Source organism: Hyperolius riggenbachi, chromosome 4 (genome assembly GCF_040937935.1).
Source record: "Hyperolius riggenbachi isolate aHypRig1 chromosome 4, aHypRig1.pri, whole genome shotgun sequence".
Taxonomy (NCBI): domain Eukaryota; kingdom Metazoa; phylum Chordata; class Amphibia; order Anura; family Hyperoliidae; genus Hyperolius; species Hyperolius riggenbachi.
In genome coordinates, this window is record NC_090649.1 from 448,849,710 (window position 1) to 448,921,798 (window position 72,089).

Sequence of the window (72,089 nt, forward strand, 5' to 3'; positions counted from 1 at the left end):
ATAAAAAATAAAATACCCACAAACCGGGTAACTTTGTACTAGGTTTTTTTCTAACTAAAAAAAATTCTAAGTGTGCATTTTGTAATAACCTGAATCTCCGCTCTTGGCATTGGTTAGATCCTGGTTATTTTCCCAATATTCAACTCTGTTAGACTTGAAGGACTCCAGTAAAGTGGTCTATGGTACTATCTGAGCTCAATTCTCAATTTACTTCCTAGAAATAATTCTCAATGAAACGAATAGGCAGTTTGAAATGTGACCTTTCCAAGAATTGAACCAGCTCAGACAGCAGAGACGCCTCGAAACCGGATACAGAGTTCAGAGTGTGTGGATTCTCAGTATCTCAGCGGGGTAACAAAATAGTGTATAAACCGAAATCAGCTGTGGCTCACTAAATAATTTCGCCAAATATGGTTTAGGAGGGGAGATTCAGATTCTTATAAAATGGCTCTTCTGAAGTGTTGCAGAATTAACGGCAAACCCCTTACTGTAAAATTGCACAGAAAAACAAACACCTCTGTAGGCTTTATCTGGGAGCCAGAAAAAAAGGGAAGAGCCTTCTTAATTTGTTTTTCTCCATTTCGCATTTTCTAAAATGCAAAGGCTAGGTGCCAGTTGTATTTTGTAGGGTTTGTGTATATAGGAAAAAAGCAGCAGCCCCCATAAAAAAAAAAAAAAAAAAAAAAAAAAAACTTGTACTTTGGCACACTAGTACTATCAAGTACACACCTCTTATGTAGTTATATGTTCCACCATTTGGTCACAACATAGACAGATAGATCAATACGCAAGACATTAAATAATTTAGTTACAAGTCAGTGCAACTAAAATATAAATCTACATATATACACACGCACAAGTCCGTGGCTACATAAAATTCAAGTATTCAAGTATTCTTCAAAAAAAGAAATAAAATGGACACAGAAGGCAGGAGCAAGTTTTTATCTCGACAGACATTGCGTCAAGGTCTTCAGATGCGACAGTCACGAAAAAGTCCAGTGCAAGAATGTACCAAACACTCAAACACATGCTTTACAGCTGTTGAATGTTCTTAAAACTTGGTCCAACAAACTTTCCAAACTTGGTCCAATTAATTTTTCTCCATCAGTGGACAACTTACCAAAAGTTAGAGCTTTTTACAGCCAACAGTCATACAGGTACAACAATCTCAAGGACTTAAATAACTAAGAAAGGTGTCCCAAGGAAGAAACAAAGTTCCATCAGGTCACGTGTCCCCTTTGTTGAAGATTTTGTGGAAATCGTTTAATACTTGTGTATATTGAAATGAGGCCTCTATATCATTGCTTAAAAGTGGTTCATGTGGAACTGATGCCTCCATATCCCCTTTGTTGTCCATTTTGTGGTGATCATTTAAAAGTTGTTCATATGAAACGGATGCGTCTATTTTGTGGTGATCATTTAAAAGTTGTTCATATGAAACGGATGCGTCCATTTTGTGGTGATCATTTAAAAGTTGTTCATATGAAACGGATGCGTCTATTTTGTGGTGATCATTTAAAAGTTGTTCATATGAAACGGATGCGTCCATTTTGTGGTGATCATTTACAAGTTGTTCATATGAAACGGATGCGTCCATTTTGTGGTGATCATTTAAAAGTTGTTCATATGAAACGGATGCGTCCATTTTGTGGTGATCATTTAAAAGTTGTTCATATGAAACGGATGCGTCCATTTTGTGGTGATCATTTAAAAGTTGTTCATATGAAACGGATGCGTCCATTTTGTGGTGATCATTTAAAAGTTGTTCATATGAAACGGATGCGTCCACTTTGTGGTGATCATTTAAAAGTTGTGCATAATTAACTGATGCCTCCATATCCCCGTTGTTGTCGATTTTGTGGTGATCATTTAAAAGTTGTTCATATGGAACTGATGCCTCAATATCCCCTTTGTTGTCCATTTTGTGGTGATCATATAAAAGTTGTTCATAATGAACTGATGCCTCCATATCCCCATTGTTGTCGATTTTGTGGTGATCATTTAAAAGCGGTTCATATGGAACTGATGCCTCTATATCGAGTTTGTGGTAATCATTTAAAAGTTCATAGGGAACCGATACCTCCATATCATTGCTGGAAAAAGAAGCCTCATCCAGACAAGTAAACTCGTCGTCAAGTCTGTTGGGAGTCTCAGAATTTGCATTATTCTCATCGATGGAGGATTTGGACTTTTCATCATCCTCGGACAGATCACATTCCTCTTCCTCATTCACAAATGTTATGTTGGCATTTTGGAAAATCAAAGGCTTGTAGTCTTTGGATTCCCAAGGTTCCCCTTCCTCCTCACTGATCCTGTCTAATTGATTGATGAAGATGGTAGCCTCCCTGTCCGGCATGGACCTCAGGCCATTGTCTCTGTGGAAACCATTAGTGAATGTAACCGCATCATATCCAAAACTGTTGCGTTTGTTATACATCACCATCACCTCCTTGTCCTTGTTGGGAACATTGTCCTGAAGCTCCCCAGTAAGTATTTTACCTACATTTTTCTTTAAACCAATCTGTTTGATCAGATCATTGTAGGTCTCTTCTTTTTTGGAAAGAAAGCCCGGAATGTTGACATCCTTGGGTATCGCCATCGGGATCTGTTTGTTCTTCTTGGTTCGAGGGTCGTAGTCAAAGGACTCTTTCCGTTTCTTGCGTCTCTTCTTAATGGCCTTGTGAACCTCCACAAACATGCTGACCTTCCAGTTTATGAAAAGGGATAACCAGGCCAGCCCCAGATAAATCCAAATTTCCACAAAATATCTGTAGAGGACACTGTAATCCTTTTTCGGATTTACACCTGAAAGAAAAAAAATTAAAAATTAAAATACTGCATTGGATGTTCATTTCTACATCATTTCCTTACAACATTTATTTAAATAGCAAGTGAAAAAGTGTTATAAGAAGTGCAAGAACAGTGAGCAATGTAGGATTTTGCAATAATTTCTGGTGACTGTATAAAACTGTAATCCTTTCTCGTTCACACTACAGGCATTGCTGGGCGCATATCAACAACCTACAGAGAGTGTTTGACAAGTAGGAATTGATCATTCTGATTCCGACGAATTGAAATTTCCACATTTCTGATCAGAAATCGGCTTTTTCTATCAGAATTCGGAATTCTGTGAGAATCAGACTCAATTGAGTAATTTTAGCCAAATCACAGTACTCTGAACCACTGGACCAATTAGAGCCTTGGTGCCCAATAGGTCGATAGTGATCTCCCGGTAGATTGCGACCACCTGCTGAGCATCCTGTCATAATCTGAAGCCACGCAGCCGTGGCTGTCAGATTTTGCGCTCTTAGCAGCATCAGGGAGAAAAGGGGAGAGGCGTGGCTAAAAGGGAGGTGCGGCTGAAGTGAGAGGAGCAAATGAGGAGACATGTCTCCTCCCCTCCAGGCTGTGTGACCCACACAGCATCTCCTCCCCTCCAGGCTGCCTGCATGCGCAGAGTCTTCTCCCCTCCAGACTGCCAGGCAAGTGCATAGCAATGAGGGCTAATCGCTTCAGGAGGTTTCTGAAGTTATTGGCTATGTTTGAAGGGGGGAGGATTGTGGACTGAACTGCTGGGAAAGGAAGGGGGGGGGGGGGTTCATGACATGTAGGAGAGAAGGCTTCTGCAGCAATTCGCTAGCCTTGGGGGAAGAGAGGAGAAGAATTCTTATGTAGAGGGGGGGTAGATCTTATGGACTCCACAGGTTGTAAAGTAGCTCGCGAGCCGAAAGTGTGGGCACCCCTGCTTTATAGAATTCAGAATTTTTTGGAAAATAAAAAAAATATCAGGTTACGTCAGTATTCTTAGACCAATCAGAAGATGCAGTTTTTGTAAAATACTCCTCAAATATGAAAAAAATAAATAAATAAAAATATCGGTAGTAAAGAGAACCTGAGGTGAGAAGGGTATGGAAGCCAACCTATTTATATGCAGATCAGATTTTTGGCTGAATTAGCCACATGCTTTTTTTTCCAGGTGTGCGATTCAGACACTATTTTCAAAAAGAGCGGAAGGACAGCCAGGCAACTGGTATTGTTTAAAAGGAAATAAATATGGGAGCCTCTACATCCATCTCACCTCAGATTCCCATTTAAGAAACTCTGGTACTGTGATTACCTCCTTGTATACAAAAACCTTTGAATGCTTAAAAAAAAAAATTTAAGATTTCAGGGTTATAAAAAAAAAAAAAAAAAAAAAAAAAAAGTGTAAATAAGAGTACAAGTTAACCAAATATTTCTGGCAACAGTGCATGAATCACATACCTGAAACAAGCATGCAGCTAATCTTGTCAGACTGTAGTCAGAAACATCTAATCTGCATGCTTGTTCAGGGTCTATGGCTAAAAGTATTATTCTGGGTACACACTATACAACTTCCCATCCAATTGACCGATTATTTCTGATATATTCTATCGGCTCCTGATAGATAACCTGATTGATTTTGGTAAATTTATAAATCGGAAAATTGATCGAGAAAAAAAAAAAAAAAAAAAAAAAAAAAAAAAAGGAGAGAGGCTTGGATATGTAAATCCGATGCAACTTCCTGTCAGATTACCTGTCAATTGTAAAATGTGTGTACCCAGCATTAGAGGCAGATGATCAGCAAGGCAACCAGGCAATTTGAATTGTTTAACCTCCCTGGCGGTAAGCCCGAGCTGAGCTCGGGCTATGCCGCGCAGGAGGATTTCTCCGGCCCTGGTGGGGTGATTCGCCCCATTCAAAGTGCTGTGCGCGCAGCCAGCACTTTGCTAGCCGCGCACACAGCTTGATCGCCACCGCTCGCAGCGGCGAAAGAGGGCCCCCCCGGCGCTGCCCGGACCAATGAGTTCCGGGCAGCGCTATGGGTTGGATCGGGTGCGCCTGACGTCGGCTGACGTCCATGATGTCATCCCGATCGTCGCCATGGCGACAGCAGAAGCCAAACAGGGGAACGCGTTATATAAGCGCTCCCCTGTTTGCTATTAGTGCCGGCCGCGATCGCACTAGAGGGACACATGCGCCCTCTAGTGGTGTTTCATGTAGCTACCACTCTGGTAGCTTTACATGAAACAAAAAAAAAATTTAAAAAAAGGATTTTTGCCAATTTGGCAAAAAAAATTAACCGCCAGGGAGGTTAAAAGGAAATCTATTAAATATGGCAGCCTCCATTTCCAACCCACTTCAGATGTGCTTTAAACACGCAACCAATCATATTTTAGCAAGTCAGGTGACAACATGGAAGCCTACTAAAGGTGGCCACTACCTGTCCAATTTCTAGCAAAAAAATAGTTAGAGTGATCAGAAATTCTGATTGGATTGGTTGTACATTTCCGTTGATGGGCACAATCAATTACGAACTATCAATTACGAATTCCGATTGGATTTTCGAATCAAAATTGGATTTTCTTGTTGGTTGTGATAAATAGGAAGCAAAGATTGGTTCGTTGATGGTGTAGTGAACGATTTCACTTCCGATTAGATTTTCTGATCGCTCAAATGATTTTTAGCTAGAAATTGGATCTTTAGTGGCCACCTTAAGAAGTTACACCACGGAAGTCCAAGGCAAGAAAGGAAAATACAAGAAACGAACCTGCTACATAGTCACCAAATCCAATGGTGGAGATGGTGATAAAGGAGAAGTAAAGGCCCTCAATATAGTTCCAGTCTTCAGTTGACATGAAGATGAATGGAGGAATGACCAAATGGACGAGAACTCCCCAGATAATGAAGATGGCTGTGCAAGTTATCTGAGCTTTCCTCTGAAAGAAAAGAGATGAAATTACAAAATTACAAGTTAATCCAATTTATCCGCTTCAGTGACTTTCACGAGGTCAAAACAAACTCAAAAATGGGAGAAGGGTGATCCAAGCAATGTGAGAGTGCTTCAGAATCTCAAAGAATGAACCCATGTATTCCTTCAGATCAACTACTTAAAAGGAGAACTGTAGTAAGAGGTATATGGAGGCAGCCATATTCCGTTCCTTTTAAGCAATACCAGTTGCCTGGCAGCCCTGCTGGTCTATTTGGCTGAAGAAGTGTCTGAATCACACCAGAAACAAGCATGCAGCTAATCCTGTCAGATCTGTCAAAATTGTCAGAAACACCTGATCTGCTGTATGCTTGTTCAGGGCCTATGGTTGAAAGTATTAGAGGCAGAGGATTAGCAGGATAGCCAGGCCACTGGTATTGCTTAAATGGAAACAAACATGGCAGCCTCCATATACCTCTCACTACAGTTCTCCTTTAAAGGACACCCGAGGTAAAAATAAACTAATGAGAAACAATTGCATCTATCCTCCTCCTAAAAATGACTTCAGATATTCCACAGTTTTATTTTATATTTAAACTGCTTTTTAAGTTTTTACTGTTTCATTGTTTTTGCTCAATGACACAGTCATTGAAGTATGCCAGAGCTAAAATCTATGAACGGTTGACACTTTTTATATCTCTTTCGTGCTCTCAGAAGCCATTTTCTGCTATGAAAGTGTTTTTTGGTTGTAATTTTTTTTTATTATCAGTGAGGGTCACACTGTATACCCAGTCCTGACTGCCTGAAAGAGTTAAACATCTGGTATGTAAGTGGCAGTTCCTGTCTGAGGAAGAAAAAAAAGGAACACCGCATAGTTATTTGTGTGCTTGGCACTGTACATACACAGTAATGTCACCTCAGTAAGTAAAACAGACCTGGATTTATACATCTAACATTAGTGAGGAGGAAACTGGAAAAGGAAATAAAGTTTTTACCAACCCTTTTTCAACTTTGTAAAAAATGTTATTTCCTTTTTAGTGCCTCCTCACAAGGGCCAAACCCAGAGATTGGTCTTGCACTATTCAATTCAAGCTACACTAAGAGCACCAAACCAGCTTTTAGATTGCAGCCATCACATCAACTGTTATGGCTCAATGAGTGCACCACAGAAATGACAGAACATTCTGCATGGCGAATGACATCAGCCCACAAGCACGTGGCCCTTGATGAGAAACACATTTAGAAAGAGCAGAGGATGTTACTATACGTGCCGTCATGTTCTCACATGACCATCGGTGAGTCGGCTGGAGACATCTGGGAAGACTGATAAGAAGGTGTAGCTGGGTGCTGAGGAGCAGCAGGTGATCAACTACCAGAGATCTGCTTGGCAGGCAGTCACACGTGGCAAAACTACAGATTCATGGACGTCTACCCTCATTTTCAGTGACACCACAGGAAGAGAAAACCTCCCCAATTCTCTTCACAGAATGCAGTTTTACTTTAGCCAAGGTGTACTAAGTGAGTCAGAAAACCTGGTCTAAAATTTGTATTAAAAAGTATCTACTATCAAAGTACTGAGGGAAAAAAAAATTCAATGTTTTGCCTGGGTAGCATCAAGTTTCAAAAAAAAAAAAAAATAAAAAAATAAAAAAAAAAAAACCTTTATTCACAGTGGGACATTGTCATCTAAAAGTCGCAACGCAGCATTACAATGAAAAAAAAAAAAAAAAAAAAAAAAAAAGAGAAAAGGGTAACGCACATTAAGGCTGTGTTACCATTGCATACAGTATGTACAGTAAAGCATACAGGCAATGAAAAGTATTCTTTCCTGTACCTGGTAACGTGTGCATTTAGATGTAACGCACTGCAGCAGTGTGTTATCATAATGCTAAATGTTACAATGCAACGCTAACATCGCACTGTGAACATCCCATAGGTAGGATAATCATTGCAGTGGCTGCAAGGCCAAAAGCTTGCTTATTCTTATTCTTTTTAGTTAGCCAATGGTATCATCCTGATTTAAAAACTTCTTGCTTTTACTGATGGCTAACAGTACAATAACCTACTGCTACTTCATTGCAGTGCGGTAAGCTGCGTTATAGGACTTTATAACGCATCTCCGCAACATCTCACTGTGAATGTAGCCTAAAAAAACAGCTGAGGTTAATTCTTACCTCTCCGGAAGAATTAGGCCAGTATTACTGTAAAAAAAAAAAAAAAAAAAAAAAAAGGGTTTTATCTAAGCACTTAAAAGGACAACACGTTTCGCGGGATCTTGCCTGCTGATCATAGTGATCTGATCATAGTGCCTTAACAATCTGGCTGTGTTAGCTAGTGTTGGGCGAACAGTGTTCGCCACTGTTCGGGTTCTGCAGAACATCACCCTGTTCGGGTGATGTTCGCGTTCGGCCGAACACCTGATGGTGTTCGGCCTTTTAAGTTCGGGTTCGCCCCGAACTTCTAATGGCCGCCGAACAGGGCCGAACAGGGCCCCTGTTCGGCCGAACAGGGCCCTGTTCGGCCGAATACTGCCCCCCTATGGGGTCGCAGGCATAAGGGGGGAGCATGCCCCGATCGCGGGGGGGGGGGGGGGGGGGTCTGTGGAGTGAGGAGGAGGAGTCCGGAGAGTGACGAGTTGAGGGAGGCCGGGCAGCGGGCGTGAGGTCAGAGAAAGGGCGGAAGTACCACAAGGGTACTTCCTCTGAACCGCCCGCTGCCCGGCCTCCCTCAACTCGTCACTCTCCGGACTCCTCCTCCTCACTCCACAGTGCCGCCCACTGCCAGGCCATCCACTACAGGTACTTTGCTTAAACTTTTGTATGGGGAAGCGGGCAGAGGGGGGAGCGCTAGCGGAGGGGGTGGGGGGGAATTTCCGACCCCCCCCCCCCGCGATCGGGGCATGCTCCCCCCTTATGCCTGCGACCCCATATGGCCCCCAAAAGCTGGATGTTCGGAAATTTCGGGGTTCGGCCCGAACATGCCGAACATCTCGGCCATGTTCGGCGAACTTTCCCGAACCCGAACATCCAGGTGTTCGCCCATCACTAGTGTTAGCATGAGTGCTTCTACTTTTCAAACAAGTATTTTATAACAAGAAGTTTTCTGTGGTATCCAGAAAACAACCGGCCACATAACTGCTAATCCGCTAACCCTACAGCAATATTCGCTTTGCTCCGATATGACTCAGGTAAGGGCTGTAAATGATTAACATCTAATAGACAAAATAAAGTCGAGTATTGCCGGTTACTTTGGTTCTCCAGCCTCGGGAGGCTTCAGTAGCTCTTCCCGATACACCAGAGAGGGAAGGAGGAGGCCCTGCGGGATTTCTGCAGGAGGAGAAGCAACGGGTGACATGCCTTAAATTATGAAGAGAACATTTCTGGCTGCTCAGCCTTCAGCATTACAATTCCTGCAAAGGCACGTCAAAAATTCTGCGCCTAAAGGGAAAAAACCTCTCGCGTTATAAAACCTTTGTGAAGATGCTGCACCACTATTTCTACAATTTAAGGCATTTCATTATGTCAATTTCAATCTGCAACCAGCTCAGAATTCCGAGAAGAAGGATGGTTAATGAGATGCAAATTATTCCAAGATGATGCAAATTTGTGCTAAAGTGTTTGCCGCTTGAAAAAAGGTGCCAATGATTCATCAAAACAGGTGCAAAGGAAATAAGAGCATTTGTGCTGAGCAGCCAAACAGTATCCACGCCATGTTTAACACCAGATTGGTTGTTCTCAGCTCCAGGTTTGAGTTTTTTTTACTTCCATATTAATAGATTTACCATATTAGGTTTGCACTCTTGCATAAAGTAAGGCTGTTGTAGGACATAAGGAGAGTATACATCTCTCCAATGGGACACTGACTGCATTAGAGAATACAGAAGCCCTCAACACATGCCGGCATGTTACTAATTTGCCATTGATACACAACTGCTTAACCTCACATCATATACTCCAGTATCCAGGACACTAGCTGCACAGAGTTTGTATGTTCTTCCTCCAATCACTCAGTTTTCTTCTCACATCCCAAAAACATACAGATAAGTTAACTAGCCCTAAAACTACGATACAAACACTACACTATACATATTGTACAAATGAACAGAGGCGCCAAAAGAATAAAATCAATAATTAAAATATTTAAAAATGCTTAGGAGACAGTGGTGGACTTACATCCTACAAGCAGGCACAACAAGCTGTGTATTCAAGACAAGGTATGTTTATTGGTACACTCCAGGGGTTAATCGCAACGCGTTTCGCAGGCCTAAACCTGCTTCATCAGGCAACAAAGGATAGGAGTACGTCGTGTGCGCCAGGTGTTTCCCGGACATACTGCCGTTGTGTACTCCTATCCATTTGTCTTGACTTACTACACTATATTGGGCTCTCAGTTCTCTCTTTACATACACTACACTATACATACATAGTCATATAACTATGGTAAGGATTAGATTGTAAGCCCCTCTGAGAGACAGAAGATGCCGATGCTATACACATACTAAATAATAATAATAATAATTTTTGCATCAGTTTATATGTATATAATTTTTTTTCTATCAATAAAAATTTAGAGTCAATTATACCTACAGGAAGTATTTTTAAAAGTATGGTTGGGCTTAGAAAATACGTACCTTTCCAACTTTTCCCTCTCTCTAAATTATATTAATCAGAACTATAGTCATTTTCCACCATAACCTGTTAAGTCAGATTAGGAAATGAAAAGGCTCTGCCTCTGACAGACAAGGCTCTTCCCATTCAGTAAGCCAGCACCTATTCAGTAAGGAGACCTTGGGCAAGACTCCCTAACACTACTACTGCCTACCGAGCGCATCCTAGAGGCTGCAGCTCAAGTGCTTGGAGTCCGCCAGGAGAAAAGCGCAATATAAAATGTTCTGTGTCTTCTCTTGTCTTGCTCAATTCAAAATGGATGTCAAGTGTTGATAGTTACCAGAGTGACTCCTCTCCTCGTCAGGAATTGGCCCAGTCGCTTTGCTCGCCCCGCAAAGAACTTCCCCAGAGCGCTAATCCATGTCAGGCATAGCGGCACCCCGAACAAGCCGTAGAATATGCAGAAGAGTCGGCCGGCGGAGGTCTTCGGGGCGATATTACCGTAACCTGCACAGGAAGACGAGCAGAGGGTGAGAATGTGGAGGCCGCAAGCTTTAGAACAGTTCAGTATCACATCACAGAAATAATCATGTACAGGAATCTCTTACAAACTCTTTATGTGAGTACACAGGGGGTAGGGGTCGTGCCAGAGCAGAATCATCCACTAGGTAAGCTAGGCAACTGCCTGGAACCTAGAGGGCAACAAGGTGCCCAGCTACTGCTTTCCTCTTTCTCCCACCTCAACTGACCAAAAAGACAATAGAAGGGAGCAAGTGATGGCTAGTAATAATAATAATCCGAACATTTGTATAGCGCTTTTCTCCTGTCGGACTCAAAGCGCTCAAGAGCTGCAGCCACTGGGACCCGCTCAAGAGGCCACCCTGCAGTGTTAGGGAGTCTTGCCTTGAACTCCTTACTGAATAGGTACTTGACCTAGCCAGGATTCGAACCCTGGTCTCCCATGTCAAAGGCAGAGCCCTTAACCAGTACACTATCCAGCCACGTAGTACTTTGCCTTGGGACCCATTTCATCATAATACTTTTCTGGGTCATCTGAGGACCAACAGATAAAGGGGAAAAGGAGGGGTAAGGAGGTTGATAAGGTCTGTCACCCCCCCCCCCCCCCCAAAAAAAAAAAATTGAAATTTTTCCCATATGAAAAAACAAAAACAAAAAAACACTACACGGTCATTCGTATCTGCAGTTCTAAACACTTGCTGCGGGGGTTTTGTTCAATTGACTGATTTCTTTTTATTTTCAATCATTCTGACAGAGGTGTGAGAGCTATAAGGGAGAACTGGCTACATTTATTTTATCTAATTTTATTTTAGAAACGTCAGGAGCACTTTGTCAATAGCGTTGATTCCTTTTTCCAGCGTACATCTTATTTGGTTCGCCGGACGAGCTGAATGACTGCTCTCCCTGCTGCTACTAAACTCCCCGGCTATTAACCAACGTTGCTGCACCAATGGACTTGATGTGCAGGGACCACTCCTGGAGTCACAGGGAAACTTCAGCAAAGGTCCGCACCATATAGTATTCAAGTGTCTTTATTAATAGCTCTTAGTAAAAAGACATGAGTAAAAACAGGTCTGCATGAAGAGGACGCACAGGCGTTTCGACTCTTCTTTCTCAAATCCAGACAGAGTCTGAGTCTGACTCTGCAATGATTTGAGAAAGAAGAGTCGAAACTCCTTCATGCAGACCTGTTTTTACGAATGTCTTTTTACTAAGAGCTATAAATAGACACTTGAATACTGGATGGTGCGGACCTTTGATGATTACTAAACTCTCCGGCGGCGTTAGGGCTGGTTCAGACGGACGTTTGGAGGCGTTGCGTTCATTGGCGTTGCGTTCATGATGCGTTCAGGCTTTCAGCAGCGTTCGCATTGCGTTCGGATGCGGTCGCGTTTTTTCTTCCCCTAGGGGGACATTACTCGTCGCGGTTAACCGCCCCTGGAAGCAACATGTAGCTTCCAGGGGCTCCTTGAACGCCATTGAAAATCGGGACCCGAACGCCGCGTTTGTGCAAACGCGCATAAAAGCTTGGTACAAACTCTCCCATTCACTTGAATGGGAGCGTTTAACGCCAAGCCCCGAACGCTGGCAGTAAACGCTCTGCAAACGTCCGTCTGAACCAGCCCTTAAATACTATTCCCCCTCCGAGTTGTCGGAACATGTAATTCAGGGTCTGGCAACCGCCGAAGCCCCAAATTACCGTTACGAGCGGCTAAACGCATCGCAAAGCCGCGCGCCGAAGTAACCGGCTTCGCATTTGCAAGTTTAGGCAAGATTCATTACCCGAAAACCTCTGAATGGTTTAAAGCAGACCTGAACTCAGAACTTCTTCTCTGCTCTAAAAGATAAGCAATAGCATAACGACCATTAAAGAAAAACATTTCTTTGTTACAGCGGATACAAATCTGCATTGTTTTCTTTTCCGCTTTCATTGAAGCAGCATATTGTTAACATCCTGTACTTGACAGATCAAATTACAACTAGTGATTAGACAGAGATGGGGGGGGGGGGAGAAGAGACAGGCTAAACTCTCGAAATACATACGGCTCCAGAGGCTGACCCCTCCAGACAAGTGCCAGGAAAACTGGAGCAAAAGGGGAGGCGCTGTCAGAATCAACCAACCAGACGTCTTTTACTGTCATTTAAACGGCCGAAATCTGGTTCACTGCTCTGATCAGCTGTGGCGTCAGTTCTCTCGGTGGTCAAAAGGGCGAATACACATCCAATTTGGATTGGCCAAATTGAACCACTTCCACGTAGCACAAGATCTTACCTACACAATATGTTCAAAAGTATTTGATGTACTATGAATATCAGCAGATTTTGAGGTAGTAAAATTAGTCACTAATTGGCAAATCAAAATCGGATGGGTGTACCAGACAGTGTAGCACACTAGCAGATACAAGTAAACAACAAAATAGAACTGATAAAGCTACTTTGACAAAAAAAAAAAAAAAAAAAAAAAAAAAAAACAGGACTAAAAATGTTACACAAGAGTCTACACTTACCGATGGTTGTAATCACAGTGGCAGCAAAGATAACCGCGTTTGCCCAATTCCAGTTGTTGAAAGTGGCGTTCCCGGTGATGGTGACCCCCTGACCGGCAGCGCTGGATACACTCTGGACGAAAAAAAAAAAAGTCCAGATATTACTTCAGAATAGAAAAGAAATATGCAAAAGACATTTCCTCAAGTGCTCATAGAAAAGGCAAAACAAATAAAATCACAAAATTAAAGAGGCCCTGTAGCAACATATAGAGCAAGCCGTACATTTTTCAGTATACCCACTTTTGTGATTTGCCCGGTTTCAGCATCAGAAACACTTCCTATAGCTATATATTGTTATATGCAGGTATGTAACCCAGTCCTGCTTACCCTCGGCCAGTATTCTGCAAACTTAGCTCTCCAGTTAAGGAACTACAAGTCCCACAATGCATTTGCCTTTATGAATCATGACTGTGGCTGTCACTCCCTCAATGCATTGTGGGACTTGTAGTTTCTTAGCAGCTGGAGAGCCAAGTTTGCAGATCACTTCCCTAGGCTGGTTAGATATGCAGAATTCTTGCCCCCAGATCCCATTTTCTCTGGCTTCAGAATTCTCAATTAAAAAAAAAAAAACATTCCGCAGAGATCACCTGACGGGACAGGAGGATCACCACCTGTGATGAATTTCAGAATTTGAGTCAAGGGGAGGAAAGATTTTACCTGAACTCTTGTACAGGACACAAGGAAAAAAAAAAAAAAAACAGACATGCACCTCGTGAGTTTTTAGAAAGAAGAGCCTGCCTAATTAATTCTCTCTCCTTAGCAAACAATCGCAAGTGTAATTTGAGATCTCGGCTGTGTCAGCATGGAAATTCGACAGTCCCCAGCAGACACAACTAATATGTAAATACAGGATGTTAACCTTTTGTCTGCTTCCAGGGGCTTGATTCACAAAATAGTGCTGTTAGCACGGCTTTTCGTATTATCGCGAACGTGACCGATAACGTGCGAACGCGAATTTTTGCGCACGATAACCATTATGCGAAATTTTGCGCGAAACACTTCTTACAGCGTGCTAACAGTTAGCACAGTTTTGTGAATCAAGCCCAATGGAAGCAAGAAGTAGCCACACTAGATTTATTGAAGGAGTTTTGTAAGCCGCAACAAAAATGTTTCTGTAAAGGTTATTCTGCTTTTACTTATCTTTTAGATCAGAGAGGAAGTTCTGAGTTCAGATCCGCTGTTTTAAGTCTCTTCTAGACCACACCCAAAGTGCCAAATCTACCTGGAATTCACCCATGTCTATAATTACACCATTTAACCAGACTGTACATCCATTCCGGAATTACACCTCCACCAAATTCCACCAGGTCTGTCTCAGTGGCCACACCAGAATTAGTTATTTTCACATTGGGGGCCGCTGCATACACAAGAGGTCTGCTTTATAAGCAGGAAACCACTTAAAGAGAATCTGTACTCTGAAATTCTTACAATAAAAAGCATACCATTCTATTCATTATGTGCTCGTGGTCCCCTCTGTGCTGTTTCTGCCATTCTCTGCTGCAAACCTGGCTTGTAATTGCCAGTTTTAGGCAGTGTTTACAAACAAACTAACCAGCTTCTAATAGGCTCAGCTAAGCAGAGTGTGTTAGTCACACAGAGCCTGCAGGGGGTGTGTACAGCTTCTAGCTAATCACAAGCAGCCCTGCACATTCCAGTCTGACTGCCTCAGCCTGACTGTGCCGACTATAGAGAGAAGATTAGATCATATAACAGAGATAACACAGCTACTGTGCAATTAGGAAAAGCTGCAGTGCCAGACCACATTAGAAAAGGCATAGGAACTTATAGCATAGAAGAAATAAAGATAAACAATTTGTTACAGAGTCTCTTTAAGTGTGAAAAAGAACACAGCTACTTACTGAGTTTATGTTACAGCATAAAAACACACCCTGGGAACAATTCTAGCATGATTTAATCCTATTATATAGTTACAGGCTGCCTCCATGGGATCACGCATGCAGCAACCCAGGCCGTACACAACGGTGTCGATGATGCAAGCAAGGTCACGGTAGACCATAACGTGTTTGAAACGGCTGGACTGAGATATGCCTGAGAAAAATATCTCCCAGCAGCAGAAATACTAGCTCTTAATGTTCTGAAAGCTGCCTGCAAAGTTCAGGCCGGTGATCATCAAATGAGTGCAACAGACAATATAAAGCGAGAACAAACCAGAGTGAATAGATTTCTTATATTCAGAGTGTAATCTGGAAAGAGAAGGTGGATTCCTGGGAGGAACAAGACAAGCTGGTATACGCTGTACCATTTGTCATTCGTGTCCTTGGTAGTTGGCAGAAGAGCAGGTTTCCCATTTTCGTACAGGCAGGACAGAAGGAACCAGGACTGAGAGTGAAAGTGCCAGCGGGCGGCACCAACAGCGAGCGTCTCCCAACTCAAGCGGAACGCAAACACCCTCATCAAAGTGTTTCACATACCAGAACGGCAACAGCCAAGAACAGAGGCTGTGTAGACAGGTGAGTAAAGCATGACCATCCCCTCGGCTTTGGAGTTGGACCATAAGGAAGACTGAGCACTAAAGAACGAACGCCTGCAAATTGTGGTGCTGGAGAAGACAGAGTCTCTTAATGACAAGCAGACTTATAAAAACGTCCTGCTAGAGCCTCTGAACAGCTCCAGGATGTTTTTATAAGTCAAACAGGAGGGGGGGAGGGGGGGGGGGGGGGGTGACGGAACACACCTGTATTTCCAAATAATATATTGTCACCATACTTTGTACTAGGGACATAATTCAGATCTTGTGATAACCAGGACAAAATGGGCAGATACAATGTGTGGGTTTTACACACAGTAGCAGTGTTTATATTAAAACTATAGGGGATAAAATTGGAGAAATAGTGTATTTATTTTTTTCATTTTTTCCCATTAAAATGCATAGAAAATAAAGTAATTACTGAAAACAAACATAACCCCCAAAAGCCCAATTGGTGGTAAAAAAAAAAAAACAAGATATAGATCATTTCATTGTGATTAGTAGTGATTAAGCTATTGGCAAATGAAAGGGATGAGCACTGAAAGGTGAAAATCGCTCTCGTCTGTTAGGGTGAAAACCGCCTTGGGGTGATGTAAAAAAAAAAAAAAAAAAAAAAAAAAAGGTGATGAACCCCGACTTTTCATTGGAAGGAGAAATGCTGAAGCACTTTAAAGGACATCCGAGGTGAAAATAAACGGCTGAGAAAAACAATTGTATCCATCCTCCTCCTAAAAATGACTTTTTAGCTACCACAGTGTGTTTTTTTTATTTCAATAGTTTTTACTGTTTCATTGTCTCTGCTCAATGACACTTTCATTGAAGTATGCCAGAGCTCAAATCTATGAATTATTGACCCTTTTTTATCCCTTTTCTGCTTTCAGAAGCCATTTACTGACAGGAAAGTGTTTAATGGTTGTAATTACTTATCAGTGAGGGTTACACTATAGCCTGACCCAGTAAAGGTGGCCATACACTGGTCGATTTGCCATCAGATTCGACCAACAGATAGATCCCTCTCTGATCGAATCTGATCAGAGAGGGATCGTATGGCTACCTTTACTGCAAACAGATTGTGAACAGATTTCAGCCTGAAACCGTTCACAATCTGTGGTGGTGCTGCCGCCGCTCCCCCCGCATACATTACCTGCTCCGCCGGCGTGACTGCCCCCGGTCACCGCTGCTCCGTCTCCGCTCTGGTCTTCGGCATGCTTCACTTCTTCATGCCCGGCAGGAAGCTTAAACAGTAGAGCGCCCTCTACTGTTTAAACTTCCTGCCGGGCTAGAAGAAGAGAAGCATGCCGGAGACCAGACCAGAGACGGAGCAGCGGTGACCGGGGCAGTCGCGCCGGCAGAGCAGGTAATGTATGCGAGCTCTATTGCGTCGGTCATCGGGCACTCGAACACCGCTAGCGATGCGCTCCCTACCCACGGGCGATCGACTGTAATTTTCCGCACGGAGTGATTGACGGGATAGTTCGAAATCCGGCGTGTAGCAGGAACGATGTGACAGCAGATTCGATCCCAGTGATCGAATCTGTCGATCTGGCGGGAATCGGCCTAGTGTATGGCCAGCTTAAGAGAAAAAAAAAGAGCCCATGCGAGCGGAACGCAATGTGAACGAGGCCTTAAAATGTGGCTCTTGCTACAGGTCCGAGGAACACATCCTTCCGTTTTGCGTCACATGTTACAAGCCATGCTCGGTCCCCTGTACTCTGGCTCAGGTCCAGCCCCACCACATGCAATCACAGCAGGCGACCCTCAAACTTCTTCAAGCACTTGACACAAAACTACAGATGGGGGAGAGAAGATTAACAGCCCAGATTTTCATTTCCTCCCCATCTGAATTCAGAGACTGGAAAATCAATTTGCTGTTCATGGAAAAAAAAAAAAAAAAAAAAAAAGTCAGTCCAGATGTGGAGGAAGAAGATCTTCGGGGAATTCAAGTAGCAAGGCGGCACTTGTAACACAATCGCAGCAATCTGCTGAATCTCCACTCAGTGCGCCTTCCTCCTTACAGAGGAACAAATACTAAGACCGGTCAGCTTTACAGAGACTCAACCTAAGATCTGAATACACCACCTGAGAGCCGCCATACACCGAACACACCATTCACTGAATATACCATCTGAGGGCCGCCATATGGCAAATACACCGAATACACCATAAGAGGGTTGCCATTCACCGAACACACCATAAGAGGGCCGCCATACGCTAAATACACTATCTGCCATACATCAGACATACCATCCGCGGGCCGCCATACAGCAATTACACCACCTAAGGGCCCCCATACACAGAATGGTCACCATAAAAATCAAATTTCAACAGCTACTGGTCTAAGTGTTAAGTGATAAAGATGCTAATCCTGCTTTCAAAACTTTTTCTGCTGTTATGGTTTGGAGTGATCACATTTTTTTAATAGCAATTGCTATTCAGTTGCATGCTGGTTTTTTTTTTTGTTTTTTTTAATCTATAATAGATTCCTCCTCTTCCATTTCCCTGCCTAGTTGAAACATGATCCTCTGCTCACTTGTGTTTACACGTAAGGCTGAGGGGACTCAACGATTGGAGGAGAAAAGAAAAAAAAAATTAAGGGAAGAAGTGACGTTAGTATTTAGCCTCAAACTGGGCAAAAGACATGGCTCCCACCAGGAACATAATTCTCTTCATTTACTATATACAAGTCACTGAAGTCAAAATGTGGACAGTACAATACAAGTGTTAAGAAGATCAAGTATTTATCTACATGTGTCCCTGGCATAGTATGGCCAATCCGCCTGCTTTAAACAATTTGAGGGCGACCATACACAAAATACACCATGTGAGAGCCACCATACACTGGGCCATCCTCTTGCGAGTGCAGCCATACATTGAATACACCATTCGAGAGTTGCCATAAGCTAAACACACTATTCCAAGGGCCACCATACCCCATCTGAGGAAGCCATACACTTAATACACTACCTGAGGGCTGGCATGCTAAGCGGCACTGTGGGACTCCAGTAGTAATGGTTGAATTTCACTGGCGATGAGTCCGATCGCCAACGCCTATTCATGCAAAGGAATCCCAATGTCTGTGTAAACTTAACATTCAGGATGGCCGCGCAAGACACAGCTGCAAACATAAAGGACAGAAATACAAGTAAACAAGTGGAAAAACAGTCTAAACAAGACGGAAGGAGCAGTGGCTGAACATAGTCTGCATCCCCCGTAATCCGCCTCGCTTGGTGAAGAATTTCTGAAGAGGTCTCAGATGCCTCCGGAATGACAATGAGTGGAAAGTCCCCTCCGGGCTGAACGCAGCAGGTGATGTGCCGAGACTCGCAGCTGTGTGGCGGTTTTGTCTGCGAATGCAACAGACGCTCGCCAGGTACAGTTACTGAAGAGTAAAACAGCAAAAACAGAGCCAAATTAATGCCAAATATAAAGTGACTCATGACAACGTCACAGAGGCTGGTGGTCTCTGAAATCTATATAAGAGGTACACAAAACTCACTCCAAGAGTGCAGCAAAGCTGTTAAGTTAGGCCCCTTTTTCACAGGTGGCTGAACTGCACACTCAGTAAGCAGTTGCCAAGCAGCAGTGAGCAGTTGAGTTTTTTCACCGCCTAAGGCCTAGTGCACACCGAGCGGTTTTTGGAGCGATCCGCATCCGCCTGTAAAAACGTTTGGCTAATGTATTGCAATGGGATGGTGCACACTGGCGGTTTGAGGTTTTTGCCCAGCCGCAAACATGCCTCCTGCTGCACGTTTGCGGTTTTCTGAAGCGTTTCATCCTCAATGTAAAGTATAGGAAAAACGCAAACCGCTCTGAAAAACGCTACTTCAGAGCGGTTTGCCAGGCGTTTTTGTTACAGAAGCTGTTCAGTAACAGCTTTTACTGTAACAATATGTGTAATCTGCTACACAAAAAAGCACCCAAAACCGCTAGGTATGTTTAGAAAACCTCTCTAAACATACCTAGAATCGCTCTGAAATCAGCTCCCAAAACCGCTAGCGTATTGCGGATCTGCTAGCGGTTTTGGTGTGCACTGGGCCTCACTGCTTGTAGAAAAGGGCCCTTAGATGTATAGCTGCCAATGTACTCTAAAAAATGATAACTCAGTTTTTAACTTCCATGCGAGTTAATAAAACTTACTGCTTCACTTTGGGATAGTGGTTCAAGCATGAAAATTATTCCTGTATGCCCTTGTAAGACTTGCAGATGTACACCTAGATTTGCTGGATTGTAGCACTTCTATACTTTAAATCCAACAGGCAGAGAGCTATGCAGTCCAACTGGCAGAAAGACATTTTAGACTTTCATCGGGTTATGCAATGGATTGATGTGGCTGAATACTCCATATAAAGATCTTTAAAAAGTCAGAACCTGATGCAACCAATGGCCATTGCTCCCCCCTATAACCGGATGCAGGACTAGTTTTTATTTACAAGCGAATCGAGGGGAAGAGACGGACATGACAGAGTAGGGGGGCGTGACCATCCCCTCCCTCGATCTGGCTGCCGAGTGTAGCGTGGCGAGAGTGGAGGACCGGGGGAGGCAGACGGGAAAAATAGCCTTGCCCAGCCAAACCGTCCCGGCCCCGGTACTGGCAGCAGAAGGGCTCCTCGAAAGGAGCAATGTTCAGCGGGCGTGTCGGCGCTCTGTAGCCTGAACGGCCGAGAGCAAGGCAGAGTGGCTCCGCGTGGAGGACCGAGGGAGGCAGACGGAGGAAGCAGACTTACCCAGCTGATCCAGCCCGACCCCGGTGTCGGCAGCAGAGGGGCCCCTCGGGAGGAGCAACGCCTGGCACGTGTCGCGGTGCAGTGTAGCCCTTACAGGCAAGGAGCCAGGAGGCAAGCAGGAGGCTCCACGTGACTAGAGAGCATCAGGAGGAAGAGGCGGAGGCCGGAGCAGCACGGGGAATCACTGGTGCAGAGAGAGTGGAGCTGTCAGCAAAAAGATCTGCATGAGAGTGCCCGGAGCAGAGGGGGCCGAGGATCAGGAGAGCACTGGATCAGTGCGAGAGCGGATACCCAGGGGAGAGCTCAGAACGGGAGGAAAGAGCCTTGGAGACACTTGATAACTGTGGAGGAGGAAAGAGCAGCCATAATGGTGAAAGATAAGGAAAAGGAGAAGAAAGGGAAAAACCTGACTAAGGAACAAGAGGGAGCAGGTCAGCGAGCAGTGAACAGAATGTTTAGCTCGACAAACAAAACCCCCATAAAAGAACCTGGACTGGCGGATTGCTCACTGGTAGCCTCAAATACGAGCTCCCCGGGAGTGGAAGCATTGGAGGAAAGCATTACCCAGAGAGGTAACCTAGAGGAAATCTGGAAATGCCTAAGAAGCCTCCCAACCAGGCAGGACCTGGAGGCCCAGACAGAACGGATTGTGACATCGCTGAAGCTGGAGATAACAGAAGTTAAAGAGGAACTGAATGTTCTAAAGGAAAAAATGGGCACTATGGCTGCGGAAATATCTAAACTACAAGCAGAGGTGGAGGTGCTAAAGAAGACAGGTGAGAAGCAAAAAAACTGTAATATGGCCTTAAAGTATGAAATTGATGATATGCAGAACAGAGAAAGGAGAAATAATCTGAGAATAAGGGGGGTCCCAGAGACAATCCAGAAGGAAGAGATAGAAGGTTGTCTACAATCGATATTTAACACACTGCTGGGCCGCCCAGAGGAAGCCAGCATTAAATTTGACAGAGCACATAGGGCACTAAGGGTGAAGCCTAAGGGGAATGAACTTCCAAGGGACATAATCTGTAAATTTCATAATTACCGAGATAAGGAGGCAATTTCGGAGAAAGCAAGACAAAAGGGAAACCTGGAGTGGCAGGGGACTAATATCAGTATTTTCCAGGATCTATCTTATGTGACTTTGATGTTACGTAAAGCATTGAAACCTTTGCTGCAGGTATTACAACAGAAGGGGATTCAATATAGGTGGGGATTCCCCTTTGCGCTGATTATTCGCAAGAATCAACATACATTGACTTTGAGGAGACCGGAAGACCTCCCTTATATATGTAAGGAACTGGACATACTGCTGATAGATTTGCCAGACTGGGATCTGGAGGGACTGGGCAGGAATACATTTAGCAATAAGTAAGGGGATGGGGGGGGTGCGGGGGGGGGGGTGCCGGGGGGGGGGGGGGGGGGGAGTGGGATCTGGGTCCACAGGCGGGGCCCGTGGTCCCCTTTTGTTTTTTTTCCTTTTTGTGTACCCCTTGTTGCTGCTGTTGCTGACTGGGCTTATCCTATGTGAAGGGGGAGGGGGAGGGATAGGGGGAGGGATATATACCTGCACGATACAACAGAGGTTTGGGTGGAAGGTTTTTTTCTCTTCCCTTTTTTTGAGAGATGTAAAAGATGTAATCTTCACAGATAATGAAGGGGATTGTACAGGTTGGATTGTTATTAAGTATAGGAGAAGTATATGTTGAAATGTGGGGGGGAAGTGGGGAGTAGTGTACAAAAGCGGGTGAGTCCAGGGGAAAACTAAGATGAAATTGGGAAATAGGAGCGATACGAAGTATAAGGTGGGGGAGAGTACTAGAAGGGGGAGAATGAGACTGAGAAAAATTGGAAAATTAATGGACGAGCCGGGAAAGTACGCCACTCCCACTTAACCATTACAACTATATGAGTGAAATGGGGTTCACTGGGAAGGGGAGGGAAGAAATAATGAAGGGTAGAAAAAGTGCACTGTATTTGTATATAGGTATCTATTTTTGTAATAGAAAGCTACACATAAGAGGGGAAAGGGAAAGTTATATATTACTCAAAAATAAGTCACTCAAGGAGGGCACAGGAAGGGAGTGTAGACGGGGGGGGGGGGGGGGGGGGGGAAAGGGTGTCACAATATGAAAAATAAACAATAATGTAGAGATAAGGACGTATTGCAAAGTATGGGGAAGATATATGTAAAGGAAAGGGGATGGTGTGCAACTCGGGTGAGTCTATAGGCAATGAGGGGGCGGGGGGGTGTGGGGTGGCGGGGCTATGGGGGGAGTGGACGAGCCCGGGAGAGTACACCACCCCCCCCCCTTGGGGGATACAGTATGGATATAAGAGTGTGGGGCGAGTGAATGGAGTGAATTATCGGACTCGTCGGCCCTGGGGGAGGGAGGGGGGGGGGTCTGAAGAAGGAGGGAAGAGATCCCGGCTTGGCCACTCCCGTCTGCCCCCCCCCCCTTTTCCCGTCCGGGCTCTCTGCCCCTCCCGCCTCCTTTTTTCTTCCCCTTTTTTTTTTTTTTTTTTTTTTTTTTCCTCTTTCATCTTCTTCTCCTCTCTCTCCCCCGCCCCCCCTGGCTCTCCCCCCCTCCCTTGCCGCTTTCCCCCTTGGGTCCCTCCTTTCGGTGCTCCCCTCTTGCCAAATATAGGTAGAGGGCGCTATTTTTTTGGGGTCCCTGGGATAGAAAGGTGGCCTGGATACTGGGGAGGGGAGGGGGCAAAACCCCGCTCAGGGAAATGTCGTCCTGTTACCCCAGAAGGTGAAGCAACACACCAAGAGAACTGGGGAAAGTTCTCAATGGATTTATTCCTTTTTAAAAAAGGTGGGAGAAGGGTATAAAAGAGGGGGAGGCTGGGGTGGGCCCAAATCTCCCAGGGGGAAGAGTTGCAGGGGTGGGAATGAATGGGGGTATGAATGGGGGAATGGGGATCAATGGGTCACTCCGGCTGTAGCACAGGGAAGAATAGAAAATGCTGGAACTTAAGATATGGTCACTGAACGTCAGGGGATTAAACATCCCGGAAAAGAGATCAGCAATCCTGAGATTATGTCAGAGAAAAAGCTAATATAGTCTGTTTACAAGAGACACATTTTAAGGGCCCTGCAATACCTCGGATATGGGATAGATATTATAAGTCTGTGTATGTCAGTACCCCACAGGGAGCTAAAATTAAAGGTACAGCAATTCTAATTGCAAAAGAAGTCCCATTTGAATTTAAAGGAGAATATGCGGACCCACAGGGCAGATTCAATATGATTAAGGGCCAAATAGGAGGCAGGAAGGTTACAATTGGGTCATATTATGCACCGAATAAGGGACAGGTAAAAACAGAGGGATTTTTGAGGAAATTAGAGGAATTCTCGGAGGGGAGTATAATAATAGGGACGGATTTTAATATGGCATTGGAACCAAAAATAGATACATCAATGGGAAGAACTACAATAACAGATAGCACATTGAGGAAATGTAGGAATCTCCTGCATAAATCTCAATTAATAGATATATGGCGGGTGGGAAATCCCTCTAGCCGTGACTATACATACTATTCACAAATACATAGATGTTATACGAGGATAGATTATATTTTTGTATCCCATGATTTGCTTTCAGCTTCAAGATCCGCTAAAATCGGCCCAATTACGGTATCAGACCATGCGCAGGTAACACAAATACATAGATGTTATACGAGGATAGATTATATTTTTGTATCCCATGATTTGCTTTCAGCTTCAAGATCCGCTAAAATCGGCCCAATTACGGTATCAGACCATGCGCAGGTAACAGTGAAATTGGACTGGAGTGGAAGGGATAGAAAACCCATGATTTGGCGACTAAATGACGCACTACTAAAAAATAAAGAGGTGGTAGATAGGGTTAGGGAGGAGTTAAAGAATTATTTCTTGTGGAACTCCGGGGGCGAGGTGGCGGAACCGACAGTCTGGGAGGCCCATAAGTGCTATATAAGAGGGATACTGATCCAAGAGGGAGCGAGGAGGAAAAGAGAAAGAGAAAAGGAGATAGAGCAGACTCTAGAGAGGATAAAGGGATTAGAACAGCAACACAAAGGAAGGCAGGAGGAAGTAGCCCTGAGAGAGGTAATAAAGGAGAGGGAAAGACTAAAGGAACTATTGTTCTTTAAAGTTAAAAATACAGCCCTAAGGTGTAAGCGCACCTTTTATGAATATGGAAACAGATGTGGATCAATGCTAGCCAGAGCACTTAAGAAACAACAAAGAAGAAATTATATCCCTTGTATCAAGGATGCAGGCGCAAATAAACATCATAAATTAGAAGAGATAGCCCAGGTATTTGGAGAATACTATACTAAATTATATAACATAAGGGGGGGGAAGTAGATAGAGAGAAAGAGGAGGAAAGGAAAAGGAAAATAGGGGAGTATTTGGAACAAAGTGGCATGCCCAGGCTGTCGGAAGAAGGGGCCTCGTCCCTGGAGTCCCCAATTACAAGTGAGGAGGTGAAAAAAGCACTTGGGCAGCTACATAAGGGTAGGGCGCCAGGACCAGATGGTCTAACAACAGATTACTATGGGTTATTTGAAGAACAATTAACGGGGCCCCTAGTGGAGATGTATAATGATAGATCAGGGGTGAGGTTTTCGCCCCGTATGTTGGAGTCCCATATCACGGTACTGCACAAGGAAGACAAAGACCCGTTACAATGCCAAAGCTATAGGCCTATTGCGTTGCTAAATGTGGATATAAAGATATATGCAAAACTATTATATAATAGACTATCCCCATATATGAAGGGATTGATACACACAGACCAGGTGGGATTTGTGGAGGGCCGGGAGGCTAGGGATAATACGATCCGAACGCTGGACTTGATCCAGTGGGAGAGGGCTCACTCCAGCCCTGTGGTGCTGCTATCAACAGATGCTGAGAAAGCATTCGACAGGGTGGAGTGGGCCTTCATAGAGGGGGTTTTGAGATATGTAGGGATACAAGAGGAGATGAAAAATATGATTATGGCCCTGTATGCACAACCGAATGGAAGAGTTAAGGCTAATGGCGTTCTGTCAGGCCCCTTCAATATAAGGAATGGGACTAGGCAGGGATGCCCCCTCTCGCCACTAATTTTCGCGCTTTCGCTGGAGCCATTCTTGTGTAGGGTGAGGGGGGACTCCAACATACGGGGCATAGGGGTGGGGAAGGGGGTGCATAAGGTGGCCGCGTACGCGGATGATATGTTTTATGTTGTGGAACCCCATATCACTTTACCAAATTTGATTAAGGAATTTCGGGTCTACGGCTCCCTGTCAAATATGAAGATAAATATGGACAAAAGTGAGATGATAGGAGAAGGATTGGGGGAGGAACAATTGAATCAGTTAAAAGAGAATTTCCCATTTAAGTGGCAAGAAAGGACCCTTAAGTATCTGGGGGTAAGAATAGCCTTCACCATAGAAGAACTGGTGGAATATAATTATACACCTATGTTAAGACAAATAAAACAGGACCTGACGAATTGGGACCGCCCACAATTCTCATGGTTCGGGAGGAATGCCATTATAAAAATGAATATACTACCCCGGTTGCTGTACATTTTTCAGACTCTCCCGATACCGATTCCCCCCTCCTTTTTTGGGACACTTAGAAGTATAGTGGGGAAATTCTTGGGAAGGGGGCAGAAAATGAGAGTAAACTATAGGGTACAGACAACAGAGAGGGCCAAGGGGGGACTTTCAGTGCCCAACTTTAAAAAATACTACGAGGCTGCGATCCTGGTGAGAATAGTGGACTGGCATAAGCATATGGAGGATAAAGAATGGGTGAAGTTGGAGGAAGAGATGGTGGGGGGCCCAATTAAGAATATACCATGGACCGCAGAAAGAAAAGGGGAAATAGAAATGGGAATGGGCACGCTACTAATAAGACATACACTGAGGGTCTTCTTCAGAAATAGGGGGAGGGCAGTGATCTCTCCGTGGCCTACACCCATGATTCCAGTCCTAGGAAACAAGAACTTCCCATTGGGGATAAGACTATGGAAATACTGGGGAATGGAAAAAGAGGTAGAATTGAGAGCTCGTGACTTAGTGAGGGAGGGGGAGTGGGTAGAGCTACAGGAAATAAGAGAACAGAAAAAGAATAAGAAAATAGATGAATGGAGTTATCTTCAATGTAAATTCTTTCTGGCATGCTGTGGCCCGAAAAGCGCCATGAGCAGAACATTAACACCGTTTGAAGAACTCTGTGGGCGGAGAGACACGAGGGGGGGGGAACACTTTCCAAAATATATGCCTTGCTAAACGAAACGGAAGATTTAACAGCTGTAATAAGATCAAAATGGGAGAAAGATCTCGGGAGACAATTTACGGAGAGACAGTGGCAGAGGGTGCTAGAATTATCGAGTAAATCTTCAATCTCCACAAGCGGACAGGAGGCAGGGTATAAAATATTTGTAAGGTGGCATTATACCCCAGTGAGATTGAACAGAATGTTTCCAGGGGCATCGGCAATGTGCTGGAGTTTTTATTTACAAATTCCTACAGCTGAGGCAACCAAAGAACTGGACCGATTAACGGACAACCAGTCTTGTCACCATCTTATACATTAATTCAACTCTAAGCAAAGCAGTGGTACAAGAGGCCAGACTAGAGTAAAGCTAGCTACAAACTCAGGATAGCGCTGCCCAAAATTTTCGTGATTGCTTCAGGTGATATTTTCCCAACTCAAGAAGCAAAGGAGATGCTGGGCTGCCTTGCAAACTAGCCCACGTGGTCCTCTTTTGGGGAGGGTGGGGCAGAAGGTGGATGGATACATGGGGGGGGGCGGCCACCTGTACACAGATTTTCAGCCGAAATTATCAATGTTAACAGAGTATAGCTCTGCCCTCTCCAAACCTAGGGGGATAAACGTATTGTGGAGTAAACAGGCTTAGTAATATCATATAGGAGCCGTTCGTCTGGCAGGTCATCTGATAAGAATTCCTGTGGTTAGTCATTATGAAGACATTACCACCTGCAGGGACAGTGGACAATGGGCACTGCCACTCTGCTGGGTAAATACACCTCTCCTCCCCTGTCAATACTTCAGGGCTGCCATGTGACCGAAGTACAGGAGCTCTATAAACACCACCGACATGCCAGGAATGCAGGTGGCCGGCTGCCAGGCCCTGTACCGGACTGCAGGTTATGTAACAGAGCAAATTATTCTGCTGACATGCCCATCCAGAAGTCCTGCCATAGAGCACAGCGCCAGAACTGCTGGGCAATCTGTAACTCAGAGAATCATAGTAACAAGATACAGCTTTTGTAAAGAAATGATCTTCCTTATGAATCCCCCTCCACAATAAACCACTTTGTAAACCTTAGGTCGGTTTCACACTGCATAGTGGCGGTAACCGTGCAATCCGGGGACTGCGCCGCCAAAAACAGGCCTTCGGGGATTAATGCGTTCGCATGTGGTAGCCTCCGTCTGGCAACCGGCCAAGCAGGAAGCGATGCCCACTTCTAATGACCGAATCGATGACATGCGCAGAAGCGTATTGCTAAAATACGCTTCTGCGCGATGCATAAAACTCACGGCGATCATTTTAAAATACACACTTTGCCAAAGACTTACACGACTTCCGGTCTGTCGCGCAGTAACGTAGATATGCGCTCCCATGACATAGGGTACTTCTGGCGCAGCACATCGCACGTAATATAAAACTACCCCATAGACTTACATTGCCCTAGTATTCGGCTGCGGCAAAATGCCACACCGCGCCAGTGTGAAAGGGCCCTTAGGGCATGCAACACGCTCTAGTGTACTTTAGCACTGTGTCCTTTGGGCGCATCCAATAAGATAGGATCACAACTGTTGCATTGTCTGTTGTGAGTGTAATGTGCCCCATACAGTGAGGTATACGTAAGCTTCACCGCAACTGTAATTGTGCAGACAGCCACTAAAAACGCACAGCATGCTGCACATCCTTCCCACGGAATCCATACCACTCTCGTGCAGATTCAACAATACATGGTTCATTGCACTGCAATGGACGCAGTGTGAAAGCACCCCATAAGGATTGAGCTCGACCCTTAGGGTGACACTGTGGGGAATGAGCATCATGTTGACACATCGCTCAGGTATACCCAAGAAACGTGTACTGTCTATATGGTGAGGGGGGAATAAAAAGGAGACATGCATGGAGCGACAGAAGGGGCAAGGCAGAGGACAATGCACAGGCAAACCTGCACACATGCTGCCACATTCCTGGCCAAATTCAGTCTGGCGCAGGTGTGTCGAACTCAAATACAAAGTGGGCTGTAATTGAGCTCTGGGACCACGTTGTGGGCTGACCTCGTCTAGTGGCCACCTTCCTCCCCTATAAAGTTCCCTGGTGTCTAATAGCCCCTCTCCATCCCCTATACAGTTCCCTGATGTTTAGTGGCCCTCTCCTACCTCTATACAGTTCCCTGGTATCTAGTGCTTCACCCCTCCCCATATGGCTTCCCTGGTGATCTAGGGCTTACCCTCCAATATAGCTTCACAGGTGGCCGAGAGTGAGCCAAACATAATGCAAAGTGGGGAAAGCACCTGAGGGCCAAATCTAAAGGCTCCGAGGGCCAGATTTGGCCCACAGGCCGGAGTTTGACATGTATGGTCTAGCATGTGTAAGCTAGACAAATTTTTTTACACACACACACTTTAGAGTTCAGCATTTCCACATGGAGAGCAACAATGTGTCATGTGTGCGACCGGAGATACCGTACGGTCCCTGAACACAGAATGCGGCAACGCAAGGAGCGAGGTTATCTATTCACCACTTCAAGCTCTTCCAGCTGACAGAATTTGTTTTTTACAAACTTTCCAGTAAGAATGAGGCATAAAGGTCACCCTCCAATCACAGCCCTGTGCTCCGCCCCTCCTTACACCTCAAGATACTCGCTGGACTTTGCACCGCGGCGATAGGACTTTTAGAAAGTTATAGATTACTCAGATTTTCCAGGCGCCCAATCAGTAGCCAGGAATAGCTTACATATGAATGCAATGTAGACAAGTGAGTTTCAGGTGACATCGGGCCCTTTTGATAAAGGAATAATCAAGCTGCTCACCAGAAACAGGCTGCGGATTCTTCTGAAAGATCGGCATTCATAGGCGGCAGCTTTTAAAGAAATGGCTGTTATTTGATCACCATGTTTAAACTAAGATCTCAATGCCTGAGATGGCTATAGTAATTCAATACAGGAAACTTGGGGGGCTGAGCCCAAACTTCCCCTCTTAGCTACAACTAGCTTAAGTGCCTCCTATTTGTAGCCACAGTTTGTACAGCAGCTAGCCCTCGCGCATGTCATTTGACCAGATGCCTTCTAGTCGGGAAGGGGGGGCGGAACTTACCTGGGGCTTCTTCCAGCCACCCTGAAGTCCTCCTTGTCATCTCGCATTGCTCAGTCCCTATGTTGTCATCTACGCATACTACATGCGCAGCCCTATGCCATGCTCCTCCGACACGCTCCTGCGGACGTAAGTGTTCTGCGTTTGTAACCAAAAATTGGAGTGTGATCAAGGAGGCACATGGCAGGCAGTGTGCATGCGCACTACCCAGCAACTCCTAGGTCACCTGGCTTACATAGGAAGGAGTGAGGAGGGGGGGGGGGGGGGGGGGGTTAGGCAATGCAGAAAAAGTTTTCAGGGGGCTGGAAGAAGCCCCAGGTGAGTAAGTGGTAGGCCTGAACGATTTTAGGAAAAAAGTGAATTAAGCAATTTGTCTGAAATTGAAATTTCAATTCGATTCACAATTTCCTTCTAATCAAGCTTTGTTCCCCCTCTGTCCCTCTTTGTGCCCCCTTTGCCTCTTTATGCCTCCTCTGGGTCTCTCTTGCCCCCCCTTGTGTCTGTGCCCACTTGGTTTCTCTCTGTGCCTGCTCTGTCTGTGTGTCTCTTCTGCCTCGCAAGCTGCATGTTCTGGACATAGCTTCCAGCACGAGTTCAGCGATGCTTGTATATCCACTCCGCCTCCTGCAGGCTCTAATGCACGGAATACTTCCTGTATGTTATATGACATACAGGAACCCGGGGTGTTGCCAAACAAGAGCCGGCAGACAGCGATAGAGGACGGACAGCGTTTCGACTCGTGCGGAAGGCATGTCCAACGCTGCAGGCCGCATGAGCCAGGACTGGGGAAGTTTGAAGCCACTTCGTCAAACGTCTCCCTCCCCCCCCCCCAATGTGGAAATGACATGATCGCGATAATTGCCACTTTGACGATTCCGAAATTGTGATCTTGGGGATCGCAATTTTTGTTTAAATTCAATTTATCTTACAGGTGTAGTAAGTGGGCATTTTTCCCCCCACTTAAGTACCCCTTTAACATGAGCACTTATGGAGGCCATACCTCCCAACTTTGAGATAAAAAAAAGGGGAACACGTAAGCCACGCCCATGCCACACCCCTAGCCACGCATACCATAAAGATGTCATAAGAAAATTATGTTTTATAACTCAAACCACACTGGTCCTTTCTATCCTGGTTCATTTTTCTTCATATTAACATTTGAAAATAAGAAATCTCAAGATAAAGGATGGGAATAGAAAAAAAAAAAAAAAAAAACGCACACACGAAAGAAGGACAGAGGGATTGGGTTCTCAAAGAGGGGCTGTCCCTCCAAAATAGACAGTTGGGAGCTACGTTCGGAGGCTACAGCAGCTGATATTTTCCATGTTTTGCAACGAAGATGGCAAGGATAGTGGTGGTAAGGCACGGGGTCAGATGGGGTAAGGCACTGGGTCAGATGAGGTTAGGCCTTTTAAGGTGGTGGTAAGAGGGGGAGGGGTCAGAGTTCAACATCACTCATTTTTTTATGCCAGTCATTTCAGGTTTAGGATAAGCAGTTGTGAAGCCCTCTTGCTGGAGGACTGCCCGGTGTGTACCCGGCCTTCACAGTGACGATGTTGTTGCTCGCAGGAGAGGACCAAGTTTACTGATAATTCCCAGCTGCTTGTTCTTTGGAAGAGGACGTGGTTATCAGCAGCCACTTGGCATTAAACCCCGGTTATCTGGAGGGAGATTAATCCCACACCCAGGCACGATGCGACAGCAGTTAATAAATGACACATCAACCTTGAATGTCCTCCACAGGCGCGATAAAGAGGGGCTGAGCAAATGTTTTCACACACAACTAGCAGTTCAGCTGGTTAAACAGTGAACAGAAGTCGTGCAGAAGACCAACAACACAACAGAAAAACAAAGCAGAGATGGAAGATGGCCAAGACGGAGCTGAGCGGATCGTTCAGAAACAGCCTCATCAGTCCACCGACAGCGTGTACACATGGACTACTGTCGGCTGAACGTCCGCCCAGCGGGAGGGTCTGACGAACAGTCGTTGCCGGATGTAGTGCGTGTGTATGCACCTTAGGTGGCTGCAATGTGTGACCGACCAAACCAGAGGCCCGACGTCTCCCCCTGCTACACTGCATGGTCACCCCGCCCCACCACTTCCTGTTATGCCCAAGTACAACTTCAGCCAAAATGTTCTTTTGTTGCTTTTTGGAAAGTACAGGGAAGACAATACTCAAGATCTACCAGGGCTGTGGAGTCAGAGTCATTTTTAGGCATCTGAAGTTGGAGGTTTCATAAACTGAGGAGTCGGAGTATTTTTGTACTGACTCAACAGCCCTGCTAACTACGGTCCCCACCTGTGCGCTGTACAGAGACTTTCTGCTGTCACAAAGCCAGGGGGAGTTTCTTCCAACAGTATCTAGCAATGTTGCAGCCTGTTTGACCATCCAACTTTACAAGCATGCCGGATTCAACGGATTTCAGGCCGAAATCGGTTAAATGTATCGATCCAGCATGATGGAAAATCTCGGGCGGACGTGGTCAGATATGCAGCAGAAACTGTGGTCGCAATGACAAGCTTAACCCCCCCCCCCCCCCCCCCCCAAAAAAAAATAGTAAATGTGTCCCCTGGGTTCATTGGAAATCCCACTTGCACCAACTCTCTGCTGACTACCACAAGTACCACCAGGCATCGCACACGTGCCACCACATAGTTTGGGGGGGCGCGATTGCAATTTGGCCCTGCATCCCTTCAATGCAATCATTCCGGGATCACTCCAAACAAGCTGTACGCCAAACCCCATCGCAGAGGGCAAGTGTTGCAGTGGCACCACCCTTATAAGGTTTCACTGCTGTAACACTTTGCCAATTGCCAGAGATCAGCAAACCCTACCAAAAGGTTTGCTACTTAGTCAGAGGCCTAACAAAATATGCACAACATAATTTATACACTTTGTTCTTTTCAAAAACATTTTTTAGAACAGAGCTTGCATGCAGATTTAAAGGGGAACTGAAGAGAGGTATATGGAGGCTGCCGTGTTTATTTCCTTTTAAGCAATACCAGTTGCCTGGCAGCCCTGCTGATCCTCTGCCTCTAATACTTTTAGCCCTAGACCCTGAACAAGAATGCAGCAGATCAGGTGTTTCAGATCTGACTAGACTAGCTGCATGCTTTTTTCTGGTGTTATTCAGATACTACTGCAGAGAAATAGACCAGCAGGGCTGCCAGGCAACTGGTATTGATTAAAAGGAAATATGGCAGCCTCCGTATGCCTCTTACTTCAGTTCCCCTTTAATGCAAATTATATGTAGGTTGGAATGGAGCCCAATCAAATGGACTTCTTGCTGTTCTTGATTGGCCCAAATCCAACCTGCATACATTTGCATGTATCTGACTGGCCATTTCTAGTCTTTACTGAAGCCCATTTCCCATCTGCTGCTGGATTATCACGGATGGCACAAGTGCAGTCACACTCACCCCGATCCCTCCCAATGCATCAGTGGATCATCTGAGCCACGTGCATTGCTCCTCTCCTTACCCCTTCCAATCTGTTGTGCCATTGTCCCTCCCCCCAGCTAGTTCTATTGCAAACCATCGCGCAGGACCAGTCTTTGCGGGTGAGAGCAATTGTGTGTGCGCGTACGTACCTTTAGGGCTCAGACACACTAAGCGTTTTGAGAGTTTGCGATTGTTCAGCGCATTTTAAAAATCACTCCCATTCACTTGCATTAAAATAGTGTAAAAATTGCCGTGATTGCGTACCTTTTTACGATATCGTGTCGATTTTTAATGCAAGTGAATAGGAGCAATTTTTAAAAAAGCACTCAAAGCGCTGATGAATCACAAACGCGCAGAAAAGCGCTTATAGTGTGTCTGAGCCATTCGACCTACTCACAAGAGAGGTATGTGAACTCACTCATAGAACCACATTTCCTACAGATGTGGCTTTACATAGCAAACATTATAGGATATTAGAAAATTAATTTCAATGAATCATTTAATTTCATATTAGAAGTTTTAGATACCTTAAAGGAGACATATGGAGGCTGCCCCGTTAATCTGTGGCTGCAGTAGTGTCTAAATCACACACCTGAAACAAGTCAGAACACCTTATCTGCTGCATGCTTGTTCAGGGGCTATGGCTGAAAGTATTTAGAGGCAGAGGATCAGCTGGGCAGCCAGGCAATCTGCATGGTTTCAAAAGAAAATATGGCAGCCTCCTTATCCCTCTCACTTCAGGTGTGCTTTAAAGTTAAACTTGTCTAGCAATGGAGACCTTAAAGGAGACACAGAGGCATCAGCTTCCTGACCTGCCGGCTGATCTCCTGCTAGCATCCATGGGAAAAGGCTGCCAGTTTCCACCGCGGATTTATAATGATGTGTTTCTCTGTAAGCTGCAAAGCGCAGTGATAAACAGCAATTAGTTAACTGGAAGCGGTATGATGTAACAGCGGCATTTGTGTGTGAGCTGTATGGGCACGCCGCGCAGACACTGATCCACCGCAAAAACAGTGATACCGTTTCACGCTTCAGGCCATAAACGATTTCAAAACACCTTTATTTTGTTTAAAAATACTAACCCCTTCCTCACCCTGCGCAGAACTCGCTTTATAGCCCGACTACCAGAGGTCAAAGTACTCAGTTAAAGTCACACTGTCTTATCTGAACATAGCTGTAAACTTATCGCGGTTATTTAGCCATACACTTATCTGAACATGGCTGCAAACTTATCGCTGTTATTTAGCCATCATACACTTAACAGTCTTCCTGTTCGGTTTGCATTTTTTTTCCCCCACTTTGATAAAATTTGCCAGAAATCTATAGCCCCAACAGATCTGATCAATTGATTTTGATCTAAAAGTTGATCCAAACTATCGATCAGACAGGTCGGAAAATGTGTCTATCAGGTATGAGCAGGAGAGGTGATTGATTGATGGACCTTAGAACTGCAACACGTGTTTCAATCAACGTTCAATAGAGTTACTGCTGAAATGAGTGAAGATCAATGCTCTGTGTATGGAGGAGTCTGATCAGAGAGGGATTGATCATTTTGCTACATCAGGTAGCTATTTGATAAGCGTGTGGCCAGCTTTAAGCCTGGTACACACATCACATTTTGCTTGGCCAATTTTCCCATTTTTATGTAATATGAGAGCTAACCCACACAATCTGTTCATAGTATTCAAACTCTGTTGTACTATGTAGAGGTGGTAAAATTGGTCAGTGATTGACCAATCAAAATTGCATGTGTGTAACTATGCACCCTTTGAATGTGAGCAGTACAGACATTGCACTGAGACGCATGTAAATTTGTCAACTACATCTGCCTTCTGCATCCAGCCAGGGTTGCAAGGGTGGATTTAGTTTCACTGCAGAAGCTTCAAAAAAAAAAAAAAAAAATGAATAAATATAGCAGCTTAAAATTGCAGCATCGCACTGATTGATGCAGGCGATGCTATAGCTCATCGATAAGACCACCACTACAGTCGTGATCGACAACAGGAACCCGAGATGGGAGGGATATGGAAGCTGACATGTTTATTTCTTTTCAAACAATGCACATTGCCTGGCTGTCCTGCTGATCATCTGTCTCTAATACTTTAAACCATAGACCCTGAACAAGCATGCTGATCAGATGTCTATGCTGTATGCTTCCTTCAGGTAGGCATTCAGACTGACTAGAAAGATCAGCAGGACAGCCAGGCAACTGGTATTGTTTAAAAGTAAATAAGTACAGCAGCTTCCATAGGTCTCACACCTCAGGTTCCTTTGAAGTCTCCTGCCCGGTTTGATCGATGGTTTCGATTGATTTTAAGATCAATTGACATGTTAAAGCAATAGATTTCTAGCAGATTCTAGCAGGGCTCATTCACACCTAAGGCGCGTTTGCCCTTTTTTCAAGCGCTGGCGATTATGTGGAAAATAAATAATAAATAAATAAATAAATAATCGCCATAAAAAGCTTGTGCAACGATTCCCTATGAGAAAGAGTGTTCACATCTGAGCGGTTTGTTTCTGATCCGCTCAGCAAAGCGCTGCCTATACCATTATCTGAGCGTTTTTTGCTCAATGGAAGGTATAGGGAAATCGCAAAGAGCTTGAAAAACCGCTTGGTATAGTGATTTCCCCAGCGCTTTTAAGGATAAATACATTGTATTTATTTTCCCGGTCAAAGTTCACTTCCTGACTTGCATTAGGAAGTGAAAAAAAAAAAACAGCTCAGAAAAAAAAAAAAAGTACATATCAGCGATTGCGATTTTAGATGTCAACAAAGCCACCAGTGCATGCATGGCCAGTTAAAGAGCTACGAGATTTGCGCAGCACAACACATACAAGATGGGGAACAAAGCCCTCGATTGTCGTGCGCAAGAATGACAGCGATACCCAACAATAGAGATAAACACTGATCGCTTTTTAATTCGCTGGTTCCCCCTGTGGGAGTCTTAGAAAGATGGAAAAAGCTGCCCTCACTCAACTCTTAGCTTCAGCCCCTGGCATGAAAAGAACAAGAGAAAGCTCTGAAAGGAAATGGTAAAGTCCTGGGAAACGCGATCCTTTTTCATGCATCACAATTGTCAGGAGGAGAAGAAAAAAATAAAAAGGAGATCTAATCTCAGTTTCATCCCCACGTTTCTGAGAACCAATCAGAAGTCTCTGTTCAGGCCTCCCTGACATTAAGCAAACAGAAGCTGGACAGAAACCAGGCTTTGATGCTTTGTAGGAGAATCTACTCCATCTTCAGGTTATCAGACATCTGGGGAGGGGCCTGAGGAACATCTGGAGCTGCACAAGTCCCAGCATGTCCATCCAGCTACAGGCAAGACTGGACTTGTTACTCCAACAGCTGCTCATATGTCTGTATTAACATAAACCTGTCAGATGCAATGGCTGGACGGCCTAGAAGTAAATCCCCATGATCGTGCCAAATAACCATGGCCCAAAACAATTACTTGATCATTTCTGGTCATTTTCAGTGACAGTCATGCAGATGAGCTCAGTTCTGAGGGGGGGGGGGGGGGGGGGGAGATTTAGCAAGAATAATGAAATCATCTACCTATCTAGATACATCAGCACATGCCTTCCAACACCTCTCGAGCCAACATTTGAAAACTAAAATTTTTCTTCTGCAGAAAAAACAAACAAACCTAAAGGATCAAGCCAAACTACAGCCATGACACTTAAAAGCAGATCCGAGATGGAAAAAAAAAAACAAAAAAAAAAAAAAACAAACCCTATCAAAAAAAACAAAAAAAAAAAAACAAACCCTATCTATAACAAGTAACTTGTCTATATCTTATCTAAAGTTTAGATAGTTTACACAGCAAATCTAGCTGCAAACAGTTTCAACAGAATATGATTATTTCTTCCTGTGATACAATGAGAGCAGCCATATTCTGCTTGTGATCATTACACTCAGGCAAACTGATCTGCATCTCCAGCCCTCAGCCTGTGAAAAATCACTCCCCTCTCCTCCTCCCCTCTGCCTCTGAAATCTCTGGCTAGTAACACCTCCTCCTCCTGCCCAGACTGAGCTCCCATAAGCCATTGCTACATGGGTCTCAGAGAGCCTAGGTGCTGGAGGAGCTGTGGGAGAAGCTTGCTTATGCTTCATACACACGTGAGATATGTCTTTGGAAGATGCAAGATCACAGACCAATTTTTACCCCCTTCCATTTAGTATGAGAGCCACTCTACACAGTATTCTATGGAGCTGCACTCCCCATCAGAAAATCTTTGCAAGATGCTGCACACATTCAAAAGATTATATGCAAAAGATCTGTTCCTGCAAAAGATCCATTCCTGCAAATGCATTCATAGTCTATGAGATCTGCAGATCCTCATACACACCTGGTTTAACAGACTTCATTTGCATATCTGGCAATCATCTGCAGATCTGAAAATCCATCCTGGTGGATCTGATCTGCAGATGATTGTCTGTTAAACCAGGTGTGTATGAGGATCTGCAGATCTCAGACTATGAATGCATTTTGCAGGATTGGATCTTTTGCAGGAACAGATCTTTTGCAGATAATGATCTTTTGAATGTGTGCAGCATCTTGCAAAGATTTTATCTCATGGGAGTGCAGCTCCATAGAATAGACTGTAGGTATGGCTCTCATACTACATGGAATGGGGTAAAATTGGTCTGTGATCATGCATTTTCCAAAGACTTTTATCTCACGTGTGTATGAAGCATTAGTTTATAGGAAATTAGGGTATCAAAACAAACAAACACTAATTTGCTTTAGGAATGCCCTATAAACTATATGTAAGGAACAATTTTGCAAGGAGTAAAATTTTATCTCAGATCCATGGAAAGCAGATAAGGGTGACATCAGTCTGGAGGGACCTGACAGAAGGTCCCTCCAAGCACAGGGCAACCCGGCCTCCACACCTCTCTGCGCTGCTATCTCACCATCGTGGCAGAGCTGAAGAACCCCCTCCCCAGTGCAGATACTCAACGCCCGGAAGAGTGCATCTCACCATGACTGTCATAACTCACGGTGACTCAAAACTGAGTCAACAAACCACACAGAAGGGGGAAATCCAAAAAGAAAAAAAAAATAATTCCTTTCACCCGTCTCATTAAATTGCCCAAATCTGTCTGCAATTAGCAAGAGCCACAAAACACAAGCGTGCGGTCTCCACCAAGATCTGCTGGAAAATATTTCCGACACTAGAAAGCTTTCCACAGTTTGAGGTCTCCGTTCTCCGAAAAACGGGCAGAGCGAGGTGGATTTCCCCTGCGGGGGCGGGACTATCCACAGGTATTCGCAGGCAGGCGCAGAGGTCAGGAATAGGTCAGGGCATTACGATGTCATGGTTTTCTGAACACAGCATGTTCCAGTCTACTGAAGAACATAATACAACACAAGCACGGAACGAACCTCAGAGTAAGCTTATACGGTGCTAAAATTGACCCTACATTGCCACCGATACAATGTTTTATCTTTCCTATAGGCTCATTTGCACACATCAATCTTATACCTCCGGTGTGTTTTTTTGTAAAGCACAAATCCTGCTGGATTTAGGGGAAGGGGCAATTTACATTTTACCATTCATCAAATTAGAACATCCTTTCACCCACAGTGCTGCAATGGACCCCATGAGCAATACAGCGCATGTGTATCACTCAGATGTAGTACCGTTCCTGCTGTGTAATGTTGGGTACACGTTGCGATTTCCCCGCTCGATCGATTTGATACTTAATATGCAAAATCGCCAGCTGTATCGATCGAAACCCGATCGAACATGTTGGAAATAATCGAATCGATCCCGCGGATCAAGCGGGAAATCGCAACTTGTGTACCCAGCATAAAGCAAGCCCAAGCTATGCACACGCAGAGACAGCAACCCCGGGATGTACAAGACTCCACCTACTGTGGAATAAATGTAATTGCAGTTGGGGTGAAGAGGAATGCAAACATTTTTACTTCCTGCTTTGTGCACACTTACGGATCAATGAGAAGTCATATTTTGTATATCATTTATACAGTAAATTGGGGGAGGGGGGGGGAAAGCATTTTCGCTGCAGTTCCTCTTTAAAGATGTCAGTTGCTTATTCTAAGAACATGCCGTTTCAGAAGTGGGAAAAAAAAAAAAAAAAAAAAAAAAACCCAACGCAGAATTAAACTGCGGGGACTGCCCCAGATTTAAGAAAGGATTCTAAATATAGAAAAAAAAAATCCACCCCACACTGGGCACTACAGGATGTTATAAGCTCTGTGCAAACATCCTTCAAGCGCTGACACCATCCTGCACTGAAGACAACGCAAGCTGGAGAGGCAGCTGTGAAATACTCTGTGCCATGTACTCTGTGCAAAATAGAGTCCGCCTGTGTGCTGGAGACTGCTGGAAGAAGGACCAGACCTGCCCCACTAACTCATTTGGGGGGGGGATAGCCTGCTCTGCTCCTCAGGAGAGATCTGACCAGGGAGTTCACAAAAAAAAAAAAAAAAAAAAAAAAAAAAAAAAAATCAGTGCTGAACAAGTCTTCTATAACTGTATAGTAGTTTGCGTTTCAGTTTGCAAACTGCTCTGAACCCCCCCCCCCCCCCCCCCCCCGCCTAGAAATGCTCATCTCCCTGCATGAGTTATTAGCAACCTTTATTTTTAATTTTTTCTCTTAAAAAAACCGTTACCCCAGAAAAGAAACATGCAAGTAGGGCTCAGGTTTTAGCTTGTGCCCACCATTTGTAACAGTTTGCATGGCGGAATGCCCAAATCTCCCCCTATAGCCAAAGTTAGTATGAGCAGCTATGGCAGTGCTCAAACTTCCATGGTGCCTGATATTTTTTGTTTCCTGCTTGGGGTTGTGAAGGAGGGGGGGGGGGGGCGGTGTGAGAATGGGGTTAGGTTTAACTGTAGTGATATATTGGTATCATTTACTGATATTTTACTATCAGAATTAACACTGCACAGATCATCATCAATTAATATACTGATATTGCACTAACGGCTATTCCCAATGCCCAATTTTCCAGTCGCCTTTTTGCATGTCCGCGTTTTCTGGAGCCCCTCGGGCTGCCTTTGACCTGTATCGTGCCATTATCCTCCGTGGTGCAGTACTAAGAATAAACCTAACATCAGTGCGTAATACAAAGCCACTCAACATACAATGTCCCAATGATTAATACTACAGACCACACACAGCAACAAAAAACAAAAAAAACAAAGAGGGAGAGAACCCTGCCAGCTCACAACGTAACAAAGGGACAGGGAGGAGACAAGCTTAGCTTTGAGGAACTACTACTCCCAGCAGGCACTACTGGCTGAGTCTCTTGGCTGCGGGCTGGCTGGGAGGATGTAGCGCTCCCCCCAGCAGCAGGTAATGCAATACTTCCTCTTCATGAGGTGGTGAGACGGCTGAGGGGAGATCTGGCCTGGGTCACAGGCTTCTAACAGACGTTCCATTCAGGAGGCCTTCCAACTGTGTCAGGTGCTGAACGGGGCCCTGGTATCGGGCCAGCACAGTGCCGGGCTTTCCCCGCCAGCCACACGATGACAGACGAACAAAAGCCATCTGAGGAGGCTAAATATTAGCACAAACCTCAAATGTTTTACAAAAAGGCAACAACTGAACTCAACAGAAAGCTGTAAAACACAAACTCCAGCTTCCACCTCCAAATCCCCTTCCACCGATAGAGAGAAGGCGCCCCACAGCTTTTTTACGACGGTACCTACTGTAAGTGAGAGCAATATAGGAAAAATGTAATTTATAATGTATTTTATTCTGGGAGAAATGTACATTTTATACCTGTATGCATGCAATTTAAAAATATTCGTTTTTTCTTCAGGACAGAGGTGCACTTACAGGTAGCCATACACCTGACTATCATGGGCAGATTCAAAGACAAAATTTATCTCAACATGAAATTTTCAGGGAGTCGGCTGAGCCCACCGCGTCTGCACAGCCGCTGTCCCCCTATCTGTAAATGTGCCCCCGCCGTGTGTGCATTTATACATTACCTGTCCTGTAGCAGCCTCCGTGCAGTGTCCATTTGCGAGGCTGCAGGTTCTAACAGCCGAATACATGTCAATGGCCCATAGCGTCAGGCGCAGCTAGCATGTATTTAGTTATTTTAAGTACTTATATAGTGCCGATATATTATGCAGCGCTGTACAGAGTATATTGTCTTGTCACTAACTGTCCTTCAGAGGGGTTCACAATCTAGTCCAGGGGTCTCAAACTCGCGGGCCATTTGCGGCCCTCGATACAATATTTTGTGGCCCTCGCCGGCAAAAGCTTCCTTATAGTTAGTTTCAGTGCTCCCAAGTAATCCACCGCATCCCCGCCGCTAAACGAGGGCTGCAGAGCCCCCAAAGCGCCCGGGGGCAATCCACCGGCATTTCTTGGAAGGGGCAGAGCTTTCAGCTTCAGCTCTGCCCCTCCTGATGTCAATCGCCGCACGGATCGCCGCCTCTCCTCGCCCCTCTCTGTGAAGGAAGAGTGAGAGTGTCGGGCAGAGGCGGCGATGCGCCATGATTGTGAAATCCCTTATGCGGCCCAGCCTCATCCTGACTTTGCCTCCTGCGGCCCCCAGGTAAATTAAGTTTGAGACCCCTGATCTAGTCCCTACGTATGAGTCCATGTGACTGTAGAACCCGGTGAGATGCACAGACAGCACAAAGAGGCTGCTACAGGACAGGTAATGTATAAATGCTCACATGGCGGGGGGGTTGGGAGCACATTTATACAATGTGGAAGTGGCTTCATTGTTCGCTCACAATCGGCCACCGTACACCCGACCAACCAACTTTGGCCTGGCATCTTGCATGTGCAATAAACAATGCAACCAATTTTTGTCCTGAAATTGGTGACTTTCTCAGTCAGGCATGCAAGTTGCCTGATGTACGGCCACCTTAACTCCCCAGCCTCCACCAGACACTGGCATAACGTTGAGCAGCCTCTGGGATATTGTTCAAGGGGATGCAACACAAGCAGAGTGTGTATCCTTCAGTGAACTCAGAACACGGCCCTGAATGATCACAGCTTTCTGAAACCCACTCAGCAATCTCTTCCCCCCTCCCCCAATACAGACAGCATATACAGACACTGCAGGAATTACACAGGAGAGCATTGAGCCTGTACATCGCACGATGACAGATCTCACAGGGGCACCCGGAGCGGAGCTGCAGGAATGGAAGATCACTGTCACAATGGAGTCTTTTCACCGATTGACCAGGACACTACCCAAACACGTCATCACTGTGGGAACAAGCAGGACCAGCGACACGAGCGTCATGTATGTAAAATGGCCCATTGTCCAAGAGGACACGCCACATGCTCAGTTCTCCTACTCTAACAATTTAATCCCAGCCATACCCTGCAATTATTTCCGGCGATACGACAAAGCAAAACAAGAGCCAGAACAGCAGCAAAGTCCAGGACGAGTTCCTTGCAACAAATCAGTATTTTTGTTTCATTTAAACTGCCAAAACCTGATTGGATGTTCAGAAACAAAACTAAAGTGCAGTTTTAAAAAGGATCAGTGCTTGTTGAATGCCCTGCTTGGCGCACACACTTGTCCTGGGTTTGACCCAGCTGGCAGCACCCTTGTTCCAGGTGTGACTACACCCCCTACAGCCTGTAACTTCTGCAGCCACAATTTGGAGGCCCCATGAACAGCCTCAATTTTCTGCAGTTGCACCATGAGTGCCAGAGCATTGGGCACCTGATAAACCACACGGCCCATTTACAAATTTTAGGTCCCACCCTTCCCCCTAAGCTGCATGGCGATTCGGTTACACGCTCTTGTATAGGATTTATGGAAAAAAAAAAAAAAAAAGTATGCTACAGTGTCCTTACAATGTTAATTTAGTTTGCAAATGAAAAGTCAAGACACTGCAAGTTCTGCAGATCTACTCTCTTAGCAGGTGGCTGCGGTTGGATGGCGCCCATACGCCTGGCCCAAGAAAGGAAGGGGGCGTGTGGAGGGCAGATAAGGGCTGTATGCAGCCCTGTAACCTCCCCAGCAGTGACATTGGTCACAGAGGACATGCTGAATGACACTTTACACACATCTCTTCCTCTACAGATCCACGCAGGAAACCCAACACAAGAGTCAGCGAAACTCAACTTCCCTTCTGCTAGCAGGTGCAAACTGAAGCGCCAAAGCAACAGCTGCAACAGCCAGACAGCATGTAACACCACTTAAGGAGTCAATACAAATATGACTTGAGCATTATGCTGGGGGAGTCTAGGTTTTGATGGAGGTGAGGAGCTGCTATATATGTTACACTGTCTATCTATACTCCTGACGAAGACAGTTTTGGTTGAAAAACACGTTGAGTGGGGTCTGTTTGCACTGTATATAAATGACCACTCCCATGTCCCCATTAATCACTCAGTCTTAGTCTTAATTTTCACACCCAAGCAGTTGTGGTGTGGCGAGTTGGCCACACAGTTGGGTGGTTACATTAAACCTTGGATACCACAATACTGGTGGCTCAGATTTCTCCATCTTTATCCTGACTTCGGGTTTGCTGCTGGCGTTTGGTTGTGAGGATAGCTACATCCCTGCTTGGTGGCCACCACATTACTACAATTGGCACAAGTAGGAAAGGCATCAGCAAACAGTATATAGTATTGCCACCAACTGTCCTTCAGAGAGGCTCTCAATCTCTACAACAGTCATATGTACATAGGGGGAAGCCAATTAACATATCTGTACGTTTTTGGGATGCAGGAGAAAATAGGAACGGACCAGAGGAAACCCACTCAGACACAGGGAAACATACAAACTCCTTGCAGAAAGTGCCCTGGCTGGGATTCAAACCGGGGAACCAGCGCTGCCAGGCAATAGTGCTATTCACTACACTGCCCAGATGTTTGCTTGAAGTTAGACTACATTTACTTGTTTCAGGTGTGAGATTTAGATGTTGCTGATGCCAGAAGATCATCAGAACAGCTGCGCAACTGGTATGGTGTAAAAAACAAGAACTGAATATAGCAGACTCCTGTTCACATGCAGGAACGCAGTGTGAAGAAATGCATATGTGCGAAAAAAAATAAAAATAAAAATCTCAGCCTAACTGGTCACATGATAGATTCTAGCAGCTTCTCACAATTACAACCATTTTAAGAAAAAAAGTGGAGCTTCCCCTTTCAGATACAAAAAGCGCTGAAATAAAAAGCAGCTGCCACAAAGATCGCCCTCAGTTCGGACATCGCTGAGTAAGGAGAACGGCGCTGTTGACTGCCTTCAGATACTGGCTGAACAGAGGACACATTCACCCCTCACACTCCGAGACATCCAAATTCATACAGGGCCTCTTTATCTGACAGTGCCATACCCCACCAACGGCCATCTGTACAATGCCCTCCTGTATGAAACCCCCCCCCCCCCCCCCCCGCTTCCTCTTCCTTCTACAGCAACCACATTACACTGCAGATCAGACAACACTGAACCTCACACCAGACTGAACTACAGCTGCCCAAATGCTGGATTGCTCCTCACTGACACGACACGTGTGAACTCTGCCAAAATCACTCAACAGAGCCTCCTATCAGCAACACCAGCAGCAAAATCTCCACCCTGCTTCAGGGTTCACAGTTCCAGTTGTTCCAGCGGGACTTCATGCTTTCATGAAGACCTGCAAGATGTAAGGTCTTCTTCATGAAAGCAAAAACGTGAACACAATTTCACAACATGTTTTCACTGGCATACATGTTATGTGCGACAAATGCACTTTCATACAAGATTTTTAATAGGTTTGAGCCCTGCGTTAAGTAGATGCCATGCATTAGAACTCATTCTGCCATGCAATAGACTACTTTCTATTGTACTGGGGCTGAAATTGCACTTGGTGCACATGGCCAAAACATGGTTTTGTAAAAAAAAACAAAAAAAAAAAAACACACAAATTACTTCATTTTCTGCATTTCGGATCACTTTAAAAGCTAGTACACACCAAATCGCTAGCGTAATCAAAATGCTTAGCATTTGAAGCCCTTTTTTTTAAAGAGGGATTTAGGCATGTACCTAGCGATTTTCAGGGCATTTTTGTTTCGCGATTTTATACTTCTACATTTACCTAGAAGAAGAAATCAGCTTTTGGGGAAAAAAAAATACAAAAAAACCCACCACAAACAAACTAGGAAAGGCTCTCCATTATAACAATTTTCCTCTTTTCCTATACTTAACATTGAGGCGTAATCACCTCAAATGCTGCAGGACCCGCGCTTTTTGAAGTACTAGCATTTTTAAAAGTGCTCAGAAGTGCTCTTGGAGTGCACCAGCCCAGAGTTATCTCCTAATGCTGGGCATGGACGGTTAGATCCGGCAGCTCGATTAGACGCCGGATCGACTCCCGCCGCATCCCTGCTCGTCCCCGCGGCCGCCCAGATAGATTCCCGCTCGTCCCCGCGGATGCTTTATCTTCCGCTCGATTTCAGCTATTGTCCGCCCGCGGGTATTGAGCAGGGAATCGATCGATACCCGCGATCGGACCTGTCAGAAATTATCAGTCGAGCCATCAGCGGCTCGATTGATAAGAAGAAACGCACCGTCTATGCCCAGCATAAGAGATAATTTCTCATCTTCTCTTTAAAATAACTTTTCAGCACTCTGCAATTGAAAAAGTAGGTGGGAAAAAAAAGGGGCTATCAAAATTTTGATTACTTTCTTGCATGCTGGTGGCTTAAATGGCATTTTATTAACAGATTGTGAAAACATCACCTAGAAGAAAACGTAAAAAAGTGAAATTCTGCAACCACCACTTTCTACTGGCAATGTCTACAGAGTTTTCTCATAATCTTCACATATTCGACAAGGGAAAGTTCCAAGGAAGTCTTCTGAATACCACAATCAATTTCTCAGGGAGCAAAAGTTAAAAATCTCCCCGATTAGCCACCCGCAAATAAAGATGAACTCTGGATTTCAGTTCCTGTAACAGCTGCCAGGCAAGAATTAGGTCAAAAATGCCTTCTCGCCTCTCCTAACAATGAGGAGCAAGTTGACCCGGTTCCATCTCCCAGTAGCGCTAGCAAAGTCAAACAATGCGACAGCCCTGTTGGCACATCCACCGAGCAGGACCTGCTGAAGAGTCTTCTGCTGACGGCCAAGAACAACAGTCTTTAGGAAGAAAAAGCTCAATACTCAGCAGTGCACCTTGGGTGGCATGTTGTGAGCTGATGGCAAGGTGCGGAAATAGTGCTAAGTTTCCAGTTCTAGACAAAAAGCAAAAATTATAGATGCCGCCAAGACAACTCTGATCCTATGGAAAATGTCTAACCACACAGAAACCTAGAATTTCACTTGGTGGATGCTGGAGAGTTCAACCATTGCATCCTGTCTGAAAGACTTCAGAAGGGAGAGAAAACACGAGGTCTAGTGGAAAATGCAACAGGTGCCAGCGGAGGAAGGCTACTCAAAATGCATGTAGCAGAAGTCCTAAACAAGCAGGAACAAAGGGGTAAGAGAGCTGCAAGAGTGCAGTAGGGGACAATTGAGTAGAATCTGTCTAATCTTTCCAATCACAATGATCTAATAAATTCATCTTAAGAATTCTGAGATTTCAAGTAAAAAATTAGACCTTCTCAAGAAGCTGCAGTGGATGGGGTGTCGGAACACTGTGGAAAGAAGAGACAAAACAAAAATTGGGAGCTCAAATAGTGTAGTATGTCAGGAACACTGAAAACAATGATAAAAGGGCTACTCACAAAGGTGGGTTGCTGGGGGCAACCGGCCACAGGTGGAGATAACAAGCCTGTCTCCGCTCGGGGTGTCCCAGAACTGGAACTGGTGGTGCGCGCTTCTTTTGAAGCACAATGAGGGTAAAGCTCCCAGGGTTTTATAAAACTGAGCTAACAAAACAAAAAAGCAAACCAAAAAAAAAACAAAAAAAAAAAAACAGTAAAAATGATAAATGAGGTGGCTTACCTCAGTAAGGACATTCTCATATGGAAAGGAATTATTTTGCACAGGCAATGCATTTTACTGGTCTAAGCCCGCTTCCTCAGGCCAATAAGAGTGTCAGAGTATGTAGAGCCAGTATGCATGGAGTTTTATAAACCCCTGGGCACTGCTTTACCCTTATTGTTCTCAAAAAGCTGGATTAGATGTGGTCATAGTTTCTCCAGCAGATCTTCTCATGGTGGAACAAGAACAGCTCCACCTATCCAGCAACAAAGAATTATAGAAAGTAAGGCAGAGGGAGGAGTCATGATACCAAGCATTGGAATGGAGTCAGCTATTGCCGGTGGTGGTTAAGAGTGGACCAGAGTTCAGCTGGCAACTAGGAGCAATAGGTCCAGAACGTTTTACCCCATCAACTAAAGGAGATGATGAAAGGGGAACAGCCATTTAAGAAGGCCTAAAACTGTCACCTACAATAATCAGGAACTATTATTTCAAGTGGTAGTTAGAACTACAGGGCAGTACCCGATTGGCAAGTTCCTTGCAGACTTATTCGTAGCAGTCAGTCTGCTTGTTTTAATCACCTCATTGGATGCCCGATTAGATGGCAGACAACAAAGGGGCAGGTCCTCCCCAAAAGCTGTCATGAATGATTCAGACTATTGGAATGAATCCTTTGTTAATGTGCAGAGAAATTCTAATTTGTTCCGCACAATAGATTTAATCCCTTATTTCCCATCAATAGCCTCTATCACATGAGTCACAAGTTCTGACGCAAAGTGCCACCGGGTTCAAGGACAGAAGATGCCCCACCCAGCCTCTTCTTCCTTCAGGCATCTACAAGTCTATGGTTGGCCAATGCCCAGAGATGTCTCCAAGCCAATACAGAAAATCCAATTTACAAACTAAACCGAGCAATTTACTAAACAATGGAGGCTTTCAAGCCCACAGCTGTTCAAACTTGAAACAGAAAGAGAAAGAATTAGATCGTCCAAGTTCAAAGCCAGCAAAACAAAAAACAAGCCAGAAAAGTAGGAAAACATTGGTACGCACCACACCACTTAAGAGGCCTTGTTATACAAGTGCTGAGTCAGACAAAGACTAATATTCCAAGTTAGGGAACCGGTTCTTCCACTTGTTTGTGAGCTTCATCAGCTACACCAGCCAGTGAGACTTTTCCTGGAGGAGTGAGCTGCGATTGTTGGCCAAGTGGTGACAGAGGCCTCTGTGTGAAGCCATGAGCTTCTCACGCCAAGTTGACAAGTGCTCCTGTCGCAATACGTACCCCAGAAATGAGCACAACGTTGGAGTAGCTCATCATATTCCAGAGGACTCCTACAATGTGACCATATACAGGGGCGCTGCTCCGCCTTGGCCAACCATGCAGCTGCTTGGAGCCTCCCATGGTGCCAGGGGCAGCCGTGTCTGTGGCTTGTATGGCTGCGGCTGCCTCCCCATCACTCACACCCAGACCTCAGATCAGTGGCAATGTAAACAGAGAGGAGAGCAACACAGTAACCATGGAGTACACTGCAGATGTGGAAGTGAGGTCATTACTCATTTCCTGTATTTGAAGTGTGCAGCACAGTTCCTGTGTGCTGCTCTTCTCTCTTCGGGCGCAGCGGATCTGTAATTGGGGAGGCAGCAAGAAACTACATAGCCTTCATGCCACCAATGCCCTATACTGGAGGGGGTGGATACATCTATGCTGGGGGCACACCTTGGCTACCTGTACTAGGGGGACACCTATGATACCTATACTGAACACGCCTGACCATATAGGGACAGAAGGCAGCCGCAGGCAGTGGTGAGGTTTCCATAAGTACACCTAATTTTAGGCAACATTTGCCCCCCGCCAGTTTGCACAAAACTAACCAAAAAAAGATCAGATAAATGTGGCCATATCTTGCAGTAATCAGCCATCTGAGCCCATAATGCTTTAAGACAATGGGAGGAAAGGGCCATTTGTGCCCGCCCCAAAATCTGCAGCCCGTCTGATGCACAAAGGACAATAAACCCCATGCAGAACTTGGGAACTGAAATCTTTTTTCACCCAATGTAAAAGCTCATTGATAAGCCAAATATAAAAATAAACTACCTTAGGCCCCTTTTACACTTACCGTGGAGAGTCGCATTGCACTACTCTCCTCCGCCACAGGGGTCATCAATGAGACATGACACTACAGCTTGTGCAGTACATGGTGCACTTCTGTCAGTGTGTTCATGTGCGAGACACAGGCAGGCCATTTTGACATCAAATGAGACTTCTGCAGTGCAATAGCTTGGCGACTTGGGGCTGTATGCACTCTCCATGCATGCCATTCTGCTCTACACATCGTGTGTAAGACTTTACGCCAGGGCTGTGGAGTTGAAGCAATATTGGTTACCTGGAGTCGAAGTCAGTGGTTTCATAAACTGAGGATTCAGAGCCCCGCTTTACGTACGTAATTTTACTTAATGCAGTTTAGTGCCTCCATCTCTTTACAATCTGCGCTCAGAGTTTGACTTTAAGCCCACTGAGAAGCTCAGACTCAAAATCACTTTGCAAAGTTCTTTCAGCAGCTGATGCAAGAAGGAGTAAACGCCGCTGATGATTCAGTTTTTGGCCAGTAAAGTCACAACATTCTCGAGCCTGTCCTCACCGCAGCAGAGCACATGGAGGAACGAGATCACACACCTGCCCGAGGAGTCTGAACTCTGAACAGTCTGCAACGACCACCAAACAGCCGATACTCTGCAGAAAGCAGGGCCGCGTTACTAATGGCAATGGCTCCTACTGAAGTATCTAACTTTATGAATAGAGTATTCAAAATTTGCCACAGGACTAGAAGCGATATCTGGCATTTTTTAGTGGAATATTGATATAGAGGGTACAATTTCTCCTTCAGATTCGATCTTTCAAAGTGAGTTTTATGATCAAATTATATAGATAACTGTGCGTGGAGCAAATCGATGTGAAACGATTTTTTGGTCGACTGGAAAAGGAAAACGATATGGATTAGAAAATTGGATTTTATGATCTAATTTGAACGTAAAAAAGCCTTTTTAAAATCGTACTGCTAATGGGAACAGTTGATAATTGCCTTCCAATTAGTTGTGATCGTTCAAATTGCGTCAAAAGATTGAATCTGTAGGAAAAATTGTACCGTTAATAGGCACCATAATACGGATCTACGTGCATTTCGATCGTTGCTTGCTCTTGCCAAAGCACTTTGTCAAGAAGCAAGGAGAGCAATCAAAAAACCAGCCAATCTCAGTACAATTTGACTGAAATTCTCTGACATGACCAATTGAGGGTTTTCCAATGCGATCATCTGGCCAAACATTGATTTTTGATCGATCGCACAGCCAACACATGTATCAATTCTCTGATCTCTTGATTCAAAAATTAAAATTCGATGGATCAATCATAAAAATAAATAAATCTATAACTAATGTCCAGCTTTAGATTTGATGCTTATATCAAACGTAACATGTAGTCTGCTACAAACACTCAGAGCCGACGCTTCTATCAAGGCAAAGGTGGCAATTGCCCCAGAGCCTGTAGGGGTCCCTAAAGTGCCCCACCAACTTAACTGTGCGCCCCCGGGACTCTGCAATAAAGCCAAGGGATTAAGAGGGGCACCCTCCACTGGGACAGGTGAGATACTACACTAACAAAGACATTGCAGGGGCTCCGGGGGAAACCAGTTAGGTTGGGGGGGGGTGATCTGGTGGGGGAGGGACGATAGCCGGCTCAGGGGCCCTGGGGTGAAATTCGGCTGCAACAATGGGCCCCTAATGCCGCTTTTTGGTTGGGGGGGACCCGACAGACCCCCGGATACATTTTGGTCGGGGGCTTCATGGTTAGTAAACCAGCCTTGCAGACACTGCATAGCATATACCTCCGTTACCAATGTGCATTCTGATCTGCCATGCAGAAGCCGTGGCTACAGCGAAACAGATTTCATCACACAAGTCAGCCTATCTGAGGCAGCTCTGGGCACAGCTGACAATCGCCCGCCACAGCTGCCACTCACGCAGAGCGAAAACTGCTGAGAAGGCGACAATGGTCTGCAGAAAGTGAAGGAACTTTCAGTTACTGAGACCAAAGTCTGGCTGAGCAGCAATCTGGGTGACTCACCGGGCCCGATACCTGCAGCTGCTGCTGATAGACAAACAAAACATTTGGCTGCTGTTGTGAAGGTATGAGGAGGCGGGGTGAGGAAAGAGGTGACATCACTGTGTGTCACAAACAGCCGATCACCCAATGACATCAGCAATGTCACAACCTCCAAATTATGCAGAAAGTGCTGCACGTCAGCCAAACATGTATGTAAAGGGGAGCTCCAGCCAAAACAGATTAGGTGGAGGCTGCAGCTGCCATGAATCTGCAGAGATTATGGAGTGAGACAAATTATTTAGTATTTATATAGCGTTGTACAGAGAATATTGTCACCAACTGTCCCTCATATATAGTCATATAGGAAACCCATGGGGCCCCAAAACGAATCGTTTGTCTATGGAAAGGATTTGTGTCACCATGTCTAATTTAAATGGACTTGGTACACTGAGTGAGCGGATCCTCTGGATTTTTATGGTTTATGTCTTGATCCAGCACCTCATTGCTGGTGTGCGATTCCTTGCCTACCTTGGATTATGTATCATGTAGTGTATGTATCGTAGTCTAGGGCAGGCATGGGCAAACGCGGCCCTCCAGCTGCTACGGAACTACAAGTCCCACAATGCATTTGCCTTTATTAGTCATGACTGTGGCTGTCAGACTCCTGCAATGCATTGTGGGACTTGTAGTTCCTTAACAGCTGGAGGGCCAAGTTTGCCCATGCCTGGTCTAGGGCCAAATTAGGGGAAAGCCGATGAACTTACACTGGATGCAAAAGATCTGTTCCTGCCAAAAATCCATTCCTGCAAATTGCAATGATAGTCTATGAGATCTGCAGATCATCATACACACATGATTTAACTGACATTCATCTGCAGATCAGATCCACCAGGATGGATTTTCAGATCTGCAGATGATTGCTTGATCTGCAGATGAATGTCAGTTAACCTTCTGCCGCCCGCGTCACGCCAGTAGGCGTGGCCGCGGCGGCAGCCCCAGGACCGCCTAACGCCAATTGGCGTAAAGTCCTGGGGCTCTGTTTAGCATGAGATCGCGCGCATGGTGCGCGCGCATCTCATGCTCGGAGGGCGGAGCTCCACCCCGCCTTCGGTCTCCGAGCGGCTATTGCCGCTCGGGAGACTGTTAGCCGGCGATTACGCCGTCTATTTACTTGGTGCAGCGCTGCGATGAGCAGCAGCGCTGCACTGGGGACAGCCGTGTGACACGGCTGTCCCCATGGGGGACAAGTGAGCGATCGGCTCTCATAGGCAGAAGTCTATGACAGCCGATCGCCATAATTGGCCGGCTGTGGGGAGGGAGGGAGGGAATAAATTTAAAGAAACAGGGGGTTTTAGAAAAAAAATAATATTTATTTAAAAAAAATAAACATGGGGGGGGAGCGATCAGACCCCACCAACAGAGAGCTCTGTTGGTGGGGAGAAAAGGGGGGGGGGGGGAGAAATCACTTGTGTGCTGAGTTGTGCGGCCCTGCAGCTTGGCCTTAAAGCAGCAGTGGCCAATTTAGCTAAAAATGGCCTGGTCACTAGGGGGGTTTAGCACTGCAGTCCTCAAGTGGTTAAATCATGTGTGTATGATGATCTGCAGATCTCATAGACTATCATTGCAATTTGCAGGAATGGATTTTTGGTAGGAACAGATCTTTTGCAGATACTGATCTTTTGTGTCTGTACAGCATCTGTGTGTGCAGCATCTTGCAAAGATTTTTTTCTGATGTGGAGTTCAGCTCCATAGGAAAGACTGTGTAGAGTATGGCTCTCATACTACATGAAGGGTGGTAAGATTGGTCTGTGATCTTTCATTTTTCAAAGACTATAGTCTGATGTGTGTATGCACCTTAAGGACTGAATGAAAACAGAGAACTGCACCCTGTATGTATATAGAGAAAGTTTAGCCTGTCTAATCACAAGTGTAATTTGATCTCTCAGCTGTGTAAACACAGGATGTTCTTGGTCTGCTTCATGGAAAGCAGGAAGTAGACACTGCAGATTTATTGTAGGATTTGTATTAGCTGTAACAAAAATGTTTTTGTTTAAAAAGGTTATGCTGTTGCTTATCTTTTAGACCATAAAGGAAGTTTTGAGTGCAGGTCCGCTTTAATTGGTTGTGATTCGCACATCTGACAACCAGACAATCGTCACAGAGTACATCATTACTGAGTACCCAGATGGTGACCCGCAATCTAGAAGATGCAGAGGAGCATGGATGCTCGGCCAATCAGTAATCCTTAAACCTATAATGGGAGGGGGAGGTGCAACAGGTGTTACCCTGGACCTCCCACTGCTTGTGAACACAATAGCAATTGTCTTGAAGAATAGAGATTTCAGGTGCTGGCGGATTTGACGCCTGACTCCGCTACAGACACCTTAGCCCACCTGACAGAAAACAGTTTCTGCTACAGCCATTACGCTACCTGTAGCCACTAGATCTTCATGGATCGAGGCGATCGTTTGTGATTATCCATTGTTAAAATATCAGAGCTGATACACACCATGCAATTTCCTGTCAGTAATAGGTCTAAACGATTTTCTGATAATTTTTCAGATCATTTATACAAAATTGATCAGAAAAATGGTTGAAAATCAGATTGGACCTGTCAGAAACAATTGATTAGGCCTTGTTCACATCTAAAATCGAAATTTCAAATGCAATCGTTTTGCGGTTTATAAAGCATTCCCCCCCCCCCCCCCCCCCCCCCCCCCCCTCAATACCAACTCTCGCTTGCACTTGAAAAAAGGGCAAAAACGCCCATAGTGTGAACGAGCCCCCAGACCCGTCTGATGGGAAATTGCATGCAGCGTACTAGACATTAGGGCTGTTACAAACCAGCAAATTTTCCTGTCAGATCAATAGGAAGTTTCCGTCATTTGAGAATTTCCAGCATGTCCAATCTGCTTCTGATTGAGAAAGGGATCGATTTTTGAGATCAGTACTTGATGAATCTGGATCTGAAGCAGATTAGACATGCCGGAAGTTATCAAACTATGGAAATTCTTTCCCTTGATATGATGAGAAAAATTGCATGGTGTGTACCAGGCAAAATATCCATATTGCTATTCCACGACGGTAAACAAGCCATTATGTTTGATCATAACCCAAAAATGGACACATTGTTGTTCATTGCGCGTCATGCTCCCCTCCTCTCTCCCTAAAACAGCAGCTTATAGACAAGCAACAAGGTCTGTACAGCGATCACTCTTAAAGCGGTCATTCAAAACGATCGGCCGCAATCCTTAAAGAGACTCCGTAACAAAAATTGCATCCTGTTTTTTATCATCCTACAAGTTCAAAAAGCTATTCTAATGTGTTCTGGCTTACTGCAGCACGTTCTACTATCACCATCTCTGTAATAAATCAACTTGTCTCTCTCTTGTCAGACTTGTCAGCCTGTGTCTGGAAGGCTGCCAAGTTCTTCAGTGTTGTGGTTCTGCTATGAACTCCCCTTTCCAGGCCCCTGTATGCACACTGCCTGTGTGTTATTTAGGATTAGAGCAGCTTCTCTCTTCTCTCTTATCTTTTACAAGCTGGATAAATCGTCCTCTGAGCTGGCTGGGCTTTCACATACTAAAGAATTACAGACAAGGGCAAAGCTGTTTGCAGGAAGAAACAAGCAGCCTGAAACTTCAGTGCATGAGAACAGGGGGAAAGAAACACACAAATAATAATCTCTTGAGATTCAAAAGGAAGGCTGTATACAGCCTGCTTGTGTATGAATGTATTTTGTATGTGTGGACATACTGTACATCAACCTACTTCCTGTTTTGGTGGCCATTTTGTTTGTTTATAAACAAACTTTTTAAAACTGTTTTTAACCACTTTTAATGCGGCGAGGAGCGGCGAAATTGTGTCAGAGGGTAATAGGAGATGTCCCCTAACGCACTGGTATGTTTACTTTTGTGCGATTTTAACAATACAGATTCTCTTTAAGCGAAACCTTATGTGAAGACTGCCGAAGATGGAAAGGGGAACTTTTGGAGACCTGCAATTCGATGAACACTCATTCCCTGATCTATCTTCTGCAGTGAGTACCACCGCTGTACTTTTGCGCGATTGGAACTTTGGCAATGCCAGTCAGATCCGTTGTGACGGTTGTTTAAAGATGAGTGCAGGTGGTTGTGTTGCGCAACATCGTTTAACAAGGCTTTGTTAAACAATGTAACAAGAAAAACAAAAAAAACCCATAAAAATCGTGTCGTAGATAGGTTTTAGAAGCTACAAATATTGCATGCCTCGGAATAGCTTTACAACCACAAAACAAGCCACAGACAGACAAGTAACTTAAAGAGACTCCGTAACAAAAATTGCATCCTGTTTTTTATCATCCTACAAGTTCCAAAAGCTATTCTAATGTGTTCTGGCTTACTGCAGCACGTTCTACTATCACCATCTCTGTAATAAATCAACTTATCTCTCTCTTGTCAGACTTGTCAGGCCTGTGTCTGGAAGGCTGCCAAGTTCTTCAGTGTTGTGATTTTGAGATGCATCTCCCCCCCTCCAGGCCCCTCTCTGCACACTGCCTGTGTATTATTTAGATTAGGGCAGCTTCTCTCTTATCTTTTACAAGCTGGATAAATCCCCCTCTGAGCTGGCTGGGTTTTCACATACTGAGGAATTACATACAGGCAGAGCTGTCTGCACTCTGCAGGAAGAAACAGCCTGACACTTCAGTGGAAGATAGCAGCAGGGGGAAAGAAACACAGAAATGATCTCTTGAGATTCAAAAGGAAGGCTGTATACAGCCTGCTTGTGTATGAATGTATTTTCTATGTGTGGACATACTGTACATCAATCTACTTCCTGTTTTGGTGGTCATTTTGTTTGTTTATAAACAAACTTTTTAAAACGGTTTTTAACCACTTTTAATGCGGCGAGGAGCGGCGAAATTGTGACAGAGGGTAATAGGAGATGTCCCCTAACACACTGGTATGTTTACTTTTGTGCAATTTTAACAATACAGATTCTCTTTAAGTAAAAGTTTCAGGGGAAAAAAATTAAGAAATTACTACAGAACTAGAAAAATGAGCAAAGTTCCCCATTGAGGTAGTGACAAACTAGTGGCACCAGCATGCCTTCCCTGCGAAAGTAATAAGAGGAAGCCATTTATCATGCTTAGGGACAGAGCTTACTGTAAGGCGGCAAATGTGCACAGCCCAGTGAAATAAGCAACACAAGCGAATAAAGTTATAAAACTCCCACATAGCTCCAAAATACGCAAACTAGTACTAAAAAAAATAAAAATGAATAATAAAAAAAAAAAGTGTAAGTGTAAGAAGCACAACGCAAACCAACCACAGATACCTCCGCAATATCACAACTTTATTCATAAAACAAGACTACCTCCAGACAGGGAGTGAGCAGCGTGTGAAGCAGTCAGTTAGCGAGTGATGAAAGTGACTGCTGTATGGGGAGCTACCGACATGATTGCGTCAGACAGCTACCCCTAGGCCCTCCAAACCTCCCCTCAGGCCCACCCTGCAGAAGACACACTGCCTTCTCTAACAAATGGGCTGTGTGTCCTAATGAGATTCAAACTTTACTGGTCAATTCCTGACTTTTGGAGGGGAAAGTATTGCTGAAAGAACATAACATGTACTCTAAAGCATGCTAGGAAGCTGCAAAGTGTATAAAGTAACAAAAAGCATTTCCCCCCCCCCCCCCCCAAAAAAATAAAAAAAAATGATAAGTGTGTGTGTGGGGGGGTAAAGATCCAGCTGTGGCATGCAAATTAACTTTTCCCCCCCTTTTTAAAATAACTTTTTGATTTAAAATTGAGAATATGAAAAATGTCCTATCAGGTTGGCAAGGAAGGAGGCATCTAAAAGTTACTTGTGGGGGAATTTGGGGGCACACATGTCAGGGGGGCTATTGAGTGCACAGGTCAGGAGATGTGGGGGTGCACAGTAGCATCAGGTGGTATCTAGCATCTTCTAAGTGCGCTTTTTTTTTAATGAAAAATGACTTTACATTCACTTTTTTGTTTTTTTGCCACAACCTAAAAAAAAAGTTTCAAAAAAAAGTTAAGACAAACTTTTTAGTTTAGAGTTTTTGCAGCCAGGAGACAGCAGCTTACCTCCAGGATTTCCTCCAGGTCCTTCAGGGTCAAACAGGTGTATTTGTCCAGGATCTTGCTCTTGCTCTCGTCGAAGTCCTTGGTGGCTTTCTTCCAGTTGGGCTCCTCCAGCACTTGGAATATGGCCGCTCCTATGGACAGGTAGAAGATGATGGCTGAGGTCAGCAGGGGACCCCTGTCCACCATGGTGCCCGGGTGCTCACTAGTGTCTGCTGGAAGCGATCTCCCGGCAGCAGCTGTGAGAGTGGGGCTGTGCGCATGCGAGCGATCGCTGAGCAACTTTCTCAGAAGTTTTCAGAGTTGCCCGGCGGGGGCAATAAGTGCTCGCTGTCCGGGGCTGTGAGCCTGCATGGACCTCTCTGCAGCCTGGGCACACCGGTGGCATGAATGGCTAGAGTAGTAGAATGGCTCTAGAGCTCCAGTCATATTTATAGAGATTTGGGACAGGGAGGGAGGAGAGTAAGAGAGGGGCCGGCCTCCGGGACAAGCATTCTATACACCAGCGGCTTCGATCACTCAGTACTAGAGATGGGAAGTTCGGATCTTTTCAATGATCCGGATGATTCGAATCGGATCATTGAAGAGATCCGGATCTTTGATCCGAATCTCGGATCATTTTACTACAGGAAGCATTCGGGGGTGAAATGAACAGCAGGACAGGTCTGTGGACAGGAGAAGGGGAGGGAGTGGACACACAGAGAAGGGGAGAAGATGGACAGAGGGCAGGGAGTGGACAGAGAAGGGAGGAGGGACGAGCAGAGAGCAGAAATGTTTGCACGTAATACCCACATGCTGCAATCATATGCTTTACATGTATTTCACCTACATGCTCATCTGTACACTTTGAAAGAAAAGGTCGCACAGTGAAAGAAAGCATTCCCAGAAGATAAGTGCAGCTGTTTAGTGCCGAGTGCAGGAGGATTATATTGCCTTTCAATCACACTGTCTGCAAAGTTACTGAGCTGTGCTGAGCCAAAAGCTTCCCATGTGATCACTGTGCAGCACTACGGAACAGCCAGCCTATAATGGGCAGCACGTTATAGCCAGTATGTGTGCTCTACACATATCTGGCAGTGGCACCCATGTCCCCTCTCTCTCATCTACCTGTCTCCCTGCAAGGCTGCCTCCCATCCAACAGAGCGATCCCTGCTTCCAGGACCCCGCTGCCCGCTGAGAGGGGGCGTGTCGCTCCTGGCCCCGCCCCTTTTGCGATCCGAATCGTTCATTTTGATGATTCGGATGATCGACTCATAAAATAGATTCGGATCAAAGATCCGAATCGTTCATGATCCGGACAACACTACTCAGTACTACTGCTGTTGCCACTGAGTATCCTCTCTGCAGGCTGCCAACGCTGGGGAAAGTTTACTACGCAAGGTGGCGGAGCCTGGTAGCAAGGCTAGATGTGTAGGTGGCAGAGCCTGGTACCAGGAGGTAGAAGCTTGGGGTGCAGAATGATTGGGGGTGTACCATATGCTGAAATGTTGCTACAGGGGCACAGCCTGGTAGCCGGGGTAGATGAATGTGGAAAAAAGCATTGCACCAGGAGTATGTGGGGAGGGCTAGCAGTAGCAGAGCCTGGTAACAGGGGATAAATGTGTGTGTGGGTGGGTGGGGGGGGGGGGGGGGGGTGCAGAGCCTGGTACCAGTGGTGGAGGGCAGAGGCTGGTATCAGGGTAGTTGTGGAGGGCAGAGATTGGTATTAGTGTAGATGGGGGGACTGGTGCCAGGGTTAGATATGTGGTGGGCAGAGCCTGGTACCAGTGGTAGTTGTGGAGGGCAGAGATTGGTATCAGGGTAGTTGAGGGGGCTGGTACCAGGGTTAGATGTGTGGGGGGCAGAGCCTGGTGGTAGTTGTGGAGGGCAGAGATTGGTATTAGTGTAGATGGGGGGACTGGTGCCAGGGTTAGATGTGTGGTGGGCAGAGCCTGGTACCAGTGGTAGTTGTGGAGGGCAGAGATTGGTATTAGTGTAGATGGGGGGACTGGTGCCAGGGTTAGATGTGTGGGGCGCAGAGCCTGGTACATGGAGGTAGATGTGGAGGGCAGAGACTGGTATCAGGGTAGATGGGGGTGGGGAGTCTGGTACCAGGGTTAGATGTGTGGAGGGCAGAGCCTAGTACCAGGAGGTAAGAGGGGGGAAGCCTGGCACCAGAGGGTAGACATGTGTGTGACAGAGTCTGGTACCCGGGATAGATGTGTGGGTAGCAGAACCTTATACATGGGAGTATGTGTTGGTGGGAGGAGGGGGGCAAAGGCTGGTACCAGGGTTAAATCTGTGTGGGGGACAGTCTGGTAGCAGGAAGTAGAGGTGTGTGTGTGTGTGTGGGGGGGGGGGGGGGAGAGGTATGTGTGGAGGAGGTAGATGGGGGCTGTAGGGGGTGATTTAGGGGGAGGGTGGTAAATGAGGGCTGGAGTGGGTAAACGTGTGTGTGTGTTTTAGTGGGGGTAGAGGTGTGTGTTTGGAGTGAAGGGGGTAGAGATATGTGTGTGGAGGGGATAGAGGTGTGTTTGGAGGAGAGGCGGTGGATGCAGGGGATGGTAGGTAGAAAGGGGGGGGGGGGGGGTGGAGTAGCTTGATGTGGGGAGGGGAGGTAGGTAGATGGGGAGCGGAGTGGTTAGATGTGGAGGGGGGGGGTAGGTAGATGGGTGAAGGGGTAGATGTTTGTGTGGAGGAGGGTGGGGATGTGTGTGTAAGGGGTAGGTGGGGGGTAGAGTTACGGAAAGTATTCACAGCACATCACTTTTTACACATTTGGTTAAGTTACAGCCTTATACCACAATGGATTACATGTTTTTCCCCCAGAATTCTACACACAACACCCTGTTTTTCCCCCAGAATTCTACACACAACACCCCATAAGGACAATGTGAAAAAGTTTACTTGATGTTTTGGCAAATGTAATTAAAAAAAAAAAAAACTGAGAAAGCACATGTACATAAGTATTCATAGCCTTTGCCATGAAGCTCCAGTGATTATCCTTGAGATGTTTCTGCAGCTTCAAGGGCTCTTTTCCACTATGAAATGCGATTGCGATTCCTATCGTGATTCCGATCGTGATCGTAATCGCGTTTCAATTTCCACCATGCGATTGCGATTGAGCTACTATACTCATTATAGTCCAGCTCAATCGCATACAAAACGCGGCAGGACGACGATTGCGCTTTGACCAAAATCGCATAGCAATCGGATCGCACTAATGGAAATTGCTGCTGCAGTTTCCATTAGTTTAATGTACCTTGCGATTTGCGATCAGAAGCAAATTGCAAATCGCAGGCTAGTGGAAAAAGGCCCTAATTGGAGTCCACCTGTGGTAAATTCAGTTGGACATGGTTTGGAAAGGCTCACACCTGTCTATATAAGGTCCCACAGTTGACAGCCCATGCCTGAGCACAAACCAAGCATGGAGTCAAAGGAATTGTCTGTAGACCTCCGAGACAGGATCGTCTCAAGAAACAAATCTAGGGAAGGTTACAGAAACATTTTCGTAGGGTAAGGTACCAATGAGAACAATGGCCTCCATCATCCATAAGTGGTAGAAATTGAAAACCATCTGCACTCTTCCTAGTACTGGCCGACCATCTAAACTGAGCGATCAGGGAAGAAGGGCTTTAGTCAGGGAAGTGACCAAGAACCCGATGGTCACTTCAGAGGTCCTTTCTGGAGAGAGGAGAGCCTTCTAGAAGGATAATCGTCTCTCCAGCAATCCACCAATCTGACCTGTATGATAGAGTGGCCAGACAGAAGTTACATGGCAGCCCGCTAAAAAGCACCTGAAGGACTCTCATACCATAAGAAACAAAATTCTCTTGTCTGATGAGGCAAAGATTGAACTCTTTGGTGTGAATGTCAGGCATCACGATTGGAGGAAACCAGGCACTGCTCATGACCAGGACAATACCATCCCTACAGTGAAGCACGGCGGTGGCAGCATCATGCTGTGGGGACGTTTTTCAGTGGCAGGAGCTGGGAGACTAGACAGGATAAAGGGAAAGATGACTTCAGCAATGTACAGAGACATCTCGGATGAAAATCTGATCCAAAGCGCTCTTGAACTCAGACTGGGGTGACGGTTCATCTTTCAACAGGACAATTACCCTAAGCACACAGCCAAGATATCAAAGGAGTGGCTTCAGGACAACTCTGTGAATGTTCTTGAGTTGCCCAACCAGAGAATGATTGAACATCTCTAGAGAGATCTTAAAATGGCTGTGCATCCAACGCTTTCCATCCAACCTGATGGAGCTTGAGAGGTGCTGCAAAGAGGAATGGGTGAAAATGGCTAAGGATAGGTGTGCCAAGCTTGTAGCATCATATTCAAGACTTGAGGCTGTAATTGCTGCCAAAGGTGCATCAACAAGGTATTGAGAAAAGGGTGTGAATATTTATGTACAGGTGACAACTCATATCACAGTCGCGCTAGCTTTTTGCGCGTAACAGTTTTCGCGCACAATTGCAAAAATTCGCGTTTGTGCGTTTAAACCTGGGTGGGAATTGATTGGTCCATTTTCAAGCTGCATATACAGTATTTGCATAAACAATTTACATCAATTTGCATAAACGCAGGAGTATTTGCATATCATTGATCATCCCTAGTGACCAGGCATGCTCAAATACGAATTCGGGAGTTCTATCCAGATATCTCCTAGTAAAGCTTACCTGACTGATGTCTTCTTGCTCCGTCCCTCAGCGCCTCCGACGATGCGCTCCACGCGGCGGCCACGTGACTCCAAACACTTCCTCCTTCCGGGTTGAAGGAGGAAGTGTTTGGAGTCACGTGATGCACGTGGACCGCATCGTGGGAGGCGCAGAGGGACGGAGCAAGAAGATGTCAGCCAGGTAAGATTGACCCCTCCCCCTGCACAGCTTTACTGGGAGATATTCGGATAGAACTATCCGAGTATCTCCCGAATTCGGATTTGAGCATGCCTGCTAGTGACCAGTTAGGCTTCTCTGTGCAGCTGCAGAGGAACTACATGTGTCAGCATGCCTCCCCACAGTGGCATCTGTTTATAATGAGGAGAGGGCTGGATTCACCCGACAGTCACCCCTAGAAAATCAACACCTCAGTTTATAAAGCCCGATGGCTGAACCCCCTCTGCAGATATTCCCTGCCGATTGGCTGGATTATTCTCTCGGCGACGGCCAGCTTATAAAACAAATACTGTTCTGCAGCTCTGGGGAGATTAATGTTATGCCTTTACAGTGAGGGAAATAAGTGTTTGATCCCCTGCTGGTTTTGCTCGGTTTGCCCTCTGACCAAGAAATGACCAGTCTATAATTCTAATGGTAGGTTTATTGCAGCTGTGAGAGAAAGAATTACAGCAAAGGAACCCTCAAAAACCCAATGCCCCAAAGTCAAAGTTTGGGCCAGTGCACACCAAAAACCACTAGCGGAACCGCAAACGCTTAGCGTTTTTGAAGCGTTTTTTCAGAGCGATTCTAGGCATGTGCATAGCGATTTTCTAATCATGCCTAGTGTTTTTTGGAGCGTTTTGGTGTAGCGTTTTTTATATGTTGTTACAGTAGAGCTATAACTGAACAGCTACTGTAACAAAAACGCTTGGAAAATCGCTCTGATCTAGCGCTTTTCAAAGAGATTTTCCACTTTCCTATACTATAACATTGAGGCAGAATTGCCTCAGAAATCTACAAAAATGCTGCAGGACCTGAGTTTGCATATGGGGAAAAACGAATCGCTCTTGTGTGCACATCCCATTGAAATACATTAGTCAAGCGGTTTACAAACCGCAAGCGTTTTTAAAAACGCTCAGAACCGCTCTTGGTGTGCACCAGCCCTATTTGTGTTGGTTGAAATCTATGTCCTGCAGGTGGCTGCGCGTTTTTGACAGGATGTAGATTTCAACTGCTTCGCCACGCGCATCCGCCTCTACCGACGATCACGCCACTCTGCACCTGTCGCAGGACCTTCTCTCTCTGTGAGCCGGTCAGGAGCCGATTTCAATGGCTCCTGACCGTATGATCACAGTGAGCCAATCCCATTGTCTTATATTGATGGACAGGAGCCAATGAAAGTGGCTCCTGACCGGCTCATAGAGCTCTGCTGTCATAGGGACAGCAGAGAGAAGGGCCTGCGGCGATGGGAGAGCGGCAGGTATGTGCAGCGATTCGTCAGGAGGCGCAGTTTTGTTTTACCAGCAGTCCCTGGTCCTGTAATGTACATTAAAATAAGTGAAGTAAGTATTTGATCCCCTATCAACCGGTAAGATTTCAGGCTCCCAGGTGCCTTCACTGTATGCAGGTAACGAGCTGAGATTAGGAGCACCCTCTGTATTGTCTGGTACACATTAGAACGGTGGGTAATTTCCTGTCATTAGATCATTTCCAACATGTTCAATCAGGTTCCGATCGAGAAAGTGGTTTTTTTTTTTGTAGTAATGATCTCAAAATCGATCCCTTTCTTCTTGAAAACAGATCAGACATTTTGGAAACGATTGCAAATGATTGGAAATTTCCTATTGATCTGACAGGAAAATTGCATTGTGTGTACCAGACCTTGAGGATTGTTCCTAATCCCAGTTTGTTACAGGACCTTTATAACAGACACCTCTCCACAAAAGCAATTAATCAATCAATCAATCAGATTCCAAACTAGCCACCAGGGACTTATGCTACGTACACACATGCGAAAACGATCGTTCGTTGAGAACGACGAACGAACTTTTAATTGATGAAAGAATGACCTAAGTAAAAAGTTAGTTTCAAAATGTGTGTAACGATCTGATCGTTAGAACGAACGTTACATCACGTAAAGCAACTATTGCGCTTGCGCAAAAAAATGAGAAGTTTCGTGGAGAAATATCGAAATGCGCATGTCAAGCCTAGTACGAACGACCGTTTCCAACGATTTACTACTTTTGCAAACGATCGTCGTTGGTAAAAATCCGCCAAGCTAGATCGTTCGTTTTTAACGATCTAGCTCGTCCGTCGTTAGACTTAATGATCGTTGGTTGCTTTTTTTTAAACGATCGTCGTTTGAAAAGATCGGGGAACGATCGTTTCAAACTACTATAGTCGCATGTGTGTACGCACCTCAAGACCAAAGAGCTGTCTAAGGGCTGGTGTACACCTAAAAGCGCTAGCGTAATCGCAAACGTTCAGCATTTTTTAGATGTGATTTTTCTAAGCTATTCTAGGCTTGTGCCTTGCGATTTTCTAGTTATGCCTATCAACTTTTGAAGCGTTTTGGTGTAGCAATGTTTTATTTTTTGTACAGTAGAGCTGGAAGTGTACAGCATTTGTTAAAACAAAGCTTGAAAAAATCGCTCTGTTCTATCTCTTTTTAGAGCGATTTTCCACTTTCCTATACTTAACATTGAGGCTGAATCGCCTCAGAAATGCTGCAGGACCTGCGTTTGTGTTTGGGAAAAAATCACATCGCGCTGGTGTGATCCATCCCATTCAAATACATTAGCCAAGCGATTTTCAAAGCGTTTTGAAAAAAAGCGATCAGAAGCGCTCTAAGTGTGCACCAGCCTTTAGGGCCCATTCACATTAGAGCGTTGTGCCGCGATTTCGTCAAAACGCTCAAAGTGCTTTTTAAAAGCACTAGTGTAATAAAACTCTTTTTGCGCAAATCGCCCAAAATCGCGAAACACAAACGCTTTGCCTGCACCATTTTTCAGACGATTTCCCGGCGAACGCGTTTCAGTGCTATAGAAGCGCTAAACGCAATCGCGGAAAAATCGATGCAGTGTTCAGTGATTTTTTTACGCTGAAAAAATCACTCACGCAAAAGCCGGCGTTTTGCGCTTTCAAGTGTGAATGGGCCCTCAAGGTGGCCATACATCAGGCAACTTGACAAGTGATCGACCATCCAATTTGATTATAATCGAAATCGGATGAAAATCGGTGCTGCCAAGTGCATGCCTTATCGAAGATGCGACCAATTTCGGACTGATGTTGGTCACATAAATCGGTTGGACGTGCTGCAAGATGTCGGGCCGTCATGGTTTTCACCATGAAATCTACCTAGCGCCGGTGCCTCTTCCCCCTGCCTGGCGTTCCACTATGTGTAAGTGTCCCCTCTGGTGCCCATACTTGCTAAAGACTCTCCTGTCCACCAGGGCGACTCCCGGCCTTCACCGGTGTTTTTGTCACCGCAAGTACCTATACCACGTGGCACCAGGGGCGTGTACTGATTATTATTATTATTTAGTATTTATATAGCGCCAACATCTTCTACAGCGCCATACAGAGTATATTGTCTTGTCACTTAACTCTCCCTCAGAGGGGCTCACAATCTAATCCCCACCAGTAGCAGTCATATGTCTATGTATGTATCATGTAGTGTATGTACTGTAGTCCAGGGCCAATTGACCTATCTGTATGATTTATGGATGTAGGAGGAAACTGGAATGCCCAGAGGAAACCCACGCAGATACAAGGATACCATAAAAACTCCATGCAGCTAGTGCCCTGGTTGGGATTCAAACCAAGGACCCAGCGCTGCAAGGCAAGAGTACTAACCACTACACCACCATGCTGCCCAATGATGTCACACATGCGCCAATGCCATGTGGTGCAGGCGCTAGTGGTAGGGGTCCATCAGTTAAGTTGGTCATCACAATATTAAACGCCATTGCTGCCGGACATAAATTGATAGAAAAATTGATCGGTGGCCATGTTGAGGAACCGATTCTTTTTCAATTGGATACAATTATTGAATTGGATTGACAATCGGACCGCGGCATTGAGTGATGTATGGGCAAGGTTACAGTGATAAGTGCCTGACATTTCTCTCCGGTCTCCAGATTAGTGATGTCACCAGTTACTGGCGACAGATATCAGCGCTCAGTAGGTGATAATAGGTTATAATGATTTCCCCTGATTGAAATGGCTCTCAATAATCTCCCTGCATCACAATGCAGCTCTAGGATGTGATGTGGGGAATTAGCTGACTCACAACTGCTTTCACTGACCTCCTCCCTGCAATTCACACTGACAGAAAACAATTCTATCTGTAGGAGGTTTATCCTGCTATCTCGGCAGGGGTGTTGATTGAACCTGTAACCAGATGTACAGATTGCTGGCTGGCTATACTTCTAGCACAAGGGTGTCAAACGATACACAGTGGGTTGAAATGTAAATCTGGGACCAAGTTGTGGGCCAACCTAGATGTCTAGTGGCCTGTGGCCACCTCCCTACCTTATACATTTCCTTGGTGCCTAATGGCCCCTTCTCTCCTCCAATACAGTTCATTTGTGTCTAGTGTCCATCCTCTATACAGTTCCCTGGTGTCTAGTGATCCACCTCCTCCCCTATAAAGTTCTCTGCTGTTTATTGGTCCCCCTCGCTTCCCTATACAGCTCATTGGTGTCTAGTGCCCTCCCCTATATATTTCCCTGGTGTCTAGTGGTCCCCCTCCCTCCTCTTTATACCGGTAGTTCTCTGGTTTCTAGTGGTCCCTCTCCCTTCCCTATACTGTTAATTGTTGTCTAGCGCTCCCCCCCCCCCCCCCGCACGCCTTGAGGGGAGAGGCTTCCTGGATGGTTTACGTGCGTTTTCTGTTCTTAGATCCTATAAGAAGATTTTAACTTGTGTCAATAAGATTACCCCCTGGTAATACACTACAGAGCGCTTTTTTATTCACCAGATTGTTTTCCCCTATCCATTTGCCTGGTGTCTAGTGGTCCCCATCCCTCCCCTAAACAGTACACTGGTGTCTAATACCCCTCCCCTATACAGTTCTCTGGTCCTCCCTCCCTCCTCTGTACAGTTCCCTGGTGTCTAGTGGCCCCTCTCACTTCATAATTATCAGTGCTTAGCTACATAGGCTTAGTGCTCAGGTGCTTGTGGGCCAAACATAATGTAAAGTGGGGAAACCACTTGCGCGCCAATTTGCGGGGCAGATTTGGTCCACGGGCCAGCGTTTCACATGTATGATCTAGTGATTTTGTGGCCCAATCAACCATTTGATTTGATAATTTTCATATAGGCTTAAAATCGTTGTCACAACAAGCATGAGTGATTGACGATTCTACCGATTTCGGTCTGTAATCAGTCAAATGTATGGATGGAAAAAGCTGGAAAGTCTCTGGCCTATGTGGTCGATCGGGTGAGTGGCGGTAAGGGTGTCCAATAGAGGGACGAGCGATGAACGCAAAGGTCGACATCTTCCCAAATATTAATGTGCCCCATAGCCCCCCGATCCCCCCCCCCCAGTACACTATACAGTCACTCTACTGCCCCCTATACCCCCTCCCGTATGGACTTTATATGCCAGCCCCTTCTACTGTCCATTATATCCTCCACACCCTTATCGTCTGTATACCCCAACCCCCTATACCCTTCCCTTATTCCCACAACCACCACTCCCATGCTAATGTTTTGCTTTGGCTGTGCTAAATGTATTTGGTCCGGCCTATAAAGAGGAACAAGGGGGTTGACAACAGAGAAGTACCAGAGGAGGAATTTTGGCCCATTCACACTTATGATCGCAAAACGCTAGCCATTAGCACTAGCGTTCTGCTCAAAGGGATTTTTACGTGATAAACACATCTTTTTCGCTGGATTTTTTGAGTGATCGCAACTGAAATACATTGCAATTGTGATCTTTCAAAAATTGTGAAAAAATACTGCATGTAGCGAATCTGCTTTTCGCGCTAATCGCGAATCACCGGCGATTGCGGCAGTAAGGTCACCGCCATATAGATTACATTGCACTAGCGCTTTAAAAAGCGATAGCGATCCCTGGCGATTAGCTGTAAATGCTTGCTAATCGCCCAAGTGTGAATGGGCCCTCAGTTGCGGGAAACAGAAGGCATCAGGTAAAGAAGATGGGGGATGGGCTGCAGCAGGTTGCATGATGGGAGGGGGTAGTAGAACACTCTACCAGTATTGCCCCAGGCATCCAAACAACCAGCAGGACGCCTCAGTTCCCAGGTCTATTGGTTTGCCAGGAACAGGTAGTTCACAGTGTGACTGTACACAATACACAGTGTTTGGGAATGTTGCTTAGCAGACAATTACAGGACAATCTTATCTGAAGGCATCTTAATAGACTGGAGATCCTGACTGCTGTCCTACACAAATGCTATCAGTGCTAATTGTGTGCATTGCGGCTTCTGCATTTACTGGCTGTAAATATTTACAGAACTTCAATCTACCTGTGGAAATGAGCTGTGATGGATCTGCAGACTTCCTGTTTGGTGGTATTGACAGATTTCTGTCACCTACTGCACAGTGGATCCTCATCAGTGCATGGAATGCATTAATGTGACTCTATTGTGAAGGACTTGAAACAGCCAGTTACAGATTGCCCAGCAAGCTCATGATGAACCAGAACTCCTAGGAGTGTGTAAGAGGCTGAACAAGACCAAAAAGTGCATCTAGGGAGGGGGGCATTTGGGGAGGGGAGCCGCCTCTTGCTACCCTCAAATTGTTGCAGCCCTGTAGCACATGGCTCACATTGCTTCATGGAAGAACTACCCCGCATGCTTGTTCCAGGCGTGACCCTGCTAGCTGCATGCTTATTCCCAGTGTGACTCCACTGGCTGCATGCATGTTCCAAATGTGCCTCCACTCGCTGCATGCTTGTTCTAGGTGTGACTCTGCTGGGTGCATACTTGTTCCAGGTGTTACTCCACTTCTTCTAAGAGGATAAAGATGGCAGACTCCATGTTCTTCTCACTTCATACCAGTATTTCATACAGAGCCGGGACAAGGTCCTCCAGCACCCAAGGCTGAGACACCAAAGTGCGCCCCTCCATCCCTCCACCCCAGCCGTCACACACTGACTGCTATTAGACTAAGAGACGCCCCAGGGCCCCCTAACACCTAATCTCTAGTTATCTGGCATGCAGTCACTGCCAGGTATCCCCTTTTCTTATTACCCCCCCCCCCTGACCCCGCTGGCTGCATGCTTGTTCCAGGCGTGACCCCGCTAGCTGCATGCTTGTTCCCAGTGTGACTCTACTGGCTGCATGCTTATTCCAGGTGTGACTCCACTATCTGCATGCTTGTTCCAGGTGTGACTCCACTGGCTGCATGCTTATTCCAGGTGTGACCTAATTGGCTGCATGATTATTCCAGGTGTGACTCCGCTGGCTGCATGCTTATTCCAGGTGTGACCCCATTGGCTGCATGATTATTCCAGGTGTGACTCCGCTGGCTGCATGCTTATTCCAGGTGTGACTCCACTGGCTGCATGCTTATTCTAGGTGTGACCCCATTGGCTGCATGATTATTCCAGGTGTGACTCCGCTGGCTGCATGCTTATTCCAGGTGTGACTCCACTGGCTGCATGCTTATTCCAGGTATGACCCCATTGGCTGCATGCTTATTCCAGGTGTGACTCCACTGGCTGCATGCTTATTCCAGGTGTGACTCCGCTGGCTGCATGCTTGTTCCAGGTGTGACCCTATTGGCTGCATGCTTATTCCAGGTGTGACTCCGCTGGCTGCATGCTTATTCCAGGTGTGACTCCGCTGGCTGCATGCTTATTCCAGGTGTGACTCCACTGGCTGCATGCTTATTCCAGGTGTGACTCCGCTGGCTGCATGCTTATTCCAGGTGTGACTCCGCTGGCTGCATGTTTATTCCAGGTGTGACTCCACTGGCTGCATGCTTATTCCAGGTGTGACCCCATTGGCTGCATGCTTATTCCAGGTGTGACTCCACTGGCTGCATGCTTATTCCAGGTGTGACTCCACTAGCTGCATACTTATTCCAGGTGTGACTCCACTAGCTGCATACTTATTCCAGGTGTGACACCACTAGCTGCATGCTTGTTCCAGGTGTGACTCCGCTGGCTGCATGCTTGTTCCAGGTGTGACCCCATTGGCTGCATGCTTATTCCAGGTGTGACTCCGCTGGCTGCATGCTCATTCCAGGTGTGACTCCACTAGCTGCATACTTATTCCAGGTGTGACTCCACTGGCTGCATGCTTATTCCAGGTGTGACCCCATTGGCTGCATGCTTATTCCAGGTGTGACTCCGCTGGCTGCATGCTTATTCCAGGTGTGACTCCACTAGCTGCATACTTATTCCAGGTGTGACTCCACTAGCTGCATGCTTATTCCAGGTGTGACTCCGCTGGCTGCATGCTTGTTCCAGGTGTGACTCCACTGACTACATGCTTGTTCCAGGTGTGACTCCACTGACTACATGCTTGTTCCAGTGTGACTCCACTGGCTGCATGCTTGTTCCAGGTGTGACTTCACTGGCTGCGTGCTTGTTCCAGGTGTGACTCCACTGGCTGCGTGCTTGTTCCAGGTGTGACTCCACTGTCTGCGTGCTTGTTCCAGGTGTGACTCCACTGGCTGCGTGCTTGTTCCGGGTGTGACTCCACTGGCTGCATGCTTGTTCCAGGTGTGACTCCACTGGCTGCATGGTTGTTCCGGGTGTGACTCCACTGGCTGCATGGTTGTTCCGGGTGTGACTCCACTGACTACATGCTTGTTCCAGTGTGACTCCACTGGCTACATGCTTGTTCCAGGTGTGACTCCACTGGCTGCATGCTTGTTCCAGGTGTGACTCCGCTGGCTGCATGCTTGTTCCAGGTGTGACTCCGCTGGCTGCATGCTTGTTCCGGGTGTGACTCCACTGGCTGCATGCTTGTTTCGGGTGTGACTCCACTGGCTGCATGCCTGTTCCAGGTGTGACTCCACTGGCTGCATGCTTGTTCCGGGTGTGATTCTACTGGCTACATGCTTGTTCCAGGTGTGACTCCGCTGGCTGCATGCTTGTTCCAGGTGTGACTCCGTTGGCTGCATGCTTGTTCCAGGTGTGACTCCGCTGGCTGCATGCTTGTTCCGGGTGTGACTCCGCTGGCTGCATGCTTGTTTCGGGTGTGACTCCACTGGCTGAATGCCTGTTCCAGGTGTGACTCCACTGGCTGCATGCTTGTTCCGGGTGTGACTCTACTGGCTGCATGCTTGTTCCAGGTGTGACTCCGCTGGCTGCATGCTTGTTCCAGGTGTGACTCCGCTGGCTGCATGCTTGTTCCAGGTGTGACTCCGCTGGCTGCATGCTTGTTTCGGGTGTGACTCCACTGGCTGCATGCCTGTTCCAGGTGTGACTCCACTGGCTGCATGCTTGTTCCGGGTGTGACTCCGCTGGCTGCATGCTTGTTCCAGGTGTGACTCCACTTCTTCTAAGAGGATAAAGATGGCAGACTCCATGTTCTTCTCACTTCATACCAGTATTTCATGCAGAGCCGGGACAAGGTCCTTCAGCACCCAAGGCTAAGACACCAAAGTGCGCCCCTCCATCCCTCCCACCCCAGCCGTCACACACTGATTGCTAAATTAAGAGGTACCCCAGGGCCCCCGAACACCTAATCTCTGGTTATCTGGCTTGCAGTCACTGCCATGTATCACCATTTCTTATTACTTTTTGCCTCAAACACAATAGGGGAATGATAGCTGAGTGAGTTGTGCTCCCCCTCCTACACTGCGCCCTCTCTTGCCTCTTCCTCGGCCCGGCCCTGATTTCATGTAAAGTAAAGTAAAATTTCTCAGAGAAATGGAGAATATTTGAGATTCAAATGTAAAAAGAAGGAAGGAAAATCATACCTAAAAGTTGTCACCTTGTAAATTGCTCCAAAATCTGCATCCAAAATTGATCCAAAAACAACTGCATGACATTACGAACTTTCAAAAAACCTCTGTGTGGGA

The 72,089-nt window shown here is 45.7% G+C and overlaps 1 protein-coding gene across 1 annotated transcript; it reads right to left on the reverse strand.

Moving 5' to 3' along the window:
* Positions 1 to 1,225: 1,225 nt before the first annotated feature.
* On the reverse strand, positions 1,226 to 57,824 carry KCNK5 (potassium two pore domain channel subfamily K member 5). Its single transcript, XM_068233440.1, has 5 exons — positions 57,450 to 57,824; positions 13,362 to 13,473; positions 10,676 to 10,842; positions 5,570 to 5,738; positions 1,226 to 2,805 (listed from the first exon to the last, which is right to left on the reverse strand). The coding sequence occupies exons 1-5, from the start codon at positions 57,633 to 57,635 to the stop codon at positions 1,226 to 1,228; spliced, it is 2,214 nt and encodes a 737-aa protein (XP_068089541.1). The 5' UTR covers positions 57,636 to 57,824.
* Between the last annotated feature and the right edge of the window lie 14,265 nt (positions 57,825 to 72,089).

Bases quoted from the DNA above. Each gene is read 5' to 3' on its own strand.
- KCNK5 (XM_068233440.1), bottom strand. From the start codon at position 57,635: ATGGTGGACAGGGGTCCCCTGCTGACCTCAGCCATCATCTTCTACCTG. The intron at 5,739-10,675 runs GTAACTATCAAC...CTTTTCTTTCAG, and splicing joins CGAGGAGAGGAGTCACTCTG to AGGAAAGCTCAGATAACTTG. The intron at 2,806-5,569 runs GTTCGTTTCTTG...TTTTTCTTTCAG, and splicing joins ATTTGGTGACTATGTAGCAG to GTGTAAATCCGAAAAAGGAT.